Source organism: Cajanus cajan, chromosome 6 (genome assembly GCF_000230855.2).
Source record: "Cajanus cajan strain Asha chromosome 6, NIPB_CcT2T_4, whole genome shotgun sequence".
Classification (NCBI taxonomy): domain Eukaryota; kingdom Viridiplantae; phylum Streptophyta; class Magnoliopsida; order Fabales; family Fabaceae; genus Cajanus; species Cajanus cajan.
In genome coordinates, this window is record NC_138522.1 from 37,896,855 (window position 1) to 37,968,943 (window position 72,089).

At 31.1% G+C, this 72,089-nt stretch overlaps 5 protein-coding genes and 1 non-coding gene across 7 annotated transcripts; 4 read left to right on the top strand and 2 right to left on the bottom strand.

The window, feature by feature from the left end:
• Window positions 1-5,648: 5,648 nt before the first annotated feature.
• LOC109789856 (uncharacterized) lies at window positions 5,649-6,981 on the top strand. Its single transcript, XM_020348893.3, has one exon. The coding sequence runs from the start codon at window positions 5,737-5,739 to the stop codon at window positions 6,736-6,738; it is 1,002 nt and encodes a 333-aa protein (XP_020204482.1). The 5' UTR covers window positions 5,649-5,736; the 3' UTR covers window positions 6,739-6,981.
• A 4,095-nt stretch (window positions 6,982-11,076) lies between these two features.
• LOC109789852 (uncharacterized) lies at window positions 11,077-13,287 on the top strand. Its single transcript, XM_020348887.2, has one exon. It carries the CDS (start codon window positions 11,438-11,440, stop codon window positions 12,410-12,412), a length of 975 nt encoding a protein of 324 aa, XP_020204476.1. The 5' UTR covers window positions 11,077-11,437; the 3' UTR covers window positions 12,413-13,287.
• A 13,298-nt stretch (window positions 13,288-26,585) lies between these two features.
• On the bottom strand, window positions 26,586-28,926 carry LOC109789853 (putative indole-3-pyruvate monooxygenase YUCCA11). The gene is made up of 4 exons (XM_020348888.3): window positions 28,264-28,926; window positions 27,826-28,059; window positions 27,154-27,276; window positions 26,586-27,032 (listed from the first exon to the last, which is right to left on the bottom strand). Exons 1-4 carry the CDS (start codon window positions 28,879-28,881, stop codon window positions 26,808-26,810), a joined length of 1,200 nt encoding a protein of 399 aa, XP_020204477.1. The 5' UTR covers window positions 28,882-28,926; the 3' UTR covers window positions 26,586-26,807.
• A 6,372-nt stretch (window positions 28,927-35,298) lies between these two features.
• Window positions 35,299-35,370, top strand: TRNAQ-UUG (transfer RNA glutamine (anticodon UUG)). Its single transcript has one exon. It is a non-coding gene; the product is annotated as a tRNA-Gln (tRNA).
• A 2,737-nt stretch (window positions 35,371-38,107) lies between these two features.
• On the bottom strand, window positions 38,108-41,760 carry LOC109789854 (F-box protein SKP2A). Of its 2 annotated transcripts, none has more exons than XM_020348889.3 (5): window positions 41,598-41,760; window positions 40,767-41,070; window positions 39,533-39,881; window positions 39,296-39,437; window positions 38,108-38,749 (listed from the first exon to the last, which is right to left on the bottom strand). In XM_020348889.3, the coding sequence occupies exons 1-5, from the start codon at window positions 41,743-41,745 to the stop codon at window positions 38,385-38,387; spliced, it is 1,308 nt and encodes a 435-aa protein (XP_020204478.2). In that variant the 5' UTR covers window positions 41,746-41,760; the 3' UTR covers window positions 38,108-38,384. The 2 variants fall into 2 exon arrangements, with proteins under 2 accessions (XP_020204478.2, XP_020204479.1); XM_020348890.3 differs by lacking the exon at window positions 41,598-41,760 and adding an exon at window positions 41,178-41,268.
• A 24,731-nt stretch (window positions 41,761-66,491) lies between these two features.
• On the top strand, window positions 66,492-66,935 carry LOC145958680 (uncharacterized). The gene has a single exon (XM_083076192.1). It carries the CDS (start codon window positions 66,492-66,494, stop codon window positions 66,933-66,935), a length of 444 nt encoding a protein of 147 aa, XP_082932318.1.
• Window positions 66,936-72,089: the final 5,154 nt, after the last annotated feature.

A 72,089-nucleotide genomic window follows, 5' to 3' on the forward strand; every position in this document is an offset into this window, starting at 1 on the left:
GTTGGTCTGTTTTGGTCCTTAGCTAATATAGTCATAGGTGTTTGGAATTGTCATTATCATATAATATTTGTGATATATATTTTTTTTGACTGAGTATTTTTTCTTTTCTTATTTCAGCCAAACGATGCTTCAAGTGTTCCTAATACACCTTTGGATGCAAGAGGATCATCTGGTGCTAGCAACCCTTAGTTTGCATATAATGTATTTTGGAATTAAAGTTTAGTATGAGACTAATTTGACAATGTTATGGATTTTATGTTGTACTTGGATTTATAATAGAAGTTTGAATTATAAATCTTTGAACTATATGTTGTGTTTTTGGTTATTAGTAATGGAATTTCTTCATCCATTTTATGTGTATTTTTTTCATTAAGTTTCTTATAAATATCAAAAGTGAAAATGGGAAATTGTAATACATGTAGATTATGCAATTAAAATGAGTATAAAAAATATACACAGGAAAATAGGGAGGATTAGAAACTCCACAAAGATATATTGATTAATGATTGTAATAGTTAATTTACTTTAAAACCTCCACTAAATAATCGTTACTATTATTCCACTTCAAAGCCTCCAGTAAAAAAACCTCTGCAGTTAGCACAGTTTTAAAACCTCCTTTAAAAAACCTTTGCAATTAGCATAGTTTTAAAACCTCCTTTAAAAAACCTCTGCAGTTAGCGTAGTTTTAAAACCTCATTTAAAAAACCTCCACTATTAGTGTAGGTTTAAAACCGCCTCTAAAAAAACCTCCGCTAAACACTCACAATACCATAGGTTTCTAAAAAACGCCGCTAATTGTTTGCGGCGAATGTAACTGCGGAGGTTTTTAGAAACCTTTGCGATTTATTTTGCGGAGGGTAAAAACCTCCACTAAACGTAAAAATAACCTCCACTGTTTAGCTCATTTATTGTAGTGGAAGGGTGTCACACTAATATAACTGTTTGACTAACACGTTTGTGTTAGTGGTGGCTTGTGTGGTTATAAATTATAATGGTAGAAGAGAGAATAAAAGATTTGCATAATAATGCTGAATGAGAGCTTTTAATTTTAACTTTCTTATTTTAATTTGACTTAAATAACTCTTTATTTCTTATAATTTGATAGCTCATTTTTATTAATATTTATTTTCTATTTCCTATTAAATTAATTTCAATATTTTAGTTTCTAAAACATGTGCTTATTATATAAATTATATATATATATATATATATATATATATATATATATCATATATTAAGAAACAAGTTACAGTGACCTGGCAGATAAGTAGATTGTATCTTCGTGTGAGCGTGGCGTGCAGAGAAGTGGAAGAAGAAACTTATTTATGTTCGACAAAGTAAGTCATTGCATGTGTTAAGAGCATTGCATATTTCTTAATTATAAAATTCTAATCTGAGGCTTCCATCATTGATATCATTCTCTGCCAAAAGAATCACAAAATAAATAAGATAACATCGTCTGTATATAATTCACTAATTAAATAATAAAGAAATAAAGACTGAGAATTGGTCAACAAAGGAACAAAATAATTCGCAAGTGGGCAACTTGGTTTGATCTCAGAAAGAAAATGAAAATGAAAATGATGGGTTTTTTGCTCTTTTTTTTCTCGAAGAAAGGAAAATAAAGGTAAAGATACATTATTTATATTTTCATATAGTCATCTTTAAAAGAATAACTAGATATAAATAATACCGTGCAATACGGGGCTATATAATATAAATAAAAAATGTTAAGAATTTTTTTTATTAATTTATACTTTACGATATATATTTGATTGTATCTTTTTAATATATTAATTACATTTATTATTATATATATTAAAAAATTCAAATTTTTTAATGATGTAATGTCTAAAAATTAAATATATTCTGTAATTATATATATATATATATAATAATTAATTAGGATTTATTAACTCTCTTAATAATATCACTTTTAGCAATGAAATTGCACAATTGGTTAGTTATTCAATTATGTTAATATTATAATGATAATATTTGTCTTTATAAAAGGAGTCAGTATTCATTCATCTAAAATTGGTTAGATATTTTTTATTTTACTTTCTTTGAATATCAGTTGTGAATTTAAATTAATTTTATAAAATTAACCTGTTGTTTATTTATATTTTTTTATTAATTTTATTTTTAATTGATGTGACCCCGTGAGGTTTGAGTACTTACGTCTAATATTATTAGTTTTGGTGTATGAATAATAAATGGTGGGTGATTATTTTTTATAATTGAGAGTAAGTGATACTTGAGTTTTTCCAACAAACTATCTTATATGTAATATTATGAAATTTAGTGTGAATAAACACTATATGAAATGTTACATATAATATAAAAAAAAATGTTACTATAAATACAATATATGTAAATATAAATTTATTTAACATATACATACACATAATTTTAGTGTGTTAATTTTGAATTAAATTTGATAATATAAATTGTGTATTACTATAATTTATATGTACTTATACTTATTAACAATAGATAAAAATAATTTTTAATGACAAATATTATACCATTATATAATACACTTATACAATCTTTATTTATTTTATCTCTAATTGATGTAAAATTTGTATGTTTTTCAATATACCTCCCTCGTCCCCTATTAGATAATCTCTAATCGCGGAGTAGATTTTCTTGGAAAATAAAGTAGAAAAAAAAGGTAGAAGAGTAAAATAAAAATAAAAATGAACAAAGCAGGAAAAAAATTATGGTAAATGGCATCACTATGATGTTATGTTAGGAAATATGATTGAGAGAGAAAAAAATGTGTAAAAAAAAATGTTATATATTTTGATAAAATATAAAAAAGTGTTTTATTTACAATATGATTACAAGAGTAGTTATATTGGTCATTGGTTAATTAGTAATTACAAACCACATCTATAATGGATTGAACCTTGAATAGATATTTAAGAGGGAAAGTTTTCTACTAACGATGCCAAATTTCAGTGACAATGAGAGAAAGCGATGTCGTTTGTTTATGAGATCAAAGAAATTGTGGCCGGTATTAATTTGAGTTGACGAAGAAGGTGACAAGCACTAGCGATAGATGGACAATTAATTCTTATACTTACTCGTAAACATCGCCTTAGTTTGGCCTAGTCTTCGTTTCGTTAGTCTTTCCTGACAAAATCAAAGTCCTTGCTTATAGCAAGGTTTTTTTTTTTTTGGTTCGTCTAGTGACTAATCTCCTCGTTATGTTGGAGGCACCTCAAAGGGAGGCACCGCAAAGGGTGGGATAGCTGGCCCCAAGATTTAACGCGACTGCATACACAAGGCAGGATTCGAACCTCTGACCTTACTTAAGCGTGGATCAACCCCTACCGCTGAACCACACGCTTATATCAACGTTTAGAAAGGGCAATAACTTTTCATAAAATTTTATATTATTTTGTTATAGAAAAAAATACTAATACAAGAATGAAAAAAATTTAAGGCTAAATCAATATATATCTAACTTTTTTTTTTAAAATAAAAAAGCTCGTTATTATATATAGCGTAGTTACTAGTCGATCGGATTCAGTCTCGTTATTATAAATAAGTTGCCTAATCCTGAATTTTAAGCATAAGTTTTTCATACAGTCATTAAATCAACATTTTTGTTAAATTATTAATTGTAGAAAGACTTAACACAGTTATGGGCATCTGCATCGTGAGATCTTATCTCCCCACGGATGCTACTAAGATCTTTGCGTGTTGGATGTATCACTGCAGGTCATGTTATTAAGAATCAGAGGGTTATAGAAACTTTGATGTTTCTGAATTTTTTTAATTAAAAATTAATATTATGATATAATTTTTAAACGTCATATGGTGAGACTTGTTTTTGAACATCATAAAATTGTTATAAAATTATCTGTTTTTGAACGTTATAAATTAACGTCATATATTAATATTATATTTTGAATGTTATGAAATTATTTTATAATATAATTTTATATATCAATACTTATATAAATAGGATCTATTGTATATTTTTATTCACCAACTTCTTAATTTTCTTCTTCTCTTTCACTCTTTATCTCTTAAAATTCTTTTTTAGGTCAATTTTATCTACTCTTAATTATTTGTTTGTTTTGATTTGTTTTACATTGTTGTAATTACATAGTTTTAGTTGGCTTCATCATTTTGAATAAAAATTAATTTAGTTAAATATGGTTTTATTTTTATTTTGTATTATTAAAAAATATTTTATAAAATAGTAGAACAAAAAATTATCTCTTAATTTATAACGATAAAAAATTAAGTTAATAAATAAATTATTAATGATATGTAAAACTGTAAGAATCTTGTGAGACTCATTTAAAAATTAAAAGAAAGATGTTGGATTGAAGAGAAAAATGTTTATAAAGATGTTTAAATTGAAAAGAGTAAGAAAGAGTGGTATCTACATATGATACATTTATATTGATTTTTTTAAGTTTGTAATAGTTGTATATATTTTTAAAATAAAAAAATTATTGTAATAAAATTTCACAAATTAAACACCGTCACTTTAAAAAAATTATAAAATTAAATTATAAACTCATTTTTGAAAGTAACTTTAGCTGTAAAGATTTTTTTTTGGTAAGTTTATATATATATATTTTCTCTTTGATTGGCTTAACGTGATATAACAATCAAATTATTCAAAATCCACAAAATATATATATATATATATATATATATATATATCAAATTTTTTAAAATTGGATTACTATTTTATTTTTGGAAAGCTGAAATTTTATTTTAAATGTACGAATATGTATAATTACTAAGGTTTTATGATGCTTTTTAATTATTAATTTATTACATTCTCTTTCGTTTATATATCACAATATTTTTGCCTTGAATTAATAGTATCAATCTATCAAACTCCAAGCGTATGGTTCAGTGGTAGGGGTTGATCCACGCTTAAGTAAGGTTAGGGGTTTGAATCCTGCCTTGTGTATGCAGTCGCGTTAAATCTTGGAGCCAGTTATCTCACTTTTTGAAATGCCTAATGAGAAGATTAGTCATTTTAGAAGTAACAACATACAATATATTAAGAGAATTTCACTTTTGTAAAAACTAGTCTTCTTCAAAATTTGATTGTATTAAGATTATTTCTCTCAATGTCATTTTTATCAAGACATAAAATCAAAATATTGAAACTTGAGAATCAATTTCAACATTAATTAGACCAACAAACATCAATAAATTAAAAATGGAAATTAATCAAAAATTAAAATAATTTATAAATAGTGAGATTCTTTTAGTAAGATTTTAAGTTTTAAATTTCACAGTAATAAAAAAATATTAAAAAGGTTTATCTCTTTAAATAAATTTACCTAATATTATACGTAAATTAATTAATCATAACTTCTAAACATGAGAGTTCAACATAGGAAAGATTTGGATCATATAGTTAAATTGACAAAGTCAACATACAAGTCAAGCAACCGAGTTATTTGGAGTCAATAACATGCAAGTCAAGAATAATTGGTAAATAACTAACTGTGTTCTGTAAACACATATTAAAGAATTTAACTTTCTGATCACGCATATAGAAAAAGAATTAATCTTTATTTTTTTTTTTTACATAAAGCATAAAATATCTTTAATAAAAACCTAAAAATAAATACTGCTAATTTGGCATATTGATCTCCTTCCATTATAAAACAATCAATCACCATGGAACCTCATAACACTACTCATCTCTAAGTCTCTCTCCAGAAGCACTTAAACAAGAACAGAAGCATGGACAGAGAAGAAGAAAAGATGCAACTTCTAGGGTTCTTTGGGGTTTACAAAGAATCCTACAAGCTCATATTTTCATGGAAGAAGATCTTCAGCCAGATAACCCTCACTCTCATCCTCCCTCTCTCCTTCATCTTCCTCATCCACATCCAAGTATCCAACACCCTCTTCGGCAAAATCGCACACGACACCGAGGACTTAACCGAAACCCCCCGTGACACACCCCAACACCAAAAGCTTCTCGACCTTATCTCCTCCGATTGGTCCACTTTCTTTCTCTTCAAACTCGTTTACTTCATTCTCCTCCTCATCTTCTCCCTCCTCTCCACCTCCGCGGTGGTTTACACCGTCGCTTCCTTCTACACCGCCAAAGAGGTTTCCTTCAACAAGGTCATGAGCGTCGTTCCCAGGGTCTGGAAGAGGCTCATGGTCACTTTCTTGTGCACCGTTGCTGCCTTCATCGTTTACAACGTTGTGGCAGGAGCGGTTACGCTCATGTTGGCTCTTACAATTGGTGTGAGAAACGTTGGTGCTGCGATTTTGTTGGTCATAGCGATTTTTTATCTAGTTGGGTTGGTTTACCTCACTGTGGTGTGGCTATTGGCCAGTGTTGTGACTGTGCTAGAGGATTCTTATGGGTATGAAGCGATGATGAAGAGTAAGGAGTTGATAAAGGGGAACATGGGTTTGTCCGTGATGATTGTTTTGAAGCTCAATGTTTCGTTCTTTCTGATACAGTTTTTGTTCACGATGGTGGTGGTGAATGGAGGGGAGTTGTTCAGCTTAGGGTCGATGGACAGAACAATATATGGGATTGTGTGTTTCTTGCTGTTGTCTCATTTGTTCTTGTTGATGCTTGTTATCCAAACTGTGCTCTATTTTGTTTGCAAGTCCTACCACCGTGAGATTGTTGACAAGTCTGCTTTGTCGGATCATCTTGAAGTGTACGAGTGCTATGAGCCACTGAAGACTAAGGATGTTAATCTTGATTACCATGTCTAATTGCTAGATATATATCAAACATAATGCATGTATCTGTATGGATCTTCAAATATATATGTTTACTGATTTATGGGTGTCTTAAGAAATGTATGTGAGAGAATAAATATGTTAATGAAGTGAAATCCAGCTAAGGACGCCTTTATGCAGCCTATATGGTATCTAGTTATTTCATGTATCTAAGCTTTAGTAATACTTATTTGGTGTTGATTCTTCGCATTGAACTAAATAGTGGAGCTTTAACTAGTTAGTAAGGGTTAGTAGCGTGTATTTTGTGTCATGAGTTTTTTTTTTTTTCTCTTTAAATTAATATTTTGAACTCACTCTCCTCAATTCTCATTTGTTGTTACCACACACATATACATGTCTTCACATTGGTAAGATATTGTCCACTTTGGGTCTAACTCTCGGAGTTTTGCTTTTAGATACCACCCTTATGTCCATTCTCTTGTTTGAATGATGTGGAATTTTGCTTGTATCGCAACAATCCTCCCCTCAACAACTTTCACTGCTAAGAAGACTTTCGACACAAGAGATCCCAAACTGATTGGTGGCCCAAAGAGCTCACTCATGCTCTAAGTGTTTGCACCGCCGCTCCTACTAATCATCATACTCGTCGAGCTGGTCACTTGATCAGACCATTGATGGATATCCCAAACTTGGATCCACCTGTTAGCTATCATACTCGTTGAGCCGGTCACTTGATCAGACTATAGGCACCGATACCACTTGTTGTGCATTGGGGGTTACCACAAACATACACATGTCTCCATATTGTTAAGATATTAGTTGTTTTGGGCCCAGCCCTAATGGTTTTGTTTTTGGATGCCACCCAAAAAGTCTCTCATTTAACGAAGACTACTGTGTGTATATAAACTCATGTCCAACTTTTTATTTGAATGATGTGAGACTTTGCTTGCATCCTAACATTTATCTTGTATTTTTTTTAGTTTTATGTTATATTTTAGCCTTTTCGATTCACTTTTCATTCCTAATAATTATTTTTTATATAATATTTTTATCTTGATTTATACATATACACAGAGTCAAGATCTATTGACATTATGGTGTCAAACTAATTAAATGACACTTTTAATAATTTTTTTATTAATATAAATTAGGGTTGTTCAAAAAAACTAAAAGAACCAAATTGAATTCAAAACCAGACCAAACCATTTAAAAATAACTGGAACCAATTATAATAAAATTGAACCGGATTTAATTTTTAAAATAAAACTTAAAAACTGAACCTATTTTTTTAACAAGATTTGTTCAGGTTCACGGAACACTCAAATCTCACTCACTCTATCTCGTAGTCTCGCACGTCACGACGCACAACAAATAAACCAAAGCCCCAAATTGCTCAGCCTAGGAAATCTCCTGACTGAGTTCATTGTCAAGGGCAAGAATCAGATGCAAGTAACAGAATTAGAATTCTGGCAAGTTGTGAATCCTCTCTTCAGGCTTGGGTGGAAGCACTGGATTGGTGCAGCTGTTTTCATATGGGGTTGGATTCATCAACTCCAGTGCCATAAGATTCTTGTATGCATCATGTACTTGATTGACATCTAAATCTTTGGTTTGATCAGTGAAACACGGCTTCATAACTTCTAGTTTCAATCATTTATATCTTCATGGCTTCTAATTGTTATTTATTTCATATCATATCACTAATATTATATTATATAATATTAATGGTACCGAGACGCAGTAGATGGTGAATTTGGTCGCAGAAATTCCTGTAAGCATTGATACAGAGAAAAAACCCTGTTTTAAAACTGCTTTATTTCTTAAAATTGGTTCAAAAACTAGTTTAGTTATGAAACTAGTTTTAAACTGATTATAAACTTGTTTATTAAAGTAGTTCAATTTTAAAATGGTTTGTTAAAGTAGTTCACATAATTTATAAATCAGTTCATTTTATTAAAATGGTGTGGTGCAATTCGGTACAATTTTTTTAAAAAAACTAAACCATGCACACACCTAATATAAATTTAGTCGATTCAACATTTTGTATTTGATAATATTACACTTTTGATCATGTATATCAAATTTCAAATGACTTGTATTCTTTTAGATATGTTATCTAACAATATATATTTACATTTATTTTAAATATCATTTTACACCTTAAAATAAAAATGATATTATGATCAATCAAATAATTTTATAATTTGATTGATATAATTAATAATATCATCAAATATAATGATTAAAATGATTGAATTTGTATTTAATAAAAATTATTAAAAATGTCATTTTACTAATTTAATATTATAATATCAATGAATCATAATTATATATATATATATATATATTATTTTATTATTTTTTAAATAAATTATCCCTACTAACTCAAGATCCTTCTCGTCCGAATCAGAATGTGAAGGTTGAGATATAACATGTCTGTAAAGATAAATTGAAGGTCATGTTTTTTATCAAGAATGGATATTTATTCCCTAAGAGAAAAGATGAGGAAGGTTCAAAATTTAGTGTTTCCCAAATTCCTTAATTTGGATGGTCTCATGTTATAAGAGTTTAGTTTTTGGGCCTTATAAATAGGCATGGGTTGGGTCAGGTCAGGAATAGTTTAACTCTTAAGAATCGGTTATTTTGTGTTTCGTGTTTGGAAATTGGAAGAATATCTATATTTGATGTATAAACTATATGACATATATTAGGCAAATACAATTATAAAGAATAATGATTAAATATATTTTAAATCCTTGTAAATAAGATATATAGTATTTGTTTTAAGTCTCTTGAATATATACAAAATTGCCTCTTTTTAATCCTTTATTTATTAAAATGTGATGTTCTTTGTCTTTCATAAAAAAAATGTCCTTTTCTGTTGAATAAAAGATTATATTATTTTAATTCTTCATTTATAAAAATAAGGATCACATATGATACATTTCTATGAATGAGAAATCAAACAAGGACAATTTATTTTAAAAAAATATTATTATATTTAATGGAGTATAAAAATATATTTAACTAAAAAAATAATCAGTTTTCATCGTAATAATCGTCGGTGAGAGAAAGTGTCGTTCCATAAATATGAGACCAAAGAAATTGTTTCTAGAAGTTTGAGTTTAGGAACGACCAGACAAACCCTTAGTTTGGTGTGGGAATGAATCAGCAGGATTATTCTTATACTTAATTACTAGTAATCTTCGCCGCAGTTTGGCATATTCTTAGCTTTCACTTTGTTTATCATTCCATTTTTTAGTTTTTCGAAAGATGAATTTTCACTTAATTGCACAGTATACAGTAACTGCTAATTAACATTATGACGCTTATTAATTATTAATTTATTACGTTCGCTTTCATATATATGACGCACTTGGTATTTTTGGTATATTGAATACTATTACGTGTAGGCATGGCCATGGGGCGGGGTGGGTTTTAAGTTTCTCGCTCCTGTCCCCTCAAATTTAAACTGCCCTCGCTGCCACTCCCGATATTCGTTAGGGTAAAATCTGGGTTCTCATCCCTGTTCCCGGCAGGGTTTGAGTTTTCCCGCCCCACCCTCGCCCTCGCTCCTGCCCCGTTCCTATTTTTTTTTCTTTTTTTCTTTTAAATAAATATGAAAAATTTTAAAAAAATAAAAAAAGTAAAATAATATAAATTTTTACATATAAATATTTTTAATTTTGGTTTATATATATATAAAAATAATTTTTTAATTATATTATTAAGCGGGGCGGGGACGGAGGCGGGTATGAGGGCGAGGGCGAGTATTAACATTCTCGTTCCTGCCCTTGCCTCCAATTTTATCAGTTAGGGAAAACCCGAACTCGAACCCGATAAACACAGGTTTTTCCTGTTTAAATCGGGGCAGGTTCGAGCTAATACCCACTAGACGGGTTAGATTGTCATGCCTAATCACGCTTATGATGTAAATTGTTATCGCAAATGAGCACAAGAATTTATAAAGAGAGGTAAATTGTTCACAAGTATGAATATTTCTTACTTCGTTGATTGTCATATTTTAAGTTTCGACCAAATTTTGTAAATAAAAACTGATAGTAAAGGAGTTTTACTTCTTCAAATAAATTAAGTTGTACATACTAATTTAGGCAATATATTATATATATATATATATATATATATATATATATATATATATATAGTTTTACGCCTTCAAAAAATTTACATGATATAAATTAATAAAAAAAAAATTAAAATTACTTTGTAAGAGTCTCAAAAGAGGAAAAATATAATTCTCAATTTCAAGATTTGGATTAATTAAAAGCCCTATAATAAAAGTAAATGATGTATATATATATATCAATAGAATTGTTCATATTATTATGAACTAATAAGGAAAAGAAGTATTTCATACTTCTTAATTTTAAAAATTATAAAAATAAAAATAAATAAATTGAATGATCATAATTGTAAATGATTAATTAAAAAATAGTGATTATTTTTATTTATTTATTTTTAACAAATAAAGAATATAATGATCCATTAAAATGGAAATAAAAAACAGTTATACACTTTATATTTCTTTTATAATAAATAATAGATAAAAAATTCTGAAATAATTAATATTATGGTGAGATAGTAAATAAACATAATTGAATAATTTTGCATAGAAGTTATTGGGCATGTTGATCTCCTTCCTTTATAAAATAGTCAGCTTGGCCTAAAACCCACACCTGTTCATACCATTGAAGATAAAAAGTTGGAAAGCATGGAAGCAGAGGAAGAAAAGATGCAATTTCTTGGGTTCTTTGGCGTCTACAAAGAATCCTACAAAATCATATTTTCATACAGGAAGATCTTCACCCGTATCACCTTCACTCTTTTCTTCCTTCTCTCAATCTTCTTCCTCACTCGCATCCTAGTAACCCAAGTCCTCTTCGCCAAAAATGAACACGATTCCGAGGATTTAACCCAACCCCAACACCAAAGCCTCCTTTACATGATCTCTGATTGCCCCACTTTCTTTCTTATCCTTCTCTTTTTCTCCCTCTTTTCCACCTCCGAGGTCGTTTACAACGTCGCTTCCTTCTACACCGCCAAAGAGGTAACCTTCTATAACGTTATAACCCTTGTCGACCTTGAAGTTTGGAAGAGGCTTGTGGCCACTTTTTTGTGCACCACTGTTGCTTTCTTCGTTATCAACGTTTTGGCCGCGCTAGTTGCAGCCATGTGGGGAGTTACAATTGGAGAAAGTAGTGGTAGCGTTGCAATTCTTGTGTTCATAGTCGTTGTGACCTTATATTTGGGTGGGTATGTTTACCTCACTGCGGTTTGGCTATTGGCTAGTGTTGTGACCACGTTGGAAGGTTCGTATGGGTTTGAAGCCATGGTGAAGAGTAAGGAATTGATAAAGGGGAAGATGGGTTTGTCCATAATGATTGCGCTGAAGCTCAACGTTTTGTTCTTTTTGATACTGTTGATCACCATGGTGGTGGTGAACGGATGGGAGCTGTTTGGTTTAGGGTTGATGGCGAGAACTGCGTTTGCGATTGTGTGTTTCTTGGTGTTGTCTCATTTGTTGCTGTTGATGCTTGTTATCCAAACTGTGCTCTATTTCGTTTGCAAGTCCTACCACCACGAGATTGTTGACATGTCTGCTTCGCTACATCATCTGGAAGTGAATGGAAGAGAAGACTATGAGAAGTTGGAGGCTAAAGATGATCAGCAAGACTATGTGGTCTAATAGCTATAGCAAGATATAAAACATCATGTATATCTTATATATATATATAGATAGATGTTTTGAAGATATATAATGATGCTTAGAATTAAGAAGATATCATAAAGCAAAACATTTGCATGATGCATCCAACACACTACAAGACAAGAAGACGATGTTCAAAACAATTTATTTCAAGTTCCTTATAAGCTCTCGAGACATCTCAAGAAATTTACTCTACAAAATCTGCAACAAAAATATAGAAATTTATAAATGGTGCAACCACATAGCAATAGAACCTAAGAACTTTGAAGGTGTAGCATAACCAAATCATTTAGATTTTAGAATTAATGGCCGGGTGAATGCAGTGAACGAATAAAAGTTGATTGAGAATGATAACACATGGGAGCTTCGAGATAGATCCAGAGAAAAAGAAATCATTGGTGTCAAACGCATCTACAAGATAAAATTCAATCAAATGGGTTGTCATAATACAGAAGTAGAAGGCAGGCTCGTAGTTAAGAGATATTATCAAGTACTTGGTGTTAACTACAAAAAGACATTTGCTGCAAATGCTTGACTTAATATTATTAGAGATTTATAATTGCTCTGTTGACTCAAAAAGGTCAGTGGCTCTATCAGCTAGATGTAAAGCGAAGTTGATGTAAATTTCAAGCTTGATTATATGTAAAATATCCTAGAGCAGTCTTGTAAACTTTTAGTAAAAGATTAGAATACTGATGCGGATTGTAATAATTAGATAAATATAGAAACTAATGCCTAGAAAATTCTAGAACCATAGGTGAAACAATTAACTAACTTTAAGAGTCTATAAATAGGTCATTTGCTATTGATTGTAAATCAAGCTATACTCCTTCAATCAACTATCTTTCTATTTCTACATCTACTATTCTCTATTAGTTTTGAAAGCTTATCAAAGTAATACCTACTTTTCTTACAAATGAGTGTCATGTATACACTTCAATATCCCACCATTCCTCTGTTTTCTATTAGTTTTGAATGCTAATCAAAGTAATACCTACTTTTCTTACAAATGAGTGTCATGTATACACTTCAATATCCCACCATTCTTCTGTTTTAAATTTTATCAGTGGTATCATAACTATGTTTGGTCATCTATTGGGTATACATGTATTTTTCAATACTTCTAAAATATTCAACTATATTCGACAAATCTTTTAAAATATTTTCTCAACCTATGGTTACTACCAATCAACCATCATCTATCTTAATCCCTATTTTTCCAGGAAAAAACTATAATTTTTGGAGTATCAAAATAAAGACATTTTTCTCTTAAGATTTATGGGATATTATAAAAAATGAGTTCATTATTTCAAAAGACATCTCAACTCTTACTGCAACTCAAGGAGTTGAAGGAAAATAAGTAGAAGAATTTGAAGGCATTACTTGTTCTTCAACAAGCAGTTGCTGACATAATATTTTCAAGAATCATGGGTGTCACAAGTGTAAAAAAAAACCTAGAACAAACTACAAAATGAGTTTCAAAGAAGTGGCGAGTTTGAGGTACATAATGTTAAACTTCAATCTTTAAGACAAGAGTTTGAAATAATAAAAATGAAAGAGTCTGAGGTTATAAAAAAACTATTATTCTAGAATTAAAAAAAAATAGATGGTCAAATGAGAGCCTTTGGAAAAAATATTCTTGACAAAAAAAATGTTGAAGATTTTTAACTTCTATTTCCCATAAATATGATGCAATTGCAATTACGATTGAACAAATTAAAGATTGTCTACATTATCAGTAACATAACTAGTAGACTCTTTGAAGCCAATGAACAAAGATTGAAAAAATGTGAAGAAGACTGTCAAAAATACATTTTAAATATAATGCTCAAATTATGGTCTCAAAATAAAGAATATGAAGAAAATAAAAATAGTGGAAAAGTTCTAAAAATAAAGAAAATTTTATAAGTTTCTCTAAGACTAGTCAAGGAAAATATCTTTCATGTGACATTTGTAAGAACATAAGTCACTTGGAAAAATGTTGTTGGCATCATGGAAAACCTCAATGTCAAAATTGCAAGAAATTCATACATGTGGAGAAAAATTGCCGCAACAAACAAATTTTGTCAAAAAGAAAGACAATGAACAATATCTATTTTATGCTACATGATATTCTAATAACGAAACGAAAGGAAGAGATAGAAAATGCAGTAATCACATGGATAATGATCAGAGCATCTTCAAAGAAAGTGATGACCTTATCAAAGTTCAAGTACTATTGGGAAATGCCCCCATGGTAGAGTAACAAGGAAAAGGCTCTGTCATGGTAGAGACTAAGAAAGGTATGAGACTCATTAATGGCATCCTACTTGTTCCCAATCTTTAAAAATTCTCTTGAGCATTGGTCAAATGATGAAGAAATGCTACACTTTTCATTTTAAAAGAGACACATGCATTATCTAAGATAACAAAAGGTGGGAAATAACCCAAATTAAAATAGAGAAAGGAAACTTAGATTTTTTTGATAAATTTCCAATATGGTACATATTTTGCTGAGTGCAAATAAATGATTCATGGCTCTGGCATCAAAGATTTGACCACTACAATACTCAAGTCTTAAAGCTGCTATACAAAAAGAATATGATGAGAGATCTTCCAACTTTGAAAGAAAATAATGAAGCCTATAAAGAATGTCTTCTTGGAAAACAACACAAACTATCATTTTTTACTAGAAAAGCTTGGAGGGAAAAAGACTTGCTAGAGTTAATCCACGTTGACATTTGTGGACCACTGAGAACACTATCATTTCAAAAATAACTAGTATTTTATCCTCTTTAGTTAAGAATTTTTTAGAATTATATAAGTCCACTTCATTATAGAAAAATTAGAATTCGTTGGAATACTCAAGATGTTTAAAGCCCTTGTGGAAAAAGCAAAGTGAAAAATATTTAAAAGTACTTATAAATGATCGAGATAAATAATACAATTTATGACTTCAATAAGTTTTGTAAAGATGAAGGCTTTGAGTGACAACCTTCAACCGCATATTCTCCACACAAAAATGGTGTCTCTAAGAGAATTAGTCACACAATCATAGAGATGGCTAAATCAATGACAAAGGATAAAGGTCCATACTACACATTTTAGGCTGAGGGAATTTTCATTACTATCTACATACTAAGCAGATGTTCAACTAAAGTAGTTCAAGATAAAACTCTTATTAAAGCTTGGAGTGGGAGAAAACCATCAGCTAAACACCTATAAGTATTTGGATCTATTTTCTACAAACATGTCTAATCAAAAGAGGCACAAGATAGAATACAAGATTGCATGAGGAATCTCCTTAGGATAACACGCAATCAAAAAGTTATTAAGTCTACAACTTGCAAATAAAGAAGCTCACCATCAACAGAGATGTTGAGGTTGATGAAAATGCTTCTTGGAATTAGGAAGAATATAGTTGTTAAAATTAACATTTCCATTCCACTACAACAATCTCAGAAAAAAAAAAGTTTGAGAAATGACGAGATATCTAAACATATATAAAACTTGCAATACAAATTATGCTTGAGCCAAATAAAGCTATGAAGAATCATCAAAGAAATGGAGAAAACAAAGAAAAATTTGCTTGAGTGTTGCAAGACAAAAGTCTAAATAGCATATGAATTTATGAAGGCAATACCAAACAACAAAGTTTGAGCAACCACAAACTTGGAGTTTTTGAAATTTACATCAAGGAGTGTTGATTTAAATTTCTAGAATATATGTAAAATATCCAAGAACATTCTTGTAAACTTGTAGTAAAGTTTAGAATACTAATCCAGAATATAATAATTAGATAAATCTAAAACTAATGCCTAGAAAACTCAATAACCATGGGTGAAAGAATTTACTGACTTTAAGAGCCTATAAACAAGCCACTTGTTGATTGTAAATCAAGCTAAACTCCACCAATCAACTATCCTTTTATTTCTACATTTACTATTGTCTATCAATTTAACAAACTTATTAAAGCAATACTTACTTTTCTTAGAAATTTGTGTTCTATATCCTTTAATATATATCCCACTATTCCTTTGTTCTAAATTTTATCAAAAGCCAACATCCCTAAGTGATGTTCTTAAAGAAGAAATATATGTAGAGGAACTACTATTCTATCAAAAGCTAACATCCTTAAATGATGTTCTTAAGAAGAAATATATGTAGAGGAACTACAAGTGTTCATGATGAAAGAAAAAAAAAAAGACAAAGTGTTAAAGTTAAAGAAAGTCCTCCATCATCATCTAAGGATTTAGGATGAGGAAAGGAAATTCAAATACTCATAGTTTCTCTTTGTATGGATGAAGATCTTATCGACCAAAATCACGAGAAAATGATTACAGAGTTTAAAGGAGACATGATGAAGTACTAATTGATATTTTACTAAATTACTAACAAAAACTAAGATTCGAGATATTTTTTGAATCAAAATATGCATTAATGAGTATTATAAATGCGATAGACATTTTAGATAAAATTAAAAGTTGGTATTTTAGTAAAGGAAAAAATACTGATAAAATTTAATTTAAAAGAGTGATATTTTATTGATGATAAATAATAATATAAAGGTAAATTAAACGAAAATATGATATATCTTTGAGATATATTAAAATTATCTTATTTTTTAATATAATAAAACATATTTTTTTAAAATTTATTATATATTTATTTTTATATAATATACACATTTTAAAATTTTTAACATAATCTACTCTTATTTTTCATTTATTCTAGAGTCCAACACAAGTACCAATACATTTAAGGAATTAAATACATTATATATGATTGAGAACAATTGTTTTGTGTTTTATGTTAATAATAGAAAGAGACATCAAATAATATATTTTAGTTCTATGTATAATGCACTTTAATGTTATTTCTATGTATGGTTGGATTAATTTTGATATTTTCCTACTCGATAATAGTTAAAAAATATAATATGTTAATGGAGTTTCTGCCGGTTTAATGAGAATAGTTATTGATATAGGTGCCATTTGGAGACATACTTGTATCCATTGAACTACAAATTGGTACATGTTGAGATTTCCGTTAAAACCACTTTTGTTATCACTTTAAATTACTTTTGTTTTGTCAACGGTTTCAAACACGGCAAGTATACTGGTCGTTCAAGTAGTAAAATTATCGTATCCACAGGGATTAGAAGGTAACATAAGCATTTATTGACTATTCGTGACTAAAAAATAATTCCAATTTCATAGTTTGTCATGTAAATTCAAGGTTATGACTATCTGCCTCAGGACACGCCCGGCGCAATTCCTTTTACGCCCGGCGCAATGCCTTCCAGAGGTGAGATACTCTGTTTCACTCAAGCCCGGCGCAGGTCATCTTGCGCCTGGCGCAGAACCTCTTCTCTACTCCTTAGCTTCTTAGATTTCCAATCCTATGGGTCTTCAATCCTCAGGTCTCTAGCTCAATACCTGCACAAAAAATGAGGTGTATTAAGGTATTGTTAGCTAAATTTGGGTTAGTTATATCTGCACACAAAATGAACCAAAAAGAGAATAATTATATTGCAATGGTTTAGAGGATGAGTGGAATTGTTCAATAAGTCTCATCCAAAAAGAAGTATAATTGAGACTTAACAATACATTTGCTATTTATCTATTTGGGTATATTTATTGGCACAAATCCAAAGAAAATAGAGACCTCAAACCTTCATTAGCAAGATTAAGAAGAAGCTTGCCACTTGAAAACATAAAACATTATATGTGGGTGGGAGGGTATGTTTGATCCATTCAGTTTTAATCTCATTGTTGCTTTTTTATCTGTCCTTTTTCAAAATATCAAGATTAATAGAAAACAAATTGTGACAATTTAGAAGAGGTTCTTGTGAGGTTGTAAATAAAGATCTAAGAAAATTTTCTAGGTTAGTTGAGACAAAATAACCATACCACAAATATACAAGAGCTTAGGAGGGAATGTTGCTTTCAAAGCTGCTCTCACTACAAAAAAAAATGCAAATTTTCGACGGACATAATCCATCGGTAAAAAGGAATATCTGTCAAAAATTCTCTATTTTTGACGGATGCAAATTCGTCAGCAAAAGGGGTGTCGAAAAAAAAATCCATCGGAAATTACCGATGGATATGTTTGAAAATCTCTATATGATTCCAACAGATAAATTCGTCAGAAAATTTGTGTTTAATTTTTATAAATTTATCAATATAACAACCCTTGTATTTGGCCTCTCAATTATGATTCTATTTCACGACACTTCACTTTTTAGCGTGTTTTGTCCTTAATTGCACAATTTCTGGGAAACTTTCCAGAAGATCACCCATCCCTATATTACTCCAAGTCAAGCACGCTTAACTGTAAAGTTTTGACGAAATAAGCTACAAAAAAGCAAATGCATGTTGTTAATATAGGTTGTACAAATTAATTCATTTAAGTCATCCTCAACTATACAATCTCATACTTATACTATCTTTGGATCCCTCTCATTTTGATATGTCCGAACCGTTATAAAAATATAAAAATATATATAATAATTATATTACCAATAATAATAATTATATTACTAATAATAATAATTATATTATATTTAATTAATCTTTATTTATATATACTTATTTTTATAATTAATAATCTACTTATTTCTAATTATAATTAATATTATGATACAATTTAAATTATTTATTATAAATTTAAAAGTTTAAATAATAATTTATATGTTTTAAAATGAGAAGGGTTATAATAACACCGATGTAACTTTTACTAAGTATTACACCGCTCAATAACTTTATATTAAATGTGAATTTTGTAAATTCAACCGTTAAATTAAAAGTTCATATCACTTTATATGTTTATATCAAATTTTGTTAAAATTGAACAACAACTTGAAGGTAATTAAAATGTTCATATTTTAGTATATTTGAAATATATATATATATATATATATATATATATATATATATATATATATATTACGTCAATTTTGTTTTACAAGAATGAAGTATCAAATCGTCTTGAATTAATATAAAATTTTGTATATATGATGTAAGAGTAAAAAAAACTTTCAATCTAACGGTTGAATTTATAAAATTCACATTTAACATAAATTTATTGAGCGGTATAATACTTAGTAAAAGTTACACCGGTATTATAACCCTTCTCTTTTAAGATATTATTTTTATAAATTAAATTTTAATATTTTAAATAAATTATTAATTAACTTAATATATTTATTCATCTTAAATATAAGATTTAGAATTCAAAAAATGTATTTATCCTTGTTTTATTTTCTAATTATCAACCATTAATAAAATACTAATTTAAAATCATATCTAATTATATCATAATATTTTCATATCAAATTTAAAATAAGATATTAGCTATATAAAAATATCAAGATTATATAGTAAATTGTCAATAAGATTCTAGTTAAATAATTTAAAATAATTAATTTTTCAACTATATTGTTTGCAAATAATTTCTTCCAAAGCTAATCAATTTTTTCTATATTAATTATTAGTAAATTAATAACTTTTAATTTAATAATTGGATCGATGAAATTCAACATATACCATGATTTATTGAGCGGAATAACTTTACTAAGAGTTACTTTATGAGTTATTTGATTCCTCCTCTTCTCTCTCTCTCTCTCTCTCTCTCTCTCTCTATATATATATATATATATATATATATATATATATATATAAACCCTAAACCCTAAACCCTAAACCCTAAACCCTAAACCCTAAACATATATTAGAATATATATATATATAGATATTCAAAATTTTATTGATGATCTTTTTTAATATATGATTGTCAATTTTCGTCAAAAATTCTTACATTTTCGATAAATATAAATTTGTTAGAAATATTTTATTAGTAATATAACTTTTCCTATGAATTTTTTTCCATCAGAAATATAAATTTTCTGACAGATTTGTATCCGTTAGAAATTATGCGTTGGAAATATAAATTTTCTGCCAGATTTGTATCCATAAAAAATTATTAACTGATATATCCGTCAGAAATATAAATTTTTTGACAGATTTGTATCCGTCAAAAATTATTCATCGATAATATAACTTTTCCTACGAAATTTTTTTTTCGTCAGTAATTTGCATTTCTCTTGTAGTGTCTCTCAACAAAATGGAGGAGGAACCTTTTTCACCAACTAGACACTTTATAGAGGAAAGTGTTGACATCGAAGTGTGGTGGATGGTATAATTTATGAACAAATATTGTGTATGGTAAAACATTAATATGGTATTGTGATTTAAGTAAAGTATGTTGTGGAGATAATGGCGTTGAATGGTTTGAAGGTTTGGTGAGTTGTAAATTAGGGAAAAAACACAACTAGATTTTGGTTGGATAATTGGACTAAACCAGAATGCCTAGCAGTGTCTCATCCTAGGTTGTTTCTAAATTCTAAACAGCAACATGACTCAGTTGATAGTATGGGGAATTGGATCAATGATAGATGGGTTTGACCTAAGTGTTTTTTTATCAACTATTAAAATTTCATTAAAAAAAGAGGATATAGGATACAAGGCGTACCCAACCCGTACATGGCCACGGAGACCTACCAAACTATAAGGAGGGTACAACTAAAACCAAAGAAGTAAAATATCTTTTTTCTCAAAACAAAATCTCTTACATTTAGGCAATTTTAGTGCACTTAAAACAAAAATAAACCATCACCCTATGCCATACCTACCACAAAATCAAAACTATTGGCTATTTACTTCATCAACGTGTGGATCCTAACTATAACACCTCGTTATCTATTACTTTTGTTTTTTAGCAACCACACGAGTTGAAACCACTTCTATATGTATGTTGCCATTACGTGTCCACCACATCATTATTATCATGCCATTGTTCACCACAACATGCACCTTACTTGTCTCAACAATTTTAATTTTAGTTTAGGGCCTCAATGTCTTGTTTTAACTTCTGAAGATCAACATCAAAGCCTTTAAATATGTAATTATTCCTATACTGCCATATGTTTCATACAATTGCGCACCATACCCCTCTCCACCATTGCAACTCAATATATTTTTATGTCATACTTGATTAAGTGTTACAACATTGATTCCAGAAGCATTATGTATGCATTAGCCCAATTGTAGATGTCCTTCCATAATAAACAAATCGTCTACTTGGGAAAAAAAGGTGTGTAACTATTCTTTCCATGTATTGCAGAATTTACACGTGCCCTTGCCTTCTGGCAAATATGCATGTCTTTTAATATGGTTGTTTATAGTTAGCAACCCATTTTGGTATAACCTCCAAATCATGACCACAGCTTTAGGGGGATCTTTAAGTGCCAAATCTGGTTTGATATTGTATCCAACTCTAAACCAAATTTTATATTATGAAGGCTTTTATATGCTAAATTAACTACATACACCCCAATGGCCCCATGCAACCAGATTTGTATCTTGATGTCTTTAACTAGCTTAATATTTTGTAGTATGGACAATAGATTGCTCCATTGATTCTCTTTCCATACAAACAACCTCCTTCTCCACTTAAAATTCCAAACCCATACCTCACCAACCCAATATCCCATGTTTATTACTTGATCTTTTTGTAGCTTTGAGTTTTGGAAAAGCCTTGGGTGGGTCACAGTTAGGCATTGGTCTCCTATATGATTATCATGGCAAAATCTTACTTGCTCCCCTTCACCAACTTTTTATTCCATCATGTTATCAAACCATCTTATTTGGAGCTACCCCCTACATACCTTGTTCAAATCCTTTTCCACCATATTGAGGCATTTTTTTAACCTCTACACCATACAAATTCTCCCAAATACCATATTTGGAGTCAATTATTTCCCCCCAAATGCTACCCCTTTGATGAAATAAATATCGCCTCCATTTTCCCAACAAAGATACATTAAACTTTTATAGGACCTAAAATGGTGCAGGAACTGGTTTGAATGGGAAACAAGTCTAGCAAAATCATTACTGATAATTACTAATTTTTCTCTATAGAAAAGGTGAGACTAACTCTTGATATTGTTGCTTGGACTATTTAGGGTCTTCACGGTAAAAACAACATACATGTATATCTAATCAAAAAGGCTTGGGAGTTAGGTGGAAGATAAATTTCTACATATATGGAAAGTTAAGGTCCCTCCAAAGGTTCTAATTTTCATGTGGAGAATTTTCCAAAATGGCATACCAACAATAGATAACCTATCAAAGAGAAATGTGGTGTTAGATCAACAATAGATGTTATGTTCCTTTTGCAAACTAGACATATAATTTATTTCACATCTTTTGCACATGCAACATGGTGGATATATGGTGTGTGGAAGTAATGTCTTGCATGGTTAAATTTTCCTGCAACCTTACCTCAATATATATATGCTAAACAACATTTTTTATTATTTCAAGTCCCTTTACAATCTTGGAGGTGGAAAATTAGCATGTAATTTAGTGTGCTATAACATGGACTATTTGGAGGCATAAAAACCTTTATGTCTTCAAAGGAGGTTAGTTTGACGGGGATAAGCTTATGAAAGATATCATGTTTACCTCACGATCCTAACTAGAGATGATGCAAAAATAATTCTTATACTTTATTTGCTAGTGGTGCCTCAATTTGGGTCTTTGCATATTATTATAGAAACTAGTTCATGTGTGTAACACTCCTCAGTCGCACACTTTTTGAGAAATTTTTCACAAGGCCATCCATTCGTAAATAAGTTAAACTCAGTTAAATGTGGAGTTCTTTAGTAATCAACTCTAAAAAGTAGATACATCTTATTAATATAAGTAATACAAATTAATTCCTTTAAGTCATCTTCAATTGCATAGCCTCACATCTCTACAAATTTATGTATCCCTTCATTTCGGTGCATTCAGGTTGTTACAAGTGAATTAGCTTTCACTTGGTTCGTCCTAAAACCACACAATACTATGAGAGAGAACAAGACTCTAATATCATTTGTAACACCCCTCAAGTTATGACATTTTAGCGGCTCCATTTCATGATACTTCACACAATGATACTTCACACAATGATACTTCACACAAAACATCATTGATCAAAACCCTTCGCCAGTCAAAACTCTCCGTGGATAACCTTTTCTAAGATGTCCACCCACTCTTAGGATCATCAACTATCCCCATAAATCAAGACAAGGCTTTTTATGGTACTTTGTTCTCACTTGCATACTTTTTGGGAAACCTCCCAAAAGGTTAACATCCCTAATCGCTTTAAGTCAAACATACTTAACTATGGGTTCTTAAGTGATGAGCTCTGAAAAGTAGATGTATCTTATTAGTATAGGTAGTACAAATTAATTATTTTAAGCCATACTCAATTACACAATCTCACACATGTACAAATCTTTATATTTCTTCACTCTAGTGCGTTCAAACTATTACAATGTGTTGTGCAATAATTGACTATGTTGTATTCTATGTCTTATGTTTCTTCTATGGTAATGAAAGGGAGCTAAGATTTATTGGAGGAGTGAATATAGTATCATCACTCCTTTTTTTTTTATATATAGTTAGGATGCACATGAGGTGGTGGTTATTGGTTGGAAGACAATAAGTGTTGGTGGTACAATGTGTTGGGTCCTTTGGTTAATCTAGTTTGTAGGCAACTCTTTATATTTTGTAGGTGCTTTTAAATATCATTTATGCAATTGTGGAGAAGAGGATGTAGACAATATTTTATGTCAAACTAGATTGATTACTTTCTACGACTAACAAATGACAAGTAAATACAAGTATTAGCAACAACTTTTTTTTTTTTTTGAGAGCAACTAATGTGGCCTATAAACTGGAGCAACTACAAGAATTTTGCAACAAATTTCTTTCCATTTTACTTGAACAAGATTTGGCCCTTTGGATATGTAAATTGATTACTGTGCTCTATGTCAAAAACTTGAATTTCTCTTGTTGGTTTCTGGTTCTCTATACCAACATAAGAATAGTAGGATATTTAGTTGGGGTGGTGAATGATTGATTGGTTATCTTTTATCTATACTTTTCCAAAATATAAATACTTAGTAACCAAATGTATCAATTGATTTTGTTTTTGTCTAGAACACTTTATTTATTTGATGATCTGTATATGAGTTTTGGTATCTCTTGTACCAACTTAATATATTTTTTATTTGCTTACAAAAAAAAATTCTTGATATAGGTGAAAAATTCAAAGTTAGTATAAGAATATGTCCATATCTCTTAATACAACATGTTAATGCCTATAATTTGAAGAAAAGGTAAAAAAAAAAAATATGACCATATATTAAAAAAAAAAGTTAAGTTACACTTTTTATACTTATAATATTTAATCCATTTGATCCTTAATTTGTAATTTTGTAATTCAACTCATCAATTTTATTCTCAATTAAATATTCACCATTGACTAATAAAATTGTTATATTGTCAATGACATGAGATGAATGGATGTTATGACAATTACTATTAATAATATTTGGTTTAAATTAAACTTTAATATCTCATTTGTATATCATTTTCATTTGTCTTTTTTTTATTACTTTTATAAGTAAAAGAGAGAAGTAAAAGTGCAATTTAATCCAAATATTATTACCTCTAGTTAGGAATGTCAAAAAACTCGTATCCACATGTATTTGCGGATAAAATTTGCAACAAGTAAAAAAAAATATAGTAAATGGATACTCATAAGTAACGGGTACAAATATTTTTTATACTCGCATGTTAACGGGGAGGGTATAAGCATCATAGTATCTATACATGTGGATACTCATAACTGCTAATATTCAATTTATTTAGACTTGTATAAATTTGATTTTATTTGAACTTGTATGAATTTGATTTTATTTGAACTTTGTTTGGACTTATAATAGTTAAGTATTATACTTTATTATCTTTTATTTGGATTTATGTATAATCATTTAAGCTTCAATTTTTAAATCCACTTATTATTATTAATATAATTATGAGAAATATTTGAATTTTAATTTTATAATCTTCAAACTTTTTATGCAGATTTTATTTAAATTTTAATTATAATCTTCACCTTTTTTATATGCAAATTTTATTTTGCAAATTTTTATAAATTTTAAAAGGAAAAAAAAACTATTGTAAATAATTAAAGTGTATGGTTAAAAAATTTTGTTAAATATTTTTAAGATGTTTTTAGTAAATACTCGTCAATACTCATAAATATCTGTTGATATTGAAAAAATATGTGAATACTCACTCAACGAATAATTGTACAGATAGATATGAGAATAGATACGAAATAGATATTATCTACCTGTGATCCTAATTATAAGCAACAAATTAGATTCTTCTTCGATTTTAATTATACGCAACAATCATTAGTTTTTAAGTTATTCATGATTAAATTTCTTTTATATCGTTCATTTATTGTTAACAAAATTTCCTATACATTCATTTATAACTAACATTAAATAAAATAAACTTAAAATAAAAGGTATATTTGGAATAAAATTTGAATTTATGGTAAAATTAATTAAAAATAACTATATTAATTATTTTTTTTTATCTTAATGATTTACATATATTATTTATAATTAAGATCATAAATAATATTAAATGTTAATTTTATAATATTTACCTAATATGTCATGACATGATTAACATTACAATTTTATCAAAATCAATTAATGATAATTTAGTAGTGAAATTAAACTTGCAAATTTATAAAATAAGATGACAAAAATTATAGAATTATAAAATTAAAGAAATAAAATTGTAGATCGAATATCATAAGTAAAAAAAAAAAAAGTAATTTAACTTAATAAAAATTACTTTGAGAAATTTTGAATAGTAGTTTTCAAGTGATGGTTAATTTCCATGAAAATAATCTCGTTGTGCTAGAAGACTTTCTTGCTTCTGCATTTAATACCTTCTTAAATTGCAAAATTAGTTCCATTCCGATATATTTAACTCTTTTAGCTTACCAGTTGGAGCTAATATATGGTATATATATATATATATATGTCCACACGGTAACTAGCCATGTAAAATATTTCAGAAAAGGTTACCAGCTTTGAGCATATATATGGGTGGTCGAATTATTTTATTAAACTCGAGTTATGTATAAAACCAGAAATCGAGTAAACCGTCGAACTCAATTTAATATTTCTATAAATAAAGCAAGTAGAAATTAAGAAAGTTGGTGGAGAGACGCAAAGCAAAAACTATAATATATATAAGCCAAAATATTATTCATTTATTGATTTTATTCTATACTACTTTCTGTAAATCTCTTTCTTTTAATTATTATATAATATATTATTACACAGCAGATCACCGAAAGAAACCAACAGCAGCAGCAGCAGCAACCAAAACCATATATGGGTCATGTGATCGATATCCCTTGTGTTCATAACAATACATTACTCACATTCCACCAACAGCTTCAGAAGAACTCATTAATTCTCCAAGAGTGTGAGGGAAGCATTGTTAGCCTCGCCACCAGGTATCTTCCTTGCATTTACAGTGAAACTGATGTCATCTGCTATACGCTGTGCATCAAAAGAAATGCCATCTAATCCCCTCCTTGAAAATCCAGCACAGTAGAGACCATTTTCTCCCCTCCAGTGATTTGGAAAATCTGGCTTAGGCATTCCTTGCTCATTGAACAGATCTTGGTAATCCTGCATCAAAGTCACACAAATAGCAGTTAACATTAACACATTCTGAAATCTATCTACAATTCAACTTGTTGGGACAAAATTAATTATATGCCCTATATATGTATAATATATAGTATTGCACCTTAAGCCACTTGAGCACAGTGCTAGTGTATCCGGTAGCAAAGATTATGATATCAAATTCACTACTTCTCCCATCCTCAAACTCAACCGTCTTGCCTTCTATGCTTGAAACACCTGGGAAAACCTGGATGACAACCAAACCGATATGAGGAAATAATTAATATGAAATAATAATGGTGCTTGGAAAAAAAAACATATATATATATATATATATATATATATAATAAAATTCTTAGAATAATAGTTTTGAGTATAACTCAATTATATAAAATTGATTAAATGATGGGTGACCTTTTTAATGATCTATGATAGGTGATCATTTTTAAGGATCTAGAATAGATCTCATATCATCTTATAATAGTAGATTTTTTTTTTTTTTTTGGTTCGTCCCTGGAGTATTCACCGCCGACAGCAGTGACTAATCTCCTCGCTACGTTGGAAGCACCTCAAAGGGTGGGATAGCTGGCCCCAAGATTTAACGCGGCTGCATACACAAGGCAGGATTCAAACCCCTGACCTTGCTTAAGCGTGAATTTGAGTCTAATTCAACTTTACAAAATTAGTTTCCTAGGTAAAAATTATTTTCTACTTATATATTATTTAATTATCCGATCTTTAATTCATATGAAACTTTGATTTTTGCCAATTAAAGTGCGTCTAATTAAATAGCTACCTGGACTAGGCCTTTCTTAATCCTGTTAATGCAACCCACATCAATGGTAGGGGTAGTACCACCCTTTTTCTTCAGAGCGAAAGGTCCATCCTTTGGTCTCACCACGCCATATTCAGTCATGTCTCCGTACTTGAGTTTGCTCATGAGCAACATAAGCTTGTCCACCTTCTCTATTTTGAAGTACTTCAGCAAGGACATTCCCACGTACACCATTTCTTTAGTGAAATAATGAACCTAAACACGCACACATATATGTTTTAGATTTAGATACATAAATAGTCATGAGTCCTCTGTAAACGAGGTTGGATTAAAAAAATAATATATCATATTTCACGTTTTCTAGATCAATTTATGTATTTTTTATTTTACATTCTTTTTATAGAAATAAGAAGATTCCATTCTCCACGTAAAGGATATGCAAAGAGAGAAATGGCTTACAGGGCCCCTAATAACAATAGAGGTATTTGCACCCCAATTGGTGAGATCATAAGCGATCTCCATGCCAGAATTACCACAGCCAACAACAAGGACGTTTTTGCCATACATGTCTCTTCCATTCATGTACTTGCTGCAATGGATGTATTCTCCTTCAAACCCTTTGAGGCCATGAATGTTGGGAATAAAGCCCTCGCTATTCTCACCGGTTGCAACCACCAGATAATCTGACACGTAAACCTCCTCAGCATTTGAGACCATGTCCTTCACAACAACCCTCCATTTTCCATCATTGTCATCAAGAAACGCAGATTCCACGTTCCTGTTGTACCGGATGGAAATGTTGAAAGAGGTGACATAGTTATCCAAGTAACGCAAAAACTCAACTCTTGGAACAAAGGTGGGAAAATCAGAGGGAAAGGGCATGTGGGGGAGGTTGCAAAATTCTTTGCCTAAGTGAAGTTTCAAGCGATCATAGGCCCTTTTCCTCCAAAGAGATGCATGGCAATCATCTCTTTCAATGATCACGTTGGGGATTGAAAGTTTGTTAAGGCATGCAGCGGTTGCTAAGCCAGCAGGGCCAGCACCGACAATCACAACGGGGACATCTTCAATGCCCATGGTTTTGGTTTCTATTTGGCAATGCTGTGTGGTTTTCTTTTCTTGCTGCAATGCTGCTTTTATAGGCTTGGCTATTCATGACATGGCATTTTTGGCAGTATCTATCAGTTGCCACTTACCTCATTTTCGTTATTCGGTCAACAGCATCAGTCAATTAGTAAATTCAATAAAGGAATAAAATTAAATCTTTAGGCTTGTTTTAGTCAAAAATAGTTTTTTTCTATTGACAAGCATCTGTATATACAGCATGAGAGAGCTATATATGTTTAGAGCCAATTAAAGAAATTTTCTTTTGGGCCATTTTATATTACTTTTAGTAGTTTCATAACGGTTACCTTTTGTTAGTTTTTAGTTTTTATTTTTGGACTTTCAACTAATTTATTCACTTTTTAAGTGTTCCAGCTACCAATTATTTTAAATCTTAAATATGGAATTATATTAAATACTTGAATATAGAGCTTATAATAATTTTATCTGAATTAAACAAGGTTATCTTCCATAAAGCATATAGTAGTTCTCTTCAAATTTTTACTCTTTTATTGATCATGATAGTTGCTTGAAATATTTTACACTAACTCTCCTAAATATTACAACAACCCTCTTTGTTGTTACCTAATTAAAAAATATATTATATCATGTAATTTTACAAGAGAGTTGATGTAAAGGCTTAATAAAATGAGATTATGTACAACCTCAATAATATTAGTATAATTTGTCAAAAGAAATAATATATTAGTGTGTTATATTATTATTAATTGGTCTCCATATTTAATTGTTTTAATATCTCACTTATTTTTAAATAGAGAAGTAATTAAGAAAGAACATATTAAAAAGTGGATTAGTAAACAAGATAATAATAAACGAGAATTTCATGACAGCACGTGTTTTTTACTATAGGCACAAATTAATCTCTGTGCATAATTAATTATTAATGTCTTGGTTGAATGCCAACCTTAAGCTGACAGTAAGTAATAATTAAAATTGGTGAATATAATTTTTTCCATGAAAAATCGTGTTAAATATGCATTAAAAATTAACCATAATACTTTAATGATATTTTTAATTACATTTAATTTTCAGCATAGGTGACAAAATTTTCAATTCAATTTTGTTTATAATTAACAATCTTTTCAAATATGTAAGATGCCTAAGATTCAATATTAAAATCGTTTGTTAAGTTGAAATAATCTTTAATAATTAATACCACTTTTATTATTATTTATAATATTCAATTTACAATAATTCTTTATACTCAATCTATATTATTTTTAAATTAATTTTATTAAAACAATCTTAATCAATTTTTTTAATTTAATCAAATGCATTAATTATAAATTTTTTATAGAAAAATATTAACTAGAGAGAAGAGTAGTATAACTATAATTTTAAAAAATAAAAATAGAATATTTATTATTATCAATACGGTTAATTATTTTTTTCAATGTCAATGAAATAGTTAATTAGATATTATATATAAAAATAGAAGTAATATGTTTAAAGAACATTTAAATATAAAAAAGAAAATTATTATTAAATATATAGTATTGACTAAAATAAATTTTAAAATATTTTATTCAAAATTTTTAAAATTTCTTTATGGATTTTATAATCAAGATGTTTTAATATATTAGACTCATAGTTGACAAAAAGTACACCTTTATAAAAGTATTGTAAAGAAACATTTTTTTATACGAAGAGACGGTTTTACCAAGAATCTGACCAAAATTCTTTTGTGAATGAAATAATGATCCTTAAAAAAGTTCGCGCCATTTAGGGCTAGCGTCACACCTTGTACGTTCATTCACCACTGCATGCTTTGCTATTCTCAAAAATAGACACGTAGATTTGAAAGACATTAATGATTAAACAATGCATACTAGTCCAAAATTTCCAATCTGTTCTCACAGAATTTTGGTTATTATTTTTATTCTTTGTGTAAATGCTTTCTCGTATCCGTTTTCATCTTTAATCTCTTCCATGAAGAAACGGTTCAAGGTTTCATTGAATGAAAATTAAACCAGATAAGATCAACAGTAGGAACACGCAGGATTCGAGTTTTCTTCCTTTTAAAAATAGCCCTAATAAATACCTCTGGTTATACTAAACTTTACATAAAAAGTTACGATCAAAAAATTAAAGTAAGTCAAAGTATGTTATATATCATATATAAATTAATGAATAAGAGTTATTTCATAGTTATCATATTAACTCGTGGCATGGATATAGATATCCATTTATGTAGGTACTGAATATTTCACTTCTACATTATTATTATTATAAGAGTACTCTTTCTTTAAAGATAATATATATAAGTAATTTGTAATTAATACAGATGAATTCAATTTGCAATACGCATTATTATTGAAAAAAATTCTGTAAATAATTATGGTTAATTGATTTGAAAAAAAACTCACTACAAGAAATGTTACATATAATAACATAAAAAAATATCATTATAAAAATAATATATGTAAGTATATATCTATTTAACATATAACTATATATAATTTTAGTGTTGATTTTGAACAAGATTTAACATTATATTTTATGTGTCACTATATCTTATACCTATATTTTTTAATAATATACTAACATATATTATATTTATTATGTGGGTAAAAGTAATTTTTAGTGACACGTATCATATATGATAATTTTCTTATAGTAATTATTTGTCATAACCCGACATACATGGGATTCGTCCTATAGTTTATTCATGAATTTTGTTTATGATTGAATAATATACATAAAGAATTATGTAATTAATTGCGGTTAATTGATTTCAAGAAAAAAAAAAACTGTTTCTAATATAATCCAACGTGGAGTCCTAGTTTAGAAGAATGTAGGGTTTAGGGTTTATATATATATATATATATATATATATATATATATATATATATATATATATATATATATATATATATGTGTGTGTGTGTGTGTGTGTGTGTGTGTGTGTATGTATGTATATGTATATGAGAGAAAAAATTCATTTTATTTTAACAGTAAGTTTACTACTTATTTTGTTCAACAACTTATATTTTACATTAAATTTTAATAATTTAATCATTGAATTTAAAGTTTTTAATGTATAGATAAAATTTATAAATTTTTGAAAAATTTGAAAATTATTTGATATTTTATTTCATTAATTTAAATTGACGGATAATCATAAAAGTATTATATACAAAGTATTAAATAGTTTTCAAATTTTTTAAAAATTTGCAAACTTGATCTAATCATTAAAAACTTTTAAATTAACGGTTAAATCCTTGAAATTTGATATAAAATATGAGTTTACGCATAAAAAAGTGATCCATTTATTTTAAGAGTAAGTCTTAGTAGACTTATTTTATTTAATAACACGTGTTCTATATATATTCTCCCTATGCTTTCTATTATAAACCACAACAAAAAAGTGATTTTATGCATAAAAAAAAAGTTATCTATATTATATTTTACTACTCTCGTAATATTCTTCCTAAATTGTACTTGTTATTAATGTCATTAGAAATAGTGCAACTGAAAAATCATGTTTTAAAGGAGAGATGTTTTAGAAAGAGTATCATAAAATGAATAACAAAAATAATTAAAATTTGCTTATATTTAAAACAAAAAAAAATATATGATTTTTTTTATACCGCTATAATTACCATTATCACCATTACCGTTATTGTCATTATCGTTGTCACTAATGGTATTGGTGAGAACAATGACAATGATGATGGTGATAATGATGTCACCAACATTGTTGTTATTACCACCACCACCATCTTAGTCACCACGTGATGGCGATGACATTAATCATTGATTATTATTGTCACCATTGTCATTGTTATTGTTATTTTCACTATCATTGTCGTCGATAACAACAATATGACAATAATGACAACAATAATAATGATAATGACAGTGGTGATGGTAACAATTGTAACAAATTACAACAATGCATGATGATGATCTTGATAATTGTAAAAGGAATAATAATAATAATAATAATAATATTATTATTATTATTATTATGATAAAGAAATATTTATAATTGAGTTTTAATCTTGACCCTTAAATATTTTTATATCTATAATTTAAATTAAAGTTATGATTTACTCATTTCATCTTTCATAATAAAATATATTCTCATTATATATATATATATATATATATATACTGTTGATGGAATTAAAGGTTAAAAATATATAATATCGAATTTTATAATTTCTTTTCTACACATATGTTAATGTTATATGTTAATGTCATATTATCTATCATGTCATCTATCAATAACACATTAATAAAATATGTTAAAATTTCAACAAAACATTGAAAATCCCATCTAATTGATCTATAAAACTTAAATATAAACAAACTTAATGTTTAAATATGAAGAAAAGAATGTCATTGATTAATTTGGATTTTTTAACAAATTATTTATTAAAGTGAAATTATTTAAAAATTTATAATCAACGTAGGCTTGTTTAAAATTGATAGAAGTCATTTTTTAACAATCTAAAAAGAAGTTGACAAAAAATAACCTCAAGTAATTTTTTGAGGTCACAACCAAAAAATAATTGATCACATTATCGTAACATTAGCTAAAACAATTTAGAGTGACTTTCTGTAACTGTCAAAAAATAATCACGAGAAAATTAAAACAAATTTATGTCAATAATCATTAATTTTCTTAAGACTCAAAATATTACAAAGATTATCATAATTAATGAAAATAAAACTTAAATTTTTATATGTTTATTACTCTAACTCCTTTTTCCAATTACTAGACTAACTTTAATAGACATCATTAGTTAAAAAATCTCATTTTGATAAATAATTAAAAAAAGAGTTAATCACCTATACACTGTCAGTGTAAAGTTTTTTTACACTGACAACCAATTATATTTTTTAATTGTGTCATGTCACTGTTAAAAGTAAATATGTTTACAGTAATATGACACAATTAAAAGATATAATTGGTTGCCAGTGTAAAACAACTTTAGTGTATAGGTGATTAACTCTTAAAAAAATGTATCAAGTATTTTTCGCCAAAATTAAGAAAATATCTCCTAAGGGCATTATGCGCACATGAAAATGAAACGAGTCTTCAAACTTCTCAATCAATACTAAGGATAGGGACTTTCGTACAACATTGGTCATGATAATTATACTTTTGCCTTAATCACCCGTCAAGCATCAAGGTTTGCATTAGATTCTCCCGTGTCTATAATATTTTTTCCCCCAACAGAAAGGCTAGAGCAAGGGACCTAACTAAAAAAATGTGGTCTTCTTACACCAAAAGCTTCTCAATTAACTCATTTAATTGCATCAAGCTGGGAACATATATCTTGAAGGCTTCATGGAAACACATTTTTATCTCCTTTTTGACTTTCTTGTTTTTTGTTTCATAGTTCGTGTAGGTTAATTAGGATGAATTCTACTCGTTGTTGAAGTAACTGAATTACTCATATAGATTTGGATCAACTTTATGTGGTCTATGTTTCTAATTATATTCTTATTGTTTTTCATTGATTAATCACCCTATATTCCATTGGTGTTTTACCTTTGTATATTGCAATATAAATTAGTAATGAGGCTAGATCTCAATTAGGAACCATATGTTTCAAAGATCTAAGGATATAGAATATGATTCATGTACACTTTTATGGTCGACTTCAAGAACTTAATGTTTTTCTTTAATTGAAATTCATCAAAGAAATTAGGGTTACAATTAAAGGAGAAAAGAATTCATCATAAGAATTGAGTTAGACCCCCATTATAGTATACTGGAATGCTGTAATTGGATGGAATTGATTATATATAATTGAAGTAGGAATGAGATTATATTATGTGAATGTAGAAGGATTCTAACACCTAATTAATACTGATTATTCATTCATAATCTTTATTGAATATTTAATATAATTTTTTAGAAGAGTAATTCTTTGTGCTTGCATTTCATTCCATTGTATTCATTCAATTGCATTGTTGCATTGTATTGTATTGTATACTTAATGTAGAAATTGTTAGTTATATATTACACTTATTAATGGTTAGTTAAATTAGCAATAATAACTTGATAGTATAGGTAGTTAATTGGGTGTCCATCGATCAAATTATTGAGATAAATAAATGGACGCAATTACTTGGAACCATTAAAGCAAATTTATCTTATTTGTGTGAAGAGATTTGAATATCTTTTTCTCAAAAGATTTTCAGCATTTATTTGTTTCTACATAAATTAAATTAATTGTGAAATCTTTTTATGTAAAAGTGATTTTTAAATCAATATTTTTAATTAAAAAAAAATTAAATTATTAAAAATTAGGATTGTTAATAACTTGGTTTGGTTAGTACATAATAACTAAAATCATTTTTAACAATAAATGTAATTGTTATTTTTCTTTTGTTTGAAGGATTAAAGCAAGTGGTTCTATGGTGTAGTGGTTAGCACTCTGGACTTTGAATCCAGCGACCTGGGTTCGACTCCCGGTAGGACCTGATTTTATAACCTTAAACCTTTTGTCTAAATATTTGATTTTTATGGTCATCATTCTGAAGCTGTGCAGGGACTCTGATTTATTAAATCAAATCAACTCTTACACTGAAATGAAGTGACCCAAGTAAACAATAAATACAATTTTAATGTTATTTATTATTTTTATAATTAAATAACCTCTTAAAAATAACGTTACCTCTGTTTTTCTTATACTAAACAATTTAACTTCATTTTTTAATTAAAGCAAAAAATTAAGTTACTTATTTCTTTTTTTTCTTCTACATTTTATTACCATTCTGTACTTTCTTTCAACAAAACAAACTTAATTTTCATTATTTTACGAAATATATAACAAACAAAATGCCGCAAATTGTATTTTTTAATTATATTATTAGTGTGAAATATCACTTGTTTTTTCTTGATTAATATTTACTAGAAAAGTTGATTGGTCATCTTTGGCGATGTATATTCTTTTAACCACATATTTTCTATTTATATAAAACTCGAATTCAAGATTTAAGTCAAGGGACCCATTTTTTTTTAACAAAGTCAGCATGAGTCCATAAATTGGTGATCCATCTAACACTGTAAGCACATGGCACATAAAAAATGCCACAATTGTGAACCTCTTTATTTTTGCAATCACATTGACATAAAGTATTATTGATTTTGTTAATGACTAATATCCGTAAATAATTTTAATGGATCATAGTGGAGTCACTCCTTTCAAGCACGTTTTTCTTATCCATAATACTAAAATTTGAGACTTTGCTTAAACAAACAACATGCATAAAAATAGAAGAATATTTGAAGAATAACTTGAGCAATCACGAATTGAGTTATCTTAGAAAGTTTTTGGTCAAAAGTAAAAGTAGTTTTGAATTTTAAAAAAATAAATGAATCAACTTTTTTCCAAGCCAATCAATTTTATTGTATAAGAAAATAATGTTCACATAGATTCAAAATAAAAGATAATAACATTCATTAAATATTAAAATTTGGTGAGAATTAGTTTAATTAAGAGAAAAAATTAATAAGACTTGTAATTTGGTGTAACATTTACATGTAGTTGTCTTCTTAAAAACCAATGAAATTTGAATTAACTAAGTGGATTCCAAGAAAGTGATAAACAACATATATTATGATACATATTAAAATTTAAATAGAAAACAATAATAAAAGAAATAATTAGAACATAATTAATAATAGGTCAAACAAATACCTGGAACATGAATAATAATAGGTGGTGTAGCAATCTATCAACCAAACTAAAAACCAGTGATTTAAAACCCGGATCGAACTGGTCAGTCGAACCGGGAATCGGTGGTCCAGCCGGTCTGAATCTTAAGTTGGATCGGTTATGCAGTCGACTCATTTCAAACCAGATTGAACTGGTCAATTTTCCGGTTCAATCGATAAACCGGTGAGTCAAACCGGTTCAACAACTTTTTTTCTTATTTTTTAAAAAAAAAATTTAAAGGTACCATAAACCACAAAAATAATAATGAAAAATAAATTTCTTAATGAAAGAGCAAAGAGTTTTATTAAATATAACAATGACTACTTGTTCTAATGTATTTGTTTGTAATATATATAACTTAAATAACTTTTATAGTATATTATTAATTTTAAATTATATATTTAATAATATAATATTTATGTAGATATAACATATATTATTTTATGATATCAATTGCAAGCATATTATATATGTACATATTATTTATATTTTTAATTTGTATTAATATATAATTTAACATGCAATTTTTTATGTATTTTTTACAAAATAAAAATAAAACTAATTTTAATAAGATAAAAAAATTAAAATTTAAAATAAGATATGAATTTATTAAAATTTATAAGTATAAAATGTATTTAATATGAATATTTTTTTTAATAAAAATTGAGTCATACAGTTCAACTAGTGATCCACCGATTCAATTTCTTAACCGGTTTGATGAGCAGTGCAACTTTTTAAACTATGCTAAAAACTACATGAACCGAACCGCCAATTAAGAATGGAAGTTGGGATTTGGAAGACCTCACGTGTCCCCCTTTATTTTATTTTGTACATTACATTTAACTGTTTTTAAATTGACGATCGAGATTTTTTTTCCCTTTTTTTTTTTTTTCCTGATTTGCCCCTATTTGAGATTATTGTTTTCAAGACCAGAACCTCTCCTTTTCTATTCTGCAACTTTACTCTCTTATTTTTAGTTAATTTTCCATGACTTGTAGGACCTTCTTTAACAGTTGATAAACAGTCTTCCTTATTTTTTCTCACCGGTATGACTTTCTTTTCTTCACCTTGCTTTATAAAGGAAATAAAAGCATAAAATAAATCAAAATTCTTTCGTAAATGAAAATCAATGCCCCGTCCTTTTTAAAAATTCATTTTTTTTCAAAAACTGAAATGTATAAATTTGAAACCAAAATTTCAAATAGAAAATTAAGAACTTTAGTCAAATGTTAATTCAACTAAAAAATAATATTGTAGATTCAAATAAAACTGAAGTTGATCATTTTTAAAAAAGATTTTAGGTTCGAATCTTATAAATCAAAACACGTAATTAAAAAAGAAAGCTTCATTAAAAATACCCAATCAAATTTCTCAACAAAAATTAATTATTAACGATGAACATTTTGCACCAATAACATGATAAAAAAATTGTCTAATTCAACTTAAGTTTTCTCCGATTGAAGTGAAGCTAACGACACGATAATGCTGTGCAAATAAACTTCCAAAAAACAATACACATTTAGAAGTCCATGTGTTTTCATAAACTTATATAGCTAACTAGGAACAAACCAGTTTTAGCATCCAAAATGTCCTCGAGCTTCACAATTGGGGGATTAAAACAAACCGAGTTTAAGACACAAGTTCAAGATGTACATAATCAGCTAGATTAAGTCTCTTTATGCAGGAATATCTACATGGGGGAATTTCACTTCTTTCACCTCTCTGAGCCCTTGAAGGGCACTTCCTCGAAGTGTGTTGAACATGAAAGGCAAGAGCTTAGTGAGCAGGATGAGTGAAAGAGGTGAATGCACGGTGTGCATGGACAGCACATGCACAATGCACAGATGTCAAATTGAGGCAGCCACTCATGATGAGTGAATGCCTCCCCGAGCATGTGTGAAGAGAAGGGAATGAGTCACAAACCGCTTGAACTGCAGATGGGGTGAGTGCAGTGCATTGGCTTATGTTCAAAGTCCTTAAACCTTCCTCATCATTTTCTCCTTTCACAGATCCCCACATCCTGTTATTCACCTTGCTGTGTGCCAACGAATACATTGCCCTGTCTGTGATGTTCTTGCAGTAGTACAGTCCAAGGGACCTCAGATGGGGGCATCTGTTTGCCAAAGCAATCACACTATCATCTGAAATATGTCAATATCAATGTTAAAATTCTACTCATCATTCAGCGAAAAAAATGTTTAAACCAAATGGAGGAGCTTCTATGATTTAAATAAAGTGAGAGCTACGAGGACCAACAGAATATAGATTTTCATACTGATTAGGACAATTGATTTTTTTTTTTAACCATGATATTGCTACAAAGTATCTCTAAGGATATATTTATCAAAAGGAGAGTGTTATGTTGTTATTTTTATGAGGGTATTTACACACACAACTCTACAATAATAAGATATTATCCCCTTTAAACTTAAACCTTCATGGTTTTACTTTTGGTCATCTCCCACAATGAAGTATATGTGCTTTATAAACTCTTATTTTCCCTCTTATTCTAATGATGTGAGACTTTGTATCCTAATACAAAGTAAGTTTTCCCCTCCCAACATTACAAACACAGGGAATGAAAATAATGTTTTCACTTTGTTCTCAATTGTGTAGGAAATAGTGAAAACAACTTATTATTCCAACACCCACACAAATTTAAACTACTGAAGTTTAGAACAAAATACCTGTAATACGGACACACCCACACAAGTCAACTGTCCTAAGATCAGGACACCCGTATGCTAAAGTAGTCACTCCAACATCACCAACGTTATCACACCATCCAAGGTTCAAAGATTGCAACTGGTTGCAGTATTGTCCAATAGCCTGCATTTCATTTAGTCAATGGGTTATAAATTATAATTCAAAGCAATCTTACTTCATATATGATTAAGAAACCAACTAGTCTATCATAATCATGCCTGTAATGCAGTATCAGATGCAGCTCTAACACATCCACAGAGATTTAGAACTTTCAGTTTTCTGCAGAAACTGGCAAGATAAGCCAGAGCATTGTCACTAAATGCTGAACACCCACTGATGTTGAGTTTTGAAAGATCACGGCAACCTAGAGCAACAGCATAGAGTGATCGATCAGTTAGCTTGAAGCTTTTGCTAAGGTCCAGGATCTGCAGTTCATGACAACATTTTGCTATAATCTCAACAGCATTATCCTCTAGTTGAGGCTTGTCTTGACGAAGGATTAGAATTTGCAGTTTTGCGAATTTAGGCACAAGAGAAAGCACCAAGTTATTCATGTTCTTGCTACACCTGGAGAGAGATGAATTGCATAATCCTGTCATTACTTCATTCCACAATAACTACATGCACTTCAACAATCAGTTTCTTTCCCAACACACAGCCTAACTAACTACAAGCACTGAATCAAAACAAGTATTCTGCAAAACAAATACTTTTATGAAAAAAATTTTAGCAGAGGCCAAAATTGGAGGCAAATGAAGTACTTTCAAGAAATAGATTTTAATCACCTAACAAAAAGTAATAATACCAAATTGACTTCAAAGTAAAAACTAGTTACCAATGATTTCCAAGGAACATTAAAATTTTAAAAAACTCAAGATTTTCATTCATGTTAAAAATTATTTTTAAGAATTACCCCAACGTAATTCTTGGGGTAAACCAAAAGGAGGGAGGGGGTTACTACGTAACTGCAGAAGAAAACATACAGCTTTGGTATCTTTAAATTCATCAGGGGTGAAAGACATAGATTAGACAGCTTTGCAGTTCTATCACCAGAACATCTTGACAAAGAAAAAATTAAGATTTGAACAACCCCACAGCAAGTAACCCATAAGACACATCCTTAATTGACTTAGCAAGTTAAACCCCTTGTTTATCCCAGCTCATTCTTAATAATTGAAAACAAGCCATCAAACTCAGAGATCCTCCAATTCCCTAAACAAAAGGAAGCAATTCAGCTCAGTGCCAACTACCAAGCAGAAGGGAACGAAGGAATCATACACAAAAACAGTACCGGGATCAGGAACTACACAATGGCAAAATTAATTCACAGAAACAAGCAAAAGGAACCAGGAAAACATGGCTCAAAATCCCCAATTAGAGAGGAACAGAAAAGAACCATCAAGGCAAAACAAGAACAGGTACACACAGTCTCAAGAGATAAAAACAATATACCATGAGAGTGATAAACGAGCAAGGCCAAAGTAAATAGCATCTCTCCAGCCACGACATACTCCAGAAGCTGTGATCACGGTCTGATCATCCACAAGGGACAAAATTTGCATCAAAAGCTCCACAGGAATATCCTTCCACTCGGTGATCACCCCAAGCTTCATCATGTTCATCCCTTTCTCACTGTTCCCGCTCGCAGCCACCATCATAAGTTTCTCAAAGCACAAGTTCAAGTCCTCAGCCCTCAGGTTATTATCCTTGCCAACCATTTCACTTTCACCCCAACAAAAAGCTTCAATCTTCCCAGCTGTCGAAAGGAAAAACAACAGATAAGGCATAGAGAATCCCTAGATTAATAGATTTAAGATATCGAAAAATATAGCTTGTAGCTAAACGATAACAATCACCACAAACCAAGAAAAATCCATGCGGCCAAGCAATTTGCAAAGAAAGCAACAGAAAGATACACAAACAAACAAATAAATACAAATTATTATAATTATAAGGGGATTCAGCACATTACATAAATACCCGTCACTTGTTTCTCAATTACATGATTAAGACGTTGTTGAAAATTTCAAACTTGGTGATAGTGGCTCAACGGAGAGATCAATTCACGGGAATGATGACCATAAAGGTCCCTTTTTTATAATTTTTTTTGGCATACATAAAATTGAAACCGGAAACAAACTCATAAAGGAGAAGGGAGCAAAAAAAAAGGATCAGAAACAAAAGTGGGGGAAATCGAAATCAAAATCAAAACTTGTTTTCTGATCAAAGACATGAAAACAGAAAACAAATGAATGTGATGAGAGGGAGGAAGAAAGGCAATACCTTTTCCTGTTTTTCCTTTGGAAACAGAGAAGCTGGATTGTGCTTCTCTGAGATGGAGTGCGGGAGGAGAAGCTCTAAAAAGAAGAGGGAGAGAAAGGCAAGCAACGTTACGCTGCCACGTGTACGTATGATCAATGTGTAAGAGCATCTGCGATTCCCGACTACTTTAAATGGGTCTCACTGTGTCACGTCACTCTTAAACAACTCATTCTATATTTTTACAATTTTTATTCTAATGAAAATTTCTTATAAGCATCCTTACTTTTTTACAATTCATACTACACTTTTTGACACTTTATACTACACTTTATTATAAATTTTTTAAAAATTAATTATTATAAATAATATATAAATATGAATAACAAATAAAAGAAATTACATAATAAAAAATTATAATAATAAAAAGAAATAGCTTAGTATATCCTACAATAAAAAATTAAAAGACTATTTTATTTGAAAAAATATTTTCTATTTTTATCTTTAAAAATAATTTTTATTTTTAAATTTTTAGATTTAAAAAACTTGTTTAATTTGAGTTCTTGTTTTCTATTTAGAAAATAAAAATATTAAAAATGTGTTTTATTTAATTATTTTTTAATAAAATTTTACGAAATGTATTTTTTTATTATAAAATATAAAAAATAGAAAATAGAAAATAAAATATAAAAAATAAAAACAGAAAATAAAATATAAAAATAAAAAATAAACGTCTCTCTCGTTCCTCTTTCTCTTTCAAGCTCTCTTTTTTCTTTCTCTTAATCTCTCTCTCGTCTCTCATTCTCTCTTGTGGTTGGTGGCTGGTGGCTGGTGGGTGTTGGCCATGGCTGGTGGCTGGGGGCTGGTCGGGGAGAGCACGCGCGCGACTGAGGGGGTTCGGTTGGGGGTTTCCGCGCGCGGGGCTGGGGTCCGGTCGGTCAGGGGGTTCCGTGCACGGCTAAGGGGTCCAGTCGGAGGTTTTGCTCGCGGCTGACGGGGTCGGTCAGGGGTTGCGCGCGGCGGAGGTTTCCAGACATGCATGAGCTCTGAGAACATGGCCACTGGAGGGAGTCGACCAAGAGCAATAACAGGTGAGGAAGTTTTATCAGTTTTTTTGTTTGCAAAACCGTTCCACCTTGGATGACCCTCATCCAATCAAATCTCTTCATTTTCAATTTTACAGGGTTAAGAACCGTTGCTTCTGCAAGCAACAAAGAGAAAAATTTAAGAACCCTTACTGCCACGTAGATTTACTCCAACGGGGATTTCTTGTAAGCACCGTTGCTTACAACTAAGACACGCAACAAGCACCTCCCGCTGGAGGTGCTCTAAGATAATTATTTGGGAAATATGTGATATATAAAGAGACTAATAAATAAATAATTAAATAATTCAAGACTAAATCATAAATGAGTTTAATAGAGTATTTATGAGAATAATTGTTATTTGATGGAAATAACAATTTTTAGAGGTTATAAATATCCACTTATGTAAGACAAGTTTACATTCCTAACAGAAAGTATTTTTTCAAATCTTAGCCATCACGAAAAATAGAAAGTAAAAAGAAAAGTTAAAGAGAGTGAAATCATGGTTCTCTTCTCAAGAAGATCAAAGTACTTTAAGGATCAAAGAAGTTTTCTAGTATGAAAAAAGATACACACTTTTTTATTATTATGTAAGTATCATGAATTTCAAAGATCCTTTAATTTTCTATAATTGATATAGTAGAAAATCATTAGCTTCCACAATGCATCAGCATTCAGCAACAGGTTAAGTGGGTCCCAAGTAAAGTACTCCACTTTGATCAAAATGGAGGTCAGCACCGAAGACTAGTTAAGAAAATAAGGAAAGGAATTTCTCTTATCTCCTTCACTTTGAGAAAATAAAATTGACAATGGTAACTCTGTAAAGTAAGGGGTTTTGCAACTGTTCTTTTTTATTATGTATAATTAAGGATATAAAACTGTAAGTAACTATACATTACATCATTTAAGGTTGTACTATCAGTTATTTAGTTCTAACCGTAATGTTTGACACGAGTGACTTCTTTCTCTCAAAGTAATTGAAGTTGAAGAATTTTACACACAAATTAATAATAATTTATTATTTCTTATGTAATTTTATTAAAATAATTTTACTGTTACAATGAACATATTATTTTTAATTATACTGATCAAATAATTTATGAAAGAATATATTAGTAAAAATTAATTAACATTATATAGAAAAATGAAAACATCAATCATTTTAAGATATTTTTAAATATTAAAATTGTAATTAATTTGAGATAAAGGGAGTAATATGCTTTTATCGCTATACCAACATCATACTTGTTATAAAGTTTATTTAATTTTAGATGCTTTAATAAATTATTAAAAAAAAATCAACATGACAGAAACTTAATATTTATTAATTAAAAAAATTAACGGAACCAAACCCTTCAAACCTATATTATATCTAATTGTTTTAAGGATAGTTATAATCGTATACATTCCATTTTGCGAGTGGAATGTGAAGGGAATGGGAGATAAATAGAGATAGGAAAAATGTAATAGAAGAGAAAGATAAAATCATAGCAACATATTCTTTCTAAAAATTTATAAAATTGTGTGGATATTATTAATGTACTATACTCTTTCATTTTATAGATTTTTAATATATTTTAATTAATAAAAATACATTTATATCGTATAGATTTTATGTATGCAGCTGCGTTAAAATCTTAAGGTCAGTTATTCTTACATTGGAGGCACCTTAAAGGTGAGATAAGTTTATAAGCATTGGTGCATTGATAGTTATATATTTTCCTTTTCCTTGTGGTAAGGTAATATAAAAATGAAAAGTAGGGGCGTGTGTACAAGTTAGTGTTTGTGCAAAACCGAAACCGCCCCAAAAAGCCGAAAATGGCGAGCATCTGAACATGCATAGGAAAAGCCAGTTTTGCTTGCTGTAATGCAATTACCTTCATTTGATTTTGTTTTTTATTTTATTTTATTCTATATGCCTTCAATCCTTGTGACTCTGATCTCACAACTCACGATTGCAAAACATTTACAACTTAATTAGCCTGTGCTATATTATGATTTATGAACATAAACCCTATCAATCAATTTATTATCAAAAGTAGAGATATAGGACACAAGTCACATCGTAGGGCTGCAAATTGCAATTAATCTCCTTGATGGAGGTCACTTCTCTAATTATTAGTTAACCAATCTGTAATCATGTTCACCAACGGTATATATTATCTTGATTAGTAGTTATTATGTCTTCAACATCATGTTTTCTTAAATTAGTAGTTTGATTGATGTAACTTCTGTTTAATCTATCGGGATACCCCAAAATAAATCCACATGCTTGTTATGGTAATTAAAGTTACTAATTTATTATCATAAGTATATTTTTTCATATTACATGACATGACTAATATATTATCATAAATTTGTTGTTTATGCCATGCTAGATTATTTTCCTCCTTTAGGAGGCCCTACAGAATTTCAAGCGTAGTGGCACGGGTGTTTGATTGTTGAGCTAAAACATTAATTAGTTTGATTTTTTGTGTTGCAAATATGTTAGATTACACTGGGGACAGGGACACCAACTCCTAAAAAAAAATTAAAATATGAAAATAAAAAGGTAATTATTAATAAGAGACAGGGGAAAATTGATAAAGAAAGAATATTATGGGTTGTTGTTGATGCGTGTAAGCATTTTATTTTGGCATTAAGTGCTTTGGAGAGCTTAGTTGGCGACTTAGAGGTGGCGTCTTGGAAACCTTTATGCAAAATTAAAAGAATTGATTTGAACCAATTCTTTTGTGTTTATCTGTGCTTTCGGATCGTGGAGGTCAATCAAGGAGTCATTGTAGAAAGATAAATGTTAGCCATAGTCTTTTAATAGGATCTTTTTCACGTATTTTTATTAATTAAAATTTAATGAAATTATCAAATTATTAATGAAGTTTAATAAATAAATGTATGTTTAATTGCACGTTTAGTCTTCTTACAATATTAAATTCGCAATTTTAATGCTTTTATAATTTTAATTTCTTAATTTTATAAAATTTATACATTTCTTAAAAATTTATCTATTCATTGATAAAATTATAATATTAGTCATAGTGTAACATTGAATAAATAATATAATAATTAATATTTAGACTAATTTACTTTTTTAATTTTCAATTTTATCTTATAAAAATGATAAAAATAAAATGAAAATTTGATAAAAATGAGAATTAAAAATATAAATTAGTCTAAATATATATTATTAAAATTTAATAAGTATGTCATCTATCTAATATAAGTAGATCGCGAATAATTTTATAATTTTTGACGATTAACAGATAAATATTTAATTAAAAAAATTAAAATTTTAAATTTTATTAAATTGAGAGGTTAAAATTATATATTTAATATTATAAGGGACTAAAAGTGTAATTTGTCCTTAAAGAGTAAAATTAATTAGGTACTTATAATTTATACCTCCATTCTTTACATGCACCTTCCTTGAGTAAAGGGACGTGGGAAAAAAAAAAGGTAGAATTTATATATAATATTTAGTTTAATATAACCTATGAAATCCCATTTTATTTTTTTTACCAATTATAAAATTGTTGATCCAAGTTTTATAAGTATATATTTCTAAAATTTCACTGTCAATATATAAAAATATAATTTTGTTTAGTTTATTCTTTAACTGTTTGACCTAATTAATAATAAATAAAATATAATAATTTTAATTCAAAAAATTCTTTAACAATAACAATATTTAAAAGCATTGTCAAAAATAGTCTAGAAGCAATGCGTGTATTTAATGATAATACAATCTTTTAATATAATTTAATATACTTTTAAGTAAAGTATGAATTATTTTTTATATTTCATTTATATATAATGTTGTCGGTGTAATTTTTTTTTCTGCGCGTATCTAACAAAATTTATCACCTCATCCTATTTATTGATATGAAATGGCGATAAGGTGAATTCCTATTGGATATATATGTAAAAATGTTTTGCATTAATAATGCTTATAAATTAAACTCTTATTTTGTATTTGTACTTCTTGTAATGTTTTTGTTTTAAAAAATAAATTCATATCTTAGTATTATAATAAATGTTAGAACTTGTCACTTTAATATTATAATACTAAAATCTGAATTTATTTTTGCAATGTTAGGGCACACGTCGGATACTATATTACAAATTCTTATTAATTGGGTAATTATTTTACCAATGTTTTTTTTTTCAACTACCCACCTAATTTGCGTTGAATCTTATAGTTGGTTCTCCAGATACATAAATATTTTGAACACACCCTCATTTATTGAATAAAGTTGATTAAAAAAATATATATATTTTTTATAAGTCAGACCTTTTATTTAATAAGTTCTACTCATAGAGTTATATCTTCTGATAAATTCTAACTAACAAAGAATAATATGTATATTGCTATTTGTTTTTAATCATATATTAATAACGAACATTCATTACTTAAACCCTAATATAAAAGTTGTTGTATGTTTTTGCTAAATATTACTCTAAGAGAGTAGTTATTTTAAAAAATGATGATCACAATTAATTAAAATTTATAACAAGAATATATTAACTACAAGAAATTAGACTTGACCTTTTAAAGAATGTATGAAAAATGAATGTAGACATCTTTATTAACAATTCCTTTTAGTAACGAGTTTTCATTTTCAACATAATACCCAAATATTATAGTAACATCTATATTACTTTTCTTTAATAACAAGATATTTTTTTTTTCGTTGTGTCAATCTTTATGGAGATAAAGTAATATATTCAATCATGATTTTTATCTAAAATAAATATTAAATCATGATTCTTAATAAAGATATACAAGTATCGACTTATTTGTACTAACAACTTTTGGTATATATTTGTGTTAATACTTTCATATATACAAGTACATCATATTAAGCTTGGATTTCTTGCACAATTTGTGTCTTTCACATCTTTATTGGCTACATTGGAATGAGAATAGTGATATAACAAAGAGAAAGAAGTGAACTAATTCGATTTGAGAGTATATTAACACTACTAAAGTTTAAACTTTCATAACATTAAAAAATTATTTATCAATAGTGAAGAAAGAAAGAGTTAGAAGTTACATATATCGATATAAAAGAATAAATATACAAATTTATCAGTAAAAAAAAAAAATTATCTCTTAAATCTTTTTTTAGGTTTAACTCACTTTTAATTTCACCCTTATATGTATTGAAAGATCATTACATAGTTATTGAAGTTCAAGTGCACTTTTAAACTATAAACTTGTTATATATCCTATATTGCTACTTCCATATATAGTTCAATATCTTTACGAGCCATTGTAGAAACACTATCTCATTCAACATCTTGAAGATGTAAACACTAAAAACAAATTAAGGGGTATAGTTTGAGCTTATATCTGAAAACCTATAAAGGAGGAGAATATATATATATATATATATATATATATATATATATATATATATATATATATATATATATTCTTTTCATTACACAATTGTATACTGGTCAGGTATAGGTATAGGTATAGGTATTTTAATTATTTATGACATTTTTTTTTCTTTTAAAAGTTATAAAAATTTGTAAAATAAAATCTACATAAAAAAAAGTTTGATGATAACTAAAATTCAAATAAAATTTTCATAAAAAGTTTGAAGATTATAAAATTAAAATTTAAATATTCCTTACAATTATATTAATAACAATATGTAGATTTAAAAACTAAATTTTAAACATTTAATCACATAGGTTTAAAATTCAAACAATAATTGATAAAATAAAATATTTTGATTACACATAAATTGAAATAAAAAGATAATACAGTGCAATACTAAACTACTATAATTCAAACAAATATAAAATAATATCAAATTCATACAAGTCCAAATAAAATTACAAAAGTCAATAAAATCACACTCAACACAATTTTGAAAGCATCTTAAGAATTAGAATATTAACGATTTCAACACAATAAAGTATATATATATATATGATAGTATTTAAGTAAATTGAATATTAGTGGGTACGGGTATCCGTGGGCCGGTACGAATACTATGATACTCGTATATATCCGCCCAAAATACTTGTACTCGTTACCTACAGATACCCATTTACAATATTTATTTTCTATCCATTGCGGATTTTATCCGCGGATATGAATTTCCACTAATAATTTGTGCAAATTGCAAGATAAAAGATATCATGCAAAAATAGAACAAAAACTAATGAAAATAGAGAAAGCAACATGCCTTGCCTAGCATGTTCCATCATAAATTTAATAATGATCACAAAAAAGGAATCACTACACCAAATATCATCTTTAATGACAATTATTTCATGGCAATAAGTTAATTATCTCTAATTTATTTATTAACTAAAATCTTTTATGATTAATAAATAATTGCCAATAAAAATATATATTAATAGTGTAACACTGTGAGTCTAAGAGTGTTTTTGTAGATTTTATTTAATTATATGTTGTTGTGAAGGTTGTTGTTTTGTGTTGAGAAACTTTAGAATCTAAGGATTCCTTGTAAGTTTTAGTAGTGTTGGGCATTCCTATGGGCAAATATCCAGTTGACCTCAAGGGAAGAAGTATATAAGGTTTCTATTTTGAATAGTGTCTCATAAACTCCATCCATCGAAAGCTTAAAAAGAGGATTTTAGATAGAAAAGCTTTGGTACGTGAGCTTCCATTCCCTCTAACTCTTCTCCAATTTTCCTTTCATCTCATATGTGTAGTATTATTGTTGATTCATGTTATAGGAACCTAGAATCAAGCTAGAGTAGTCGGGTGGAGCCTCTCAGAGTCGCATGGGATCTTTTCCTTCTCTTTCTCATTTTTGGGTTGATCTTGAGGTAAGGGAAGTTGGATTTATTGTATTTTGGATGAGTTGCTAACTAGTAAATGATTTCTATGTTGCATGTTGTGTGAACTTTCGAATATTTGTGGTTGTGTTGGTGAAATCAAAATGAAAAGCATGTTGGAAGTTTAGGTTTTGGGTTCATGAGGGAATGTGTGATGATTTTCCATGAATTGTTGCTGCATGTTGCTTTTTGAGTTGGATTTGAGTTGCTTATGTTGAGTAGGATCATTATTTCATGTTATATTTGTTGGATCTTTGTTGAGTTTCATGTTTTAGGTCAAAATTGAGTTTTGCACATGCAGAATTCTAATATCACATCGAGCACGCCTTCAAGGTATCAAGAATCGTTCCAACATAAGACACTTTGTCTCGGTCACGTTAGACATAAGATCAGTGGCACCAAACATGAGGAAAGAGACTCGTCTTGGCTTAAAATGGCATCGATCATGATTTGAATATGGTGTAGGGCGTGAGAACACTAGGCAGTCTCTAACATGGTGATGCTAGGCTAAAGGTTGAGTGGCATCCAACATTGTCAAGCTAGAGCTCTTTGTATAGATGAGATTGGGTGTGAGTCAGGTAGAGACTCTCTGCTTGAAATGAGGTTGAGCGTAGGACTTTTTCATGCCAGGTACGAGGTCTTGGGGGCCTCTACCTTATCCACGTCAGGCTTGGGTTGTGTAGCCTTGAGCATGGGTGAGGTAGAGAGTTTTCTGCCTAGATGGTGTCATGCGTTAGGTGTGTGGTACCAAACATCGATTAGTGAAAGAAAACATGTTATTTGATTTGATGAATTGTTGAATACTTGTTGATTAAGTGGTTTAATGACTAAATGATGATGAAAAAGTTGCATGGATGATGTTGTATGTGATGATTGTTTTGTGAGTTGTTTGTTCAAAGTTGAGATTAGTTTTTTGTTTTGTGATTGTGTAGCTATGTTGAAATTGTTATATGCATGACATTGTTGTGTTGTTAAGATGATGAATGTTGAGAATGTGTTGGACATTTAGGCATGGTGTTTTTGAGTTGTGATGATCAACCTATGACTAAAGGATATTGTGTTATGGTGCTTCGAGAGCCCAAATTCGTTAAAATCCCTTAAGAAGTTGAACCTTGAAGTGGATAACCATGTTGAATCTTCTGTAGGACTTAGTTGATACCGTGTGTGGGTATTCAAGATATTATTGGTAAAGAAAAAGTGAACATAATATCAAGCATCAGACAAACAAAGAAGAATATCTTTTCCCTGTCATTGGACAACCATATGATAAAATAGACTAAAGTTTAAGACAACTCTTGATTAAGTAATTAAATATAGATGATATATACCCCTTTTAATATTTCCATCAACTTGTGCAAAATGATTATAGTTTAATAAATTATCTTGAGTTTAAATAAACTAATAAGCTTTGAATATTTTTAAAATTCTTAATTGCTTTAATACATATTTGAATTTTAATTTCTTTGCAAGTTCACAATAAGACACTTGGAGGTGATGATTCAATTGTGGAGACAAATGCATATGAGAGGATATTTTCAACCATTCCAAAATGTGCAAACTTTGGGAAGCTTTATAAGGTTCTTCCATTTTATTCTTTTTTTCACAATTCCATATTTAAGGTTATGTTATTAATAATATATGTTTGTATAAATTTTTAAGAATATGGACCCTAGAACCTAAGAAGAGAATAAAAATATAAATTGTTTTGATGATGGTACTCAACCAACAAGTACTAATTAAAACACAATTTTAAGTTATTTTTGTAAATGAAAAGTCGGTACATGTATATAATTGTTATTATTATATTTAACAATGAGTTGTATTTTTTTGTAATATGCAGAGGCAAATCAAAAGAGTATTGTTAAAGATGGTGACTTCATGTCTTTGTTGAAGTTTCTTAGGAAAAATAATGATGAAGATGTTTAAAAACTAACAGCAAAGACTTTGTTTGATAGACAAATGTTGGATGGTTACTTTACTATATAAAAACTTTTGTGTTGTTGCAACAATTTATAACCACAATTATATAACAATATTATCTTACATTGTGTTTCTTATAGTAATTGACTATTAGATAGGAAAGGAAAAGAGACTAGTGAATTTTTTTAGTTGTGATTGTTTGGACAGTGTGGGCATAATGCACAAATGGTAAAAATTTAATATACAATTTAATCTTTGAAATTGACAACTTGTGTTGCTTTGGTATTTAAAGATGTGTCATTATACAAATCCCTCTCTAAATAATGAAGGTTTCATAAAAAGGTAAATCTTTATATTAATTGGTGGTATATAAATAGGATCCCTAAATATTATTGTTCAAGAAATTTGAGTATTTTCACATTATATACACATAAGCAATCTAGAAAAGGAAATGACAGGAACAAATTATTTAAGGTTTTATTGGTAATAGATAAAAGTCACTAAATGGATAAAAAGGAAACAATTGAAAAAAAAAAACTTTTATGACCTTTGAAATGGCTACTAGAATTGCCATTAAAAAAATTAAATATTTTCAACAATTTAGTGAGTCTTTACCAGCATTTTATATAAATGTCAGTAATAGTATTAACAACTCTAGATACACCAATCATTATTTAATTGCTAATAAAACAAAAAATAACCATTTATATGGCTTCTAAAAGACAAAATAATGGTTATAAAAAGCTAACTTTGGTGTAGTGGATAAATATTTAAATAATGTGACAATGTGATAATTTTACTTATGATTAAGTTAAATCAATTGAATATTTTATTGTTACTCAAAAGTTACATCAATAACACTTTTTTTCATCTCAATCAATTATTTTCTATTCAAGAAAACATACAACATATATAAATATCTTTAAGTATAAAACAAACATTTTGATTGATATATTGATTAAAATTTAATAATTTTTTTTATTAAAATTTATTATAAAAATACATTAATAATATATTTTCTATAAAAGAAGTACTTTTTAATCGTGATTCAAATCAGATGGTGGCTGGGTCGAGCTTGTGGTGGCATCAATGTTGCTACTCTTGGTTGGTTTATATTGAGTCGCGTTGATGTTGAAGTGGGAGGGCACAATGAAGGAGGTGTCATCAAACAACTTAGGCACATTGTTGCGGCCGCCCGACAATTGCACGACAATAGTTGAGCTGGTGTTTATGTCAAAGTGGGATTGTACAACCATAGTTGAGGGTTTGTGTCTTGTTCTTTGTCACAAGTTTTGTTTTGGTGAAATGTTTTGTTTGCAGGATAGGATATTATTATCGTTATCTTATTGAATTTAAGTTCAACAATAAGAAGAAAGAAGTTGTTATATAAGGTACAATTTATATTGTTTTAATTTTTTTGTAGTTTATATAATTTTTTTTGTCCCATGGATGATTATTTGTTGGGTTTATTGAAAATATGTTGTGTCTGTTAGTAATTGATTTAAGAAGATTCTTTTGCTTTTCAATTTTTGTTTGGTTGAAAATGTAAGGTGTCTTTTTTGTAATTATCATTATGTGACTTAGAAAATGTTTTTGGTTTCTCTATAACTTTAAAAGAGTTTCTAGAACTTACCAAAATGCATTGCTAGCAGCTTTGGAAGCTATTATGTTGACCACAGTATATATTTATTTCCTATATAAGGTTGATTTTTGAATGTTGCTCTTATTATCATTTTTTTGGTTTTGTTATAGCTCTTGCTCCTGCTTCACTTTTTGGGCTTGCTACAATCAACCACAAATTAGGATTGAATGATGTTCAAGGTCCAATACCTATCAAGAATAAAATCAATCATTATGATTTCTAGGTTTATCTTTTGTCTTGTGTAACGATTCACCATGATCTTACACTTAACGTACTCAATCACTATCAACAAAAAAATACACACCTACCTAAGGTTAACACACAAGCAGTTCCTGGATATGAAAGTGACGATATATACATACATAAACACAACTAAAATATACAAGAAAATATGTATATACTAATCCAAAAATTGCAAATGGTAACCCTAGGTTGTTAGTCAAGCAACATTACAAAAAAACTATACAAAAGTAGCTTCCTACTAAACTGCCATTCCACATGGCCCTCAAACCACCAACTCCACACACCTATTCCTATCTTGCTCCCATATAAACATGATCATCACAATCCAACTACTAAGAAAACATAAAAGGGTAAGCTGGTGTATAAAAGAATACAAGTATAAAAGTTAAAGTATCTATACTAATCACCAACATGTAAATCATACAACAAAGTAACTTATGGTATACAACATATCAACGCAACAAATACATCAACATGGCATTTAATACCTCGCAAAGGTAAACAACTTGATCATGTCATATCAATTTACACCACACCAATGTCATTCAACAATCACATCATACAACATATGAACAACACCAAAATCACCACATCATATGCACCACATCTCAACTACATTTGTCATCATGCATTCCAACTATGAAAATTTACTACAATAAAGGTGAGCTGTCTAAGTGGTTTGATCTTACCGAACCGACCAATCTTTCTACACCTGCTAAATCAATAATCGATTGGAATATCAATCCCTACAACATAATTTCTTGGATGTCGTCGTCCAATATCACCATTAAGTTTAATATAGTTGGGGTATAGGTCTACCATGACATTGACATGCATTAACCAAGTCACATATGGATTTAGCCCACTAATTATCCTCATGATACCACGTACCTCTCTAGTAATCAATTAAATATTTTAACCCTCAATTTCATACCTAACTCAACACTGACTAAGGACCTAGAGGAGACTCAACAATCCACTTCAAGAGATAACACCTACTCAAGTAGGATTTTCCAACAACTAGGATCATAGAGCACCACACCAATATCCTCATAATGGGATATCCAACTTTTGAAAACACCCTATCACCTAGTCTTAAGTCAATTAATAACCATGCCTAAAGCATTCTCAACAGCAACACTTCAACAATGTTCAACATATCATGTTTAAATGCCTAAAGCATTCTCAGCATCAACATCTCAATAGTTCTATAGTATAATTATATATATATATATATATATATATATATATATATATATATATCATCCCAAATCAATATACATAAAATAAATATCACCTATCAACATACAACATGAAATAGATTCACCTATCCTATTCATGTTCAGTGTGGATGAAGTAGGTAACCCTTGGGCCTTCATGTTGGGTGTGAAAAAGTCCACACTCAACCTCATTTCAGGTAGAGATAAGTCTCTCTCCTTATGCCCAACACTACTTCATTAACGTTTGACGTCAGTTCAAGCAGAGACAATTCTTTCACCTCACGTTCGACACCATTCAAACTACTATAGGGCTGACTCAAGGCCCGAGTAGGTAAAGCAAGGGGCTTTAAGCCCCCAATTTTTTTTTAACATTAATATACTACTAGAAAATTAAAAATATTTAATTTTAAAATTATACCAAAAATAATTTTTAATTAAAAATTTCAAATATCCTTACTGACTGTTAAGTTTATATTAGTACTATAAATATTATTTAATGGATAATAATTTTGAAATTTCTCCTAATCAATAATATTATTTTTTTTTTTTTTAAAAAGATATTGAATAGTTATTTTAATAGGTAAAGAAACCCTAAAACTCTCTAATTTCCTATCTCTTTCTATTATTCACGTCTATCTCATTCCTTTCTCTTTCTTTGAGTCTCTTTGACTACTCATTGGCTTTTTCTATATTATTGCTTCAATTTGAGTTTTTGACATTTACTTTGAGTGTCATTAACCCATTATCCAATTGCTACACTATTATTGTGTATTTCTATGTGTGTCTCTATTTGGAAGGCTTAGAGGTAAAAGGAATTGGAATTTGTGTTGGCTTTTGTTCCTTTAGAGTGCATCACAACGTTAGTATCAAGTAAAAACTAAAAATTAGAACTTGATGTACTGTTATTCACTCAATTTCTCTTTTGTCGATGCTTGTTATATCTTCCTTTACCAAATTATCATGTTTTCTTTTCTATTAAAAAACTGTTAATTTAAAAGTTTGAAACCTAACAAAGTTTTTTTTTTATATATAATTCTACCCTAATCCTCAATTGCGAGATTGATGAATTGATCTAAAATAATTTTATTTTTTATTTTATTTTTTAATTAATCTCAATAATTTGTGTAGATTCAAGAAAGAGCATTAGAAAATTAAAATTTTTAAATTAAATTTAAGCAGGCAGAAGGAGACTTGAGACTTCAAGACAAATACTACGATCAAGTTTAGCAGTTGACAATCAAATTTTATTGTTTTAACTTAGTCTTATTTTATATACTTATATTTAGTGTTATATATTATAATTTTTAATTTCATATAAAAATATACAAATATGTCAACTAGAAAATATGAATAAGGCCATTCAAAACTTGAAAAAAAGAGAAAAGTTGAGGCTTAATTGAATCACAAAAGGAGTTATGGATAAATTTATAAAAGTAAGGAAGAAAAACAAATTATAAAATACAGGTGGGTGCTCTTTGAATGAACAAGATAACAATATAGATATAGGTGAAAACAACAATAGAGAAGTAGTTAATGAAGAGGATAATTCTGATTCTCAAACTCATGACAATGAGGAGAAAATTACAAGACTAGATATTCTACTCTTAGAAATATATATAATCCAAGTCAATGGGAGAATATTGATACAAAATTGAGAGACTTATTAGTAGAAAAAGGCCCTATTAAAGTAACTGATATAGATTTTCCAAATGATAAATATTCTAGGCATTTTTCTTCATCAAATTACACTCAAAAATTTCCTAATAGAGAGAAACATGAAAGAAGATGGCTAATTTATTCTAGAGATTTGGATAGAGTCTTTTGTTTTTGTTGCAAATTGTTTAATGTTGTTTCTTGTACAAGTAACTAGCTAATTAATGTAGTAGGGATTGGAGAAATCTTAGTGCTAAGTTGAAGAGCCATGAAATAACAGATGAGCACATTACTAGCATGAATGCATGGATTGATTTGGAAATGAGATTGTCAAAAAATAAAACAATAGATAAACATGTTCAAGAACGAATAAATAGAGATAAAGAACACTAGAAAAAGGTGTTGTTAAGAATTATTGTTGTTATTAAAACCCATAGTAAAAGTAACTTAGCCTTCCGTGGAAAAAATGAAAAGATTTATCAATAAAGTAATGGAAATTTTTTAAGATTAATTGAAATGATAAACCAATTGACATTCTTAATTATATAAAAAGAATAAATTCTTTTCCAAATGCATATATAGCATATAGAATAATGTTAACGATTCCAATATCAGTTACTTCAACTGAAATGAGTTTTTCAAAACTTAAATTAATAAAAACTCATTTAAGATCAACAAAGTCTTAACAAAGATTAAACGGATTGGCCTTATTGTCTATTGAAAAATATATGTTAAATAAAATTAATTATGATAATTTAATAGATATTTTTACATCACAAAAAGCTCAAAAAATTAATTTTTATTAAAAATATCATAATTTTAATAAATTATTTTATTAGTTAAAAAAAGGCCTTATTCTTTAAATTTGTCTTAGGCCCCCCAAAACCTTGAGTCACCACTAAACTACTCCTCACTGACCAAGTTAGAAGCTTTTCTTTGTCCTCACGCTTGACGCCACCAATTTTACGCTCAGTGCAAGTAAGACAGAGGTCCTTGATTTGAGTCCCGCTTCGACCCAATAAAGGCATGCTCGTGGAGGTTAAGGTTAGTACCCAAACCCAAAGAAGGACAATGAACCTTATAAAGGAATAAGAAGGAAGTTATGATGTTTACTCAATTGAATTCACACAAAGTCCTACACCCACTACCTTTGAGAAGAAAAACCCCAAAAAATTTGTAGAAAATAATATGTTATGTGAGTTTAAATCCTAAACCCTAATCTTTTTCAATGGAGACATTATGTGTGTTTGTAAATCTATGTTCATCCTCTTGTTCTAATGATGTAAACTTTGATTTATTCCAACACTTGTCAATAGACCATAACATAGGCATGTAACATATGAATTAGAGAACGATTAAGGGGGCACATCCGTTAAAGATTATGAGATATACATAAATTCACATTAGGTATATAAAATATTTTAATGAAATTTTCTCTCATGAATATAATTAGATTTTATGTTTGATTACATAAAGAAACAAATGGCAAAATAGGCAAAAAGCAATAGGTACCAAAATCCATTAAGGTATGTGTGAATTGGAGAACACAGTTTAAGACCTATGATTACAAATCATGTGATCAAACTCAACTAGATTTAATTCTTGCCCAATTTGCGCTAATCATGTGGAAAAGGATTCTCATATCTTGAGAGATTTTCATCTGGTTCAACCAATATGACAGAGTATTGGGGGTGAATTTTCTAGGAATATAGATCAATTCTTAGGCATAGACTTTACAGAGTGGATTATTGCTAACTCATGCTCTAGTTCCAACCAATGGAATTCTATGTTTGAGATTGTCTTATGGACCATTTGGCAACACAAAAATGCCTTGGTCTTTTTTAATCAAAATTGGAGTCAAGACCAGATTATCTATCAAGTGAAACGTAAAACTTTGGATGTCTTCCTGAATTGGAAATTTGATCTGCTTTTGAGACCTCAGTCAGTTGATCACTCTCATATATGGGTTCCTCCTTCCCTATGTTGAGTAAAATATAATGTGGATAGGTTTATTCATTGCAATGGTCGATTTTTTACGTGTGGCGGTGCTCTTCGAGATCATCATGTGCATTGGGTGAATGATTTCTGTTGGAGGATTGAAGGGTCTTCAGTCTTGGAAACTGAGTTGTGGGCTATTATATTTGGGCTTCATCATGCTTGGTCTCTAAGGCTCAAGAAGGTTCTTGTGGAAACAAAATCTTTGGTGCTTATATAGCCTTCATTTCTAGCCTCATGGTAGATTATCCTTCCTTTAATACCCTTCATGTTGGTCTTATCAATTGTGTGTGGCTGATCAAAATTAAACATGTTATGTGGGAGACTAACACAATTGCAGATTCCTTGGCTAGACATTCTCATGATTCTCTTCCTGTTGTTTACAACCACAATTTTTATCTTCAACCTTTTTGGCTTAACAATGTAGTTTGCTTGTAATTTGTTCGTGTTCTTCGTCTTTGACAGTCTTGTTTAGTAAAAAAAAATATTATAGATGTCTAGGACCTATGATTTTAATAAATAAAAAAATAGGATTTGATGTCTATGTTAATATTTGTGAAACAAATGCAAACGTAAGTTGTACACAAATAACTTAATAATTACAATATGAAACTATATGGTGCACTAATATTGCAAACCTTTTTAGTATCAAGTTGAATTTTTATAAATTAAAAATCTTAAAAACTACAAATCTAAATTATTTAAAATACCTTAATTATGAATTACGATCTAAATTTGTGAAAGTTAAAAAAAAATAAAGGTCAATGTCATAATTTCATTATTTAATATTTTACCATCAAAATTGAGTTCAGTTGTAAGAAATTTAGTAACTCTTGCTTTAATCAAGTTAAACTCTTTAATTATTTCATTATACTAAGAACATTTATACATTAGATAATAAATAAAATTATTCTCAAGATAATTTTTGGACTAGCATGTCAGGATCATATCTAAGAATTTCAGGACCTTAAGCAAAAATTAAGATAGAAGCCTATGTTAATATAGCCTAATAATTTTTGTTATTTTTCTGGTTTTTTGAGCTGCAAAATTATTTATTAAAGCTTTATAATCAAGTAATTATAACATCTCACTCTCAATAGATAATATAGTTAACCTATTCAATCTATCTTGTAGCATAATTGATCTTAAATATGATTTAATCAATTTTAATTTTGAAAAACTTCTTTCAGCAGTTGCAATAGTTATAGGTAATGTTAATAATATTCTATAAGCAATGTATGCATTTGGAAAAGAACATGATTTTTTTATATAGTTCAATATTTTTAATAGTGTGTTAATTTCATTTGTTAGAATTTCTTTCAATAACTTTAATTCTAAAAATAGATCAAGACCATCAATGGTCCTCAAAACTCAAAATCTTTTCAAGATTGATACAATATTTTTTCAATTCATCTTCCCCTGAAGTTTTAAATTTATTTGAATCAAATAAAAAACCAAACATGTTTTCATATTCTAAAAATTGTTCAAATTGACTCTCAATAGAAGAAATAGATTAATCTAATATATACAAAAAATAATCAATGCGAAAAGAATCTTCAGCAGAATGAGCTATCTTATCACTATCAATGTCATCAAAATGTTTTTTCTTATGAATCTTACGTTTTTCATTGAACTTAGGCTCTATATCCATTTCAATAGCCATTTCTTTGGTGGATTCTAATGCAGATGCAAAACCATTTTTCCTATAATTTCTTAAATAAGTTATAAGGCCTCTTAAGTGATCTATAGCAACATCTATATGCATATCTTTAGATCGCATAATCTTACTTACATAATTAAGTGCAAAAAGTATATCATACCAAATATTCATTCTCAAAAAAAAATCAAAATTCTCCATCTCATAAGTCGCTAAACACATGGCTTCACTCTTTATCTTAAGATCTTCACTAGTTTTCGATAATTGAACAAGTGCATCCCTTATTTTTGGTGCTTGAAAATTTATGGCTTTAACGCTTTCAATTCTACATTAATTCCCATCTTGTTTGAGATTATGATTTAACTGAAAACTTAGATACATTTTCTGGTAAGATTTTCCACTGTTTAGTAGAAGAAGCAAACAAAGAATAAATACGTTGCAAAACTCCAAAAGAAGAAACAGCTCTAGTACATGAATTTGCCATAGCACCTAGAACTAAATTCAAATTATGACAACCGCAAGGAATATAATATGCTCTAGGGTTTATGTCCAACAATCTCTTTTGTACTCTTTGATATTTACTTTTCATATTAGACCCATTATCATACCCTTGCCCCCTAATATCATTAATATCAAGGTAATATTTTTTTTAATACATGAGTAAATTCCTCAAAAAGACCTTTTCCTGTTGTGTCATTGACTTGTAAAAACTCTAAAAAATATCCTTATATTTTGATGGGACAACTCAAAGTATCAACACATCTCAAAATAAGAGTCATTTGCTATTGATGACTTATATCTGGAGTACAATCAAGAATGATAGAAAAATATTTTGCATCTTTAACTTTTTTTAGTATAATATTTTTTATTTGAGAAGCTAAAAATTCTATAAGTTCATTCTGTATAGTCTTACTCAAGTAATGATTATGAAGTTTATCATTCTTTATATGCTTAACATGCTCTTGCATAACCGGATCAAATTTCACTAACATATCAATCAAACTTCAAAAAGTTTCCATTGCCTTTTTGGTATATTTGTTCATTTGTCCCATGAAAAGCTAAATTGTTTTTAGAAAAGATGTTTAACTATAGCTATTGTCCTTACCAAAACCTTCTCTCAATGTTCCTTCTCCTTATTAATTTGTTCTTGGATCTCCTTATCAATTGTATTTTTCTTTCTCAATCTTGCTTCTAATTCAATCCATTTATCCATATTAGTTACATGTTCATAACTTGTTTCGTGACTCTTAAGCTTGGAACCAATATTTTTCCAATCTCTAGTACCTTCATTAACTAATTGATTAACAATACAAGTACTACTTTTTGAACAAAACAACTTATAGAAAAAATAATACACTTTATCTAAATCCTTTGAATAAACTAGCCATCTTCGACCATATTTTTCTCCATTTGGCATTACTTTTTGGTAGTAAAATGAAGAAAAGTGTCTATTATTTTCATCTTTTGGATACTCCATATTGTTATATTTAATTGGACCATTTTCAACTATTAAATCTCTAAAGTTTTCATCAATATTTTCCCATTGTCCTGGATCATAAATATTTTTAGAAACTTCATAAATATTTAATGTATTATCTTCTTGACTAGGATTAGGACTATTGATATTGTGAAGATTTTCTACCTCTTGATTGTTTTCATTATCAGTATTTTACTCTACTATATTAATATTATTTGGGATTTCTAGTGGAGAATTTTTTGTCATATTTGTATTTGTTGAACTAGTTGTAACATCTTTTTTATGAATAGTAACAAATTTATGAAGAGCACCTTGTTGAGATTGAATTAATTTTTCAATTCTTATCTTTTTTTTTCAACTTTTTAAAACTAGATACATACTTTCTATTTGACATATTTTACTGATTAGCTAAAATAAAATAATAATAAAAATAATTTTTTAAATTAAAAGAAGATAACAATGAAACAATAAAACCTGGAAAATGAAAAATTATATCTTTGAATGAAATTTTCTTTTAAGTTATGGCTATGCACTGTCATAGCTATGAGTATCTAAAACCGAAACCGTAGTGACAATCACTTTGCGTGCACCTACAATGATAAACAATAAAAAAAATGAGATCTAAAAATTATAATTTGTAAATAAAAGTACTGCCCTAATTTTTTTTTTCTCATGCATTAATAATTAATTTACAATATTTTAGAAAGATTTGATCATGGCTTTTCAAAGACACGCAGGAAATCATGGAAAGAAGAAATCTTGTCACGATGACAAACTTCAATTTCAATAAAGAAAAATATGTGGTATTGATCCCCGGGATGACCCATGACAAATTCACAATGCAATATCATGCAAGAAGTGCACTACAATGGATTGTCAATGGTGATAACTAAGAAAATGTGTTGATGTTATTGAACCAACACCCAAAATTACACTAAGTAGTTTAAAGGATCTTATAGAGTAAGAATCAACCAAGAAAAAAGGTAGAGTAGGACCGTATTGCTCTCAATCAAGCTCTCAAATTAGACAAGAAGAAGGAATTGAGAATGAGAATGGAGAGATGATGAGATTATTTTATAGTATTTGTTTGAGGGGATATTCTATAAGAGTTATTTTTATCAGAGGAGCATAATATAATTTTGTTCATGAGGTCTCTATTTAGAGAGAATATTTTTTATACAAAATAAAATATTGATATTATCTTATTCTAAAAATAACGAAACAAATCCTAAAATAATCAAAATAGACTAAATCTAAATATTTGAAATATAAATAAAATATTATGTACCGTCACGGTCGGATACCGAAAGGATGTCCCTACTTACGATAACTTCGCCATCACCTCGATCGGCTCCGTAAGGGCCGCTCGGTTTATAGCCGATTTGACACATGTGTATACCCTTTTCGGTCTTCTTCCGACACCCCCCTCCCTTTAAAGACCTACTCGGCCTCTGGCCGAGAGTGCATGATAGTTTAAGGCATGTCGGCCCCCACTCTAATCTTTCAGGGCCGACATCCCACTCGGCTAAAGCCCGACTAGACCCCCTTTGGAATGGGCCTAGTTGGTCGCGATCCGATTTATCGTTCCAGTGTTTGACGTAGTATCTTTAAAATAAGAACGGTTAAGGGAAATCCCTATATTCTCGGGGCCCATGAAGCCCGTGAACGAGAAACTATAAAACTAAAAACCCTAGAGTTGAGAAGACAGATTACACTTTTGAATGCTTTGGCTTTGAGGCTTGACCTAGGAAAAATCCCTAGTCCACCCTTTGGCCGAAACATTTTGGCGCCCATCGTGGGGCTACAGTAAAACTTCTTCCTACGCCCCAAGTCACAAAGAAGAACTAGCACTTTACCATGGCGAGAGGCGACAATAACAACAACAACTCACAAACCCCTACCATGGAGGAGATGATGGCCATGATCAATGGCTTAAGGGAGGAGAATGCGCGATCGAGGGAGAGAGAGGAGGCCATTCAACGAGAAAACGAGGAGATCAGGAGACGAGCGGATGAGATGCAGGCCAGAATAGCAGCTAGTACCAGGACGGTGGAGGAAGACGTCATGATGGAAGTCCCTAGGGATTTTTGACCTTTCTCGAAAGCCATAGAAGCCGAGGTCATCCCTAGGGATCATCGGATACCCCAAGTCGAGCCTTTTGATGGAACTCAGGACCCTAGTCAACACTTGACGGACTTCTGGGCACAAATGCTGATTTGTGGCGGGAGCATGGAAGTTCGCTGTAAGCTGTTCATGGGCACGCTCAAAAAAGCTGCCCTTGATTGGTTTAGCGGTCTCCCTGACCGATCTATTACTGACTTCGACGTCTTCAACCGACTCTTCATGGCACAGTTTGCCGCTAACAAGAAGAAGCCGCCGATCACGTCGGATTTGTTCGATCTCAAGCAGCAGCGGGAAGAGTCGTTGAAGGACTTTCTACAAAGATTCAATGAGGTCGCCTTGAGGATAACATCTCTGGATGAAAGGATGGCTGTCATCGCATTCCAGAAGGGCCTGAGGTCTAGAGCTTTCGACATTGTGCTGGAAAGAGCAAATTGCCAGACGATGTAGGAGTGAGAGCCTTCACGCTGAGTCACATCAAGACGGAGGAAGGGCAGATCAACAAGAGAGCAGCGGAGAGCCGAGAAGTAGGGGGCAGCAATAAGGAAGGTAACAAGCATCTCCGACCGCGATCGTATTGGAGTAAGCGACGCGATCGTTACAACATGAAGGAGGGAAACTACCGGCAGGCCGATCATGTTGGTCGGCAAAGGGGCGAGTGGATACGCAACAATGACGAAAAGAAGTTTACTCCACTCAACGTCCCTAGGAGGCAGATACTTCATGATGTTAATAGCGCGTCGCTATTCGAGTTCCCAGCGACGACGGAGCGCCAGTTGGGTCCCTTCAAGACCGACTAGTGCGAATTTCATAGGACTCATGGGCATTCCAAGGAAAATTGTTTCGTCTTGGGAAGGCAGATCGAGCGTTTGATCAAGGAGGGGCGTCTAAAAAAGTGTGTGGCAAGGAAACAGGAAGAAGGTTCGTCGGATAGGCGACATAGGCGCGTACAAGACGACACCAGGAGGGATAGGCATAGAGAGAGAACTCCCCCCAAGGACACTCTAGCAAGGTCATCAGAGGCCCACCAGCAACCCATCCATGGGGATTTCAATACCATCGCGGGGGGCTTCGCCGGTGGGGGAGCTACTTCAGCTGCCCGAAAGAGGTACACCCGCTCGGTCCTAACAGTATCAGAAGTTCGGCGACCATCCCAGCCTGAGATTTCGTTCTCGGACTCGGATTATGAAGGAGTAGCTCCTCACGAGGACGATCCCGTCGTTGTTTCGGCAATTGTAATGGGATACAACGTGAAACGTGTGTTGGTCGACCAGGGAAGTTTCGCAGACATCTTATTCTAGGAAGCTTTTGAGAGGATGAAAATACCTAACGACCGACTCATTCCTTATGCAGGGACTCTAGTGGGTTTTGCAGGAGACCAGGTCATCGCGAGGGGATATGCCGATCTGGAGACGACCTTTGGCCAAGGAGCTCAGATGAAAACGGTGGTTGTTTGGTATTTGGTGGTCAACGCCCAGTCATCCTACAGCATCTTGATCGGCAGACTGACCCTGAACAAGCTAGGAGCAGTGGTGTCCACTTCCCATCTGAAGGTAAAGTATCCGTTGCCAAACGGCACAGTGGGAGTCCTTAGAGTAGACTAGGAGGTTGCCCGGAAATGCTACGGGGATAGTTTAAAGGTGCGAAGGCGACTGTACACTGCACAGGTGGAGCAGGAGGTCCACTTCGTCGATTTAGACCCCAGAATAAGCCATTTCGATCGCCGACCAGCCCATGTCGAGGACGTTAAAGAAGTGACCATAATGGAAGGGAAGAAGGTAAAGATTGGTACATCCCTAAGCCCGGAGGACGCAGAGAAACTGATAGAGGTATTGAAGGCGAACATGTCAACATTCGCATGGCACGCCAAAAACATGCCAGGAGTCAACCCCGACTTCATGTGCCACAGGCTGGCCATAGACCCAGGCGCGAAATCGGTGATCCAGAAAAGGAGGAAATTCTGGGAGGAAAAATGAAAAGCCATCGTCGAAGAAACAAACAATTTATTAATGGCAGGACACGTACGAGAAATACAATACCCGACCTGGCTTGCAAACGTGGTGATGGTACGTAAAAGCAGTGGAAAGTGGAGAATGTGCACAGATTTCACTGATTTAAATAAAGCGTGCCCAAAGGATTCGTACCCTTTGCCGAATATAGATTGCCTGGTCGATGGCGCGTCGGGGTATGAACTGTTAAGTTTCATGGATGCGTACTCGGGTTATAATCAGATCCGAATGCATCCGGCAGACGAGGACAAAACCGCGTTCATCGCAGATCAAGCCAATTATTGCTACAAGGTCATGCCCTTTGGTTTAAAGAATGCGGGCGCAACGTATCAGCGTTTGATGGACAAAGTGTTGGTGAACCAGCTGGGTAGGAACGTGGAAGCCTATGTGGATGACATGGTGGTGAAATCAATGAGTCTGAATCGACATTTAGATGATCTGCAGGAACTATTTGAGACCATAGGCAAGTTTCAGCTCAAGTTGAACCCCGAAAAGTGTTCCTTTGAGGTCCAAGCAGGAAAGTTCCTTGGTTTCCTCCTAACCCATCGTGGCATTGAAGCAAATCCCGATAAGTGCTCGGCGATCATCAATATGAGGAGTCCAGCAACAGTGAAGGAGGTGCAACAACTCGCAGGACGAATGGCATCTTTTTCGCATTTCCTCTCAAAAGCAGCTGACAAGGGCCTCCCGCTTTTTCAATGCTTAAGGAAGAATGACCGCTTTACTTGGACGACCGAGTGTGAGGAGGCCTTTTTGGAGCTGAAGAAGTCGCTCGCGTCGCCGCCGATCTTGACGAAACCGTGGCCAAATATCCCTTTGTTGGTTTATATATCAGCTTCTGACCGAGCTGTCAGTGCGGTGCTAGTCCAAGAGCAGGGAGGCTCTCAAGTTCCTGTGTATTTCGTGAGTCGGGTCATACAAGGAGCAGAAGCGAGGTATCAGAAGATTGAGAAATTGGCTCTTGCGATACTGGTTACAGCACGAAAGTTGAGACACTATTTCCAGAGCTACGAGGTGGTAGTCCAAACTGATCATCTAATTAGGCAAGTGTTATAGAAGCCCGACTTGGCAGGAAGGATGATGAAGTGGTCTATAGAGCTATCGGAGTACTCCATCAAGTATGAGCCGAGAGGAGCAATCAAAGCTCAAGCGCTAGCTGATTTCGTAATGGAACTGACCTCACCTGCTGGCGAGGACAGTGTCGGAGAGACGCAATGGATCCTATCGGTGGATGGAGCCTCGAACCTTGGAGGAAGTGGAGCAGGGATCGTCTTGGAAGGTCTCGGAGGAGTTTTGTTGGAACAATCACTACGCTTTGAATTTCGAGCAAGCAACAACCAGGCCGAATATGAGGCGTTGTTAGCTGGCATGGCGTTAGCAAAGGAAATGGGGGCGGCGAGTTTGTCAGCACGGAGTGACTCTCAGCTGATCACGGGGCAAGTAGCCGGCACCTTCCAAGCAAAGGACCCTCAACTAGCTAAGTACTTGGAAAAGGTTAAGCTCCTATCGGAAAATTTCTGAGAGTTTACACTTAACCATGTACCGCGACAGCAGAATTCGAGAGCAAATCTCCTCTCAAAGTTAGCAAGCACAAAGAAGCCTGGAGCCACTCGGTCGGTCATCCAAGAAACCCTAGCTCAGCCGAGTATTAATGAGCCACAGGAGAGTGTCCTTTTCATCCAAGAAGAGCTCGATTCGTGGATGGGACCCTATATTGCATACCTGACACGGAGGGAGTTGCCAGAGGACAAAAAAGAAGCGTCACTGATACAAAGAGAGTCAGCCATGTTTATGGTCATCAATGAAAGGTTGTACCAAAGAGGTTTTAGCTCTCCCCTTTTAAGGTGCTTGACCATGTCACAAGCGCAGAGGGTGATGGATGAAGTGCATAGCGGTATGTGTGGATGTCATATCGGAGGCCGAGCTTTGGTGTATAAAGTTGCCCGGGCAGGGTACTTTTGGCCATCCTTGAGGAACGACTGCGTCAATTGGGTCCAAAAGTGTGATGGATGCCAAAGGCACGCAACCCTGCACCATTCCCCGGCTGAACGACTACATTCAATCCTATCTCCCTGGCCTTTCCACAAGTGGGGTATTGATATTCTCGGCCCATTTCCGATCGCGGTAAGATAGTTGAAATTCTTGATAATGACCGTGGACTACTTCAGCAAGTGGATCGAGGCAGAACCAATTGCAACCATTTCAGCAGAGAAAGTAAGGGTGTTTCTGTGGAAAAATATGGTGTGCAGGTATGGTGTTCCTCAAGTGCTTGTTTCCGACAACGGGACAATTTACAAGTAGTAGAGTCCGCGATTTCTATAAAGGAGTCGGTATTCGAATGACTTTCACTTCTATCAAACACCCCCAATCCAACGGTCAAGCAGAGTCGGCCAACAAAGTTATACTCTCGGGACTCAAAAAGCGTGTCCAAGATTCAGGCGCTTCATGGGTGGAGGAGCTTCCCCGAGTGCTATGGTCATACCACACAACTGTTCATTCGTCGACCCAGGACACTCCTTTCAATCTAGTATACGGAACAGACGCCATGATCCCGATTAAAATTGCATAGCTATTGGTACGTACTACAGCTTTTTTTGAAGAGGAATCTGACCAGGGACGACAAGTTGACCTGGACTTGATCACGGAGACAAGAGAGAGAGCAAGGATAAATCAAGTAGCAGCCCAGAGAAGAGCAGCTTTCAAGTACAACACAAAGGTCGCCCCAAGAGACTTCGTTGTAGGAGACCTTGTTTTGAAGCGCGCTCAGCTAACTCAGATGAGGAACAAGTTGTCACCTAAATGGGTCGGTCCTTATAAAATTGATGTTGTGGTCGGCAAGGGAGCTTACCGACTAAGGACGCTGGATGGAGGGATGATACCGAGAACTTGGAACACTACAAACTTACGCTTCTACTATAGCTAGTCTTTTCTTCCATTTGTATTAGGTGCACTCTTTTCCTAACTTAGTATTTTTTCCCCGTAAAAATAAGAGGGGTTTTTGCTCAGAAGGTTTTTAACGAGGCACCACTTTTTCAATTCTAATAAATATCATCCCATTGTTTTCTTTCATGACTTCTAACATGTGTTATTTTAAAGGCACCAAACTCGTGATTGATCGTTAAAATCTGACTAGGCGAGTATAAATAACTCGAAGACCAAACTCATGATTGATCGGTTAAAATCCGACTGGGCGAGTATAAATAACTCGAAGACCAAACTCGTGATTGATCAGTTAAAATCCGACTGGGCGAGTATAAATAACTCGAAGACCAAACTCGTGATTGATCGGTTAAAATCCGACTGGGCGAGTATAAATAACTCGAAGACCAAACTCGTGATTGATCGGTTAAAATCTGACTGGGCGAGTATAAATAACTCGAAAACCAAACTCGTGATTGATCGGTTAAAATCCGACTGGGCGAGTATAAATAACTCGGAGACCAAACTTGTGATTGATCGGTTAAAATCCGACTGGGCGAGTATAAATAACTCGAAGACCAAACTCGTGATTGATCGGTTAAAATCTGACTGGGCGAGTATAAATAACTCGAAAACCAAACTCGTGATTGATCAGTTAAAATCCGACTGGGCGAGTATAAATAACTCGAAGACCAAACTCGTGATTGATCGGTTAAAATCTGACTGAGCGAGTCGGAATCCGGACCTCTCACCGTATTAATTCAGAATTTGGGCGACTGGCCTTGTGAAGAATTATTTTTACTGGCAACTCTCCACTCGTAAAAACGAGTCAGAATTCGGGCGATTGTCTTGCAAAACTTTGAATTTTTCCACTCATTATATGAGTCGGGATTTTACCGATTGAATCTGGGAATTTCACTTTCGACTTGCAAATTTTCCATTTATTATATAAGTCAGACCTGGGCCGACTGGTCTCGTGAAATTTCCATTTTTAATAGTTAAATTCTTACGTATGAGTCGGGTTTTGGACGATTACCTATAAATGATTCGGATCGCCTCGCAAAATTTGTTACAACTTTTCCACTCATCATATGAATCGAGATTTTCTACTTTGTTGTATGAATCGGAACTTGACCGATCGTATTCAAAAGGTCTCTTTAACTTAGAAAAGTTTCCCATTACCATATATAGCCGGATCGTGGGCGACTTGATTTAAGTCTCTTGTTCACTTGAATAAATGGTCCTTTAAAGTAGTATTCGAAATTTCGGCGACTTGAATTAAATCTTTTTAACTTGGAAAATTTTTCCTTATCATACATATTCGGCATTTGGGCGATCACTTAGTTGTTTATTTTTAAGAAAAATTTCTCATCATTTGATTCGGGTTTTGGATGATTACTCAAACCAAAGTTCCATTCTTCAACACTATGTCTAAGTCGGATTTCCGCCGATTCATATCGGTCGATCACTTGGTTGAAGCTTTCATCTACACTTGAGAATTTTCGATTCATTATTTTGAGTCGGCATTTGACCGACCATGTGGCTAAGTTTCATTTAAAAATTAAGAAAATTTTCCATTTTTATTTAAGTCGGCATTTGGCCGATTATTTTGTTGAGTTTCGTTTTGACTTGGAAAAGTTTTTCATTTATTATGAATCGGCGTTTGGCCGACCATGTGGCCAAGTTCCATTTAAACAGAGAAATTTCCACATTATTTTGAGTCGGCATTTGGCCGACCACTAAGCTAAGTTCACTTAAACTTAGAAAATTTTCCACTTTATTTGGAGTCGGCGTTTTGGCCATTATTCCAAGTCGGAAGATGGGCGACCATGTTGTTACGTTTTAACTTAGAAGTTTTCCTACATTATTTGAGTCGGGAGATGGGCGACCACGTGGTTAAAACCCGTTTCAACTTCTCACATTATTCAAATCGGAACCTGGAGGACCGTGTGGTTACGTTTTAACATAGAAAGTTTCACACATTATGCGATTCGGAGGATGGGCGACCACATGGAAAATCAAAAATTTTCATTGTACCTTTGGAAAAAATTCTCTATTATTCAGAATTTAGGCGAATTACTCTCGAAAAACGTTCCTTTTTAACTTAGAAAATTTTTTGCGCTTCTTTGCGTTCAAATCTGGCATCGAAATTTGGCCGACTTCTTCGTTCAATGCATGGGAGAATTTTTGCGTATATAATGCGGTATTTGGCTGATTGGTTTCGTAAGATTTTGTTTTAAACTTAGAAAAATTTTCAGTCGCTTGTGAAGAACATTCCTTTTTAACTTAGAAAATTTTTTTGCGTTTAGAGAGTTCTCTCTTATCATGGAAAGGTGATTACGAATTTACACGATATTAAGCAAACACAATATTACGCAAAGACAACGTGCTTCATGAATGTTTCTAAGAAATACAACAACGATTATAAAAGAAACACGACAAAGATTATAAAAGAGATACAACAGAAATTTAAAACATGAAAGCGAGCATAAAGTTTTGGGCTCTCAAGATCAGTCGTCCTCTGGAGGGTCAACAAGCTCCCCATTAACGACCTCTTTGAAATACCCCATCTTCCCAGTATCAATATCAGCGTACAGAAACTTGTGTTGAGTGGTCGCCGCATCAAAACCCTGAATGAACTTCGTCAGAGAGTCCATTTTGGCTGCTTCAAGATTGTTATGAAGTTTTTCAACTTCCACCTTCATAAGAGACAGGTCGTTCTCGAAGATGTTGGCGGCATCCAACGATTTGTCTCGGGCCAAGCAAGTCTCAGCCAACTCCTTCTCCATCGCCACCTTCTCCGCCAACCACGCTTCTTTTTATGCCTCGAAGACACGACGGCCTTCCAGCAACTTATCACGTTCATTAGATACCCACTTCAAGTCGGCCTTACTCTTATTTAGGCTCTCCTCGAGGGACAAAATCTGTTTCCTTTGCAACTTAGTCTCCCTCACTAGTCCACGAATTTTGTCCTCGTTGGCAAGTGATAGCGCCGACAGGCGATTGGTCAACGACTCAACCCCTTTGGCGATTGAGAAAGCACTCATTTTTTCTAAGTCGCTACGGTCTCCCTCCAACAGGTCAGTCCCATGAATATGGGCACTGTGATTGAATTTTTTGTCCCAGAAAGAAGCCACGTCGCCACGATCGGCGCCGTGATCCACCGGATCCCAATTTTTGCCAAGGCATGCACTGATTGTCCTCTCAGCCGATTGGACCTCCGTGTCGCCTTTATCTCCTTCAAAGGCCACAATAGTCTCCAAGTTGACTATCGAGATGGGCCTATCGGTCTCGCGGCGACGTTTGTGTGGGGATTCGCCCGCATTTTGTTGCCAATGTCACGGTTTTCTCGGCCACGCCAACCCTCTCGGTGGCCGACTCGCCAACGCCGGCGACTTGGGAAGCCTTTTGTTGCTTCCATAACTTCATCATTTCACGAGTACCCAAGCTAGCCATTCTATCTGCAAAAAGCGCACCCAACAATTAATAATAAGAACAAAGGCCAAAGACGAAATAAACAATTTCAACATTCAAACAAGCGCAAATACCTATATATATTTTCAACTCTTGGGGCCTATTTTCTAGATCTAGGAGTTTCGCGGTGTTGAAAAGGGTTTTCAGGTCTTCGAGTTTTTTAACGTCCTCTCGGTCATTCTCCGGGAGTGACTCGGGATTTAGCCCACCAAAAGAGATCGGTTGCTTGTTCCAGAAAAGAGGGTACCCCTCAAGTAAACCCTCATGCCTAGGTAGGCACCG

Excerpts from the sequence above, each read along its gene's own strand:
- LOC109789852 (XM_020348887.2), top strand. The coding sequence starts at position 11,438 with ATGGAAGCAGAGGAAGAAAAGATGCAATTTCTTGGGTTCTTTGGCGTC.
- LOC109789853 (XM_020348888.3), bottom strand. The coding sequence starts at position 28,881 with ATGGGCATTGAAGATGTCCCCGTTGTGATTGTCGGTGCTGGCCCTGCT. Across the intron at positions 28,060-28,263 it reads CTATTGTTATTAGGGGCCCT|GTTCATTATTTCACTAAAGA; the intron begins GTAAGCCATTTC and ends GTGCGTGTTTAG. Across the intron at positions 27,277-27,825 it reads TTAAGAAAGGCCTAGTCCAG|GTTTTCCCAGGTGTTTCAAG; the intron begins GTAGCTATTTAA and ends GTTGTCATCCAG.
- LOC109789856 (XM_020348893.3), top strand. The coding sequence starts at position 5,737 with ATGGACAGAGAAGAAGAAAAGATGCAACTTCTAGGGTTCTTTGGGGTT.
- LOC145958680 (XM_083076192.1), top strand. The coding sequence starts at position 66,492 with ATGATGAAGTGGTCTATAGAGCTATCGGAGTACTCCATCAAGTATGAG.
- LOC109789854 (XM_020348889.3), bottom strand. The coding sequence starts at position 41,745 with ATGCTCTTACACATTGATCATACGTACACGTGGCAGCGTAACGTTGCT. Across the intron at positions 39,882-40,766 it reads GCTCGTTTATCACTCTCATG|GTGTAGCAAGAACATGAATA; the intron begins GTATATTGTTTT and ends ATCTCTCTCCAG. Across the intron at positions 39,438-39,532 it reads CATCTGATACTGCATTACAG|GCTATTGGACAATACTGCAA; the intron begins GCATGATTATGA and ends AATGAAATGCAG.